This window comes from Cricetulus griseus, chromosome 4 (genome assembly GCF_003668045.3).
Source record: "Cricetulus griseus strain 17A/GY chromosome 4, alternate assembly CriGri-PICRH-1.0, whole genome shotgun sequence".
NCBI classification, from domain to species: Eukaryota; Metazoa; Chordata; class Mammalia; order Rodentia; family Cricetidae; genus Cricetulus; species Cricetulus griseus.
In genome coordinates, this window is record NC_048597.1 from 11,145,843 (window position 1) to 11,217,931 (window position 72,089).

At 40.2% G+C, this 72,089-nt stretch overlaps 1 protein-coding gene across 1 annotated transcript; it reads left to right on the forward strand.

Moving 5' to 3' along the window:
- The first annotated feature begins 12,455 nt into the window (after positions 1-12,455).
- Adamts5 (ADAM metallopeptidase with thrombospondin type 1 motif 5) lies at positions 12,456-49,192 on the forward strand. Its single transcript, XM_027412358.2, has 8 exons — positions 12,456-13,556; positions 22,963-23,095; positions 32,489-32,656; positions 40,701-40,984; positions 42,175-42,358; positions 42,683-42,858; positions 45,077-45,252; positions 48,625-49,192. Exons 1-8 carry the CDS (start codon positions 12,456-12,458, stop codon positions 49,190-49,192), a joined length of 2,790 nt encoding a protein of 929 aa, XP_027268159.1.
- The last annotated feature ends 22,897 nt before the right edge of the window (positions 49,193-72,089 follow it).

Sequence of the window (72,089 nt, forward strand, 5' to 3'; positions counted from 1 at the left end):
ACTGAGATAGTGGGGGGTTGCTTGTTCTTTTCTTCATTGTAGAGCAAGATAAAACAATCAATGATGATGATGATGATGATGATGATTAGTTGCCATTCACTACTCAGAAAAGATCATTATGCTACATGAGGTTGATACATTAAGGAAGGAAACACATGTTAAAAGTCTGTAAAGTTCATCATGCCCTCAGTGGTACAGATGACAGTTCCTATGCCCTGTACAATATATAGGAATTTAAAGTGCTTAAAACTATTTCACAAACTATTTTGATACTGTTGAGGACTCTGGACATAAAAAGACATGAGCAGAGAAGATATTTTTTCTTTATAATTCTCATAGATGTCAGAGATAATGGTCATCAGAGGTGCACATTCTTCAGCCCTTTGAAATGCCTCCTATTGGCATCAACTTTTTTTTAATCTCAGCATCTGGAATAGAACATCTTAGTCATAAACATTTTTATTCTTCACAGTGTGATTCTCTTTTAAAAGCCTCCTTGGAGGACCAAGTGAGAGGCAAACGCTGAGCTAAAGTGTAATACACACTAGAGCATTAAGACAACACCACTCAACTACCGTCATGGGCTTTCTTTTCACTTCCTTATCTACCTAAATAGGATTCAAACTATTTTGTTGAATGATACTATTGGACTGTCTAAACACTGGTGTCTGTTACTGATAGTGTTGCATTTGTTGGTCAGTTGAACTACTTCACAGGAATCCCAATGCTTCATCCTCATAAAATGCCAGCAGCCTTAAGTGCTATAATTGCCTCTCATTTGGAAAGTAGAAACCAAGAACATGAAGTGTCTAACTAGCTTCCATGGCATCACAGTGCCCATCCAGGGATAAAAACTTGTCTCTTAACTTACTGTTGTTGTTTTTGAAAGATGAGATCAACCAAGTAGAAAGTTAGTGCACAGGAAGTTTTTTCAAAGTTTGAGAAAGAATGAGGGAGCTAATTACACTAGCCTAAATGAAGAGCACACCTTTATTAACCTTGCCAGGTCCCAGACTCTATTTGTTTCTCCTGTCATGTTTTCTTCCTGTCTGCTTGCCTTTCTCCCTTCTTCCTCCTTTTCTTCCTCCTTCCCTTCTTTCCTTCCTTTCCACTTCTTTTGTTCTTTCAAATTTATGCAGGGATTTAACCAAAGTCATTTTGTATTTTTTGGCACTTGCAAAATAAGGTGACATTGGAGCAAATCTAAATACATGCTTCATCTGTTTAGTTCTCTCTTCTCCACCCCACTCCTTATTCCTTGGCTCAATCTGTTTTACATTTCTCAGCTTCCTTTGTATACCCTTAGTGTGTGACCCTAAGATTTTTCTATCATGTAGTCTATATTTTTTGCCAATGACTAGAAAAGTTCATTTTCTATGAAAAGGCAGATAAGAAAGAAGGAGCTTTCTTTTTATCTTCCATTTCTATGTCAGTTTTGGGAATAACAAGTCAGGAATTGTGCAGAATCATGGGACTGAATAAGATCGTTCCTTGATGACTGTGTAGGATAGAAACATGTCAGCTACTGAAACATACTGGACTGTAACATGAGCTAAGAATATTATGAAACCACCGAACCACTAGAAACTTAAGAGTATTTGTTATTTAGGCTTCCTACTTCTTTTCTTCTTATTTTATACATTTTTTTATGCTTGAGATAATTATATGCACATATCTAAGTAGATTGTGGAGGCTTGACTGTGTGTGTGTGCGTGTGTGTGTGTGTGTGTGTGTGTGTGTGTGTGTGTGTGTGTGTGTCTGTGTCTGTGTCTGTGTGTGTGTTCGAGAGTGTGTGTCAGAGATCAAATGCTATTTCTTTCACTGAACTTGGAGCTCATCAGTTTGGCTCAGGAAGCTCCAGGATTTGGTCTGTATCTGTCCCGCCCACAACTGGGATCAGACACACACACACACACATACACACACACACACACACACACACACACACACACACACCACTGTACCTGGTATTTTAGGTAGGTGCTAGGTATTCTGATTTAGGATCTCCAGCTGGTGTGGCTAGGCCCAGGCCCCTAGGCTTTCCTTCTTACTGTGTGCTCGATAGATCTCCTGACCCCACATCAATGTGCATCTAGCTAAAGTTAAAGTGAATATTGCCAGAGGAGCTTCAGTGTTGGAAGCCCCAATTAGAATCAGCTGCTTCTGGTGTATGCCAGGGCATCTGAGTGGCCAAGTGTCATACTCTGGGTCCATATCTGTGAGAACAGGATGGGAATTTTGAGCATATAGATTGGGCTTCCAGTCCAGTTTTTGCTATTAGATAAAAGGTGGTAAAAAAAATGGAATAAGAAATAAGAACAAGTTCCTAAATACATAACTGTTGAAAATAGTTAATTCCTGCTTTTCCATTTATTTTCTTATTAACTAAAGGTACACTGGTGAGGGGGAGAGTGTGGCTTGTTTTCAGAGAGTGCATTCTGGTGAAGATGGGGGAGGAAGAGAGACAGAAAGAGGATGCAAGAGAGCAAAAGATAGAGTGAGAAAGAGAGAGCTAGAGACTGAAAAAAGTGTACTAGAGCAAGGGGGTAAAAATGGTGTCAATGAGCAGGATGACCCCATGCCCCAAAGTTCCCAGTGAAAGAGGGAAACCTGCCGCCACAGCCTGCCCTGTCGGGCTGCTGAGAGGCATCAGAGCAGCTTCCATATGCTCGTGCCATCCCAGCACTTCTGGAGTTTAGACTTGGCACTCCCAAGATGATAAAGACAGGTCCAGATAAAGAAAAATCTCTAAAGGTTTACACTTCCTTTAAAAATATATGTAGGCTTGTGAGAGAAAAAATAACAGGAGGAAATAGAGTAGCCAGTTGTGGCACGCGCCGGTAGGATTTGCTGAAGGAAGCAGAGGCAGGCAGATTTCCACAGAGAAACCCTGTCTCGGGGGGGAAAAGAAACAAAAGAAAGTAAAATAAAATAATAAAAAAGCCACATAAAGATGGAAAATACACAGAGAATCTAGAAACTGTATACCATATTGTTGTCTTTAAATTGTTTGATTGCCAAGGAAAGACTTACTGCTGCTAAGATACATTTGATTATAAATGATGCTAAATTAATCCAACTTATACATTTTAAAAATGCTTTGACTTCAAACTGTAAGTCTAAGGACAGACTACTTGGAAAAAAATTCTGTTTGTGTTTCCACAGAAAATGAAAAGCTATGAATTCCTTCCAGACTAATACGATTTGATCAAGCAAGACCCCCTAAAGCTGAGACGATACAGCCTTACAGACTACAAAAACAAGGACTTGGTCAGGTTTCTATGTTTTATCATGATTCCAATGGTTTGAACATCGCCCCTAACCAGTAGGAAGCAGTTTAGAAGGAACGACGCCCAAATCAGCAAATATTGTTTATAAATGTTTGTTTTCATTTAAATGGGGTTGGTTATAAATGATAATGAGCATAGTCAATGTTTTTAAAGAAAAAAGGGGAATAGGATATAGGAATGAGTACTTTGCATTGGTATAGATTTTCATTTATTGATACAACTTTAAGGTCAATTTTGTGATATGTATATGTCTCCTCTTGTTTAGGTATTGTGTTTACACAGATCTTTTAAAATGATATGCATAATTAAATACAGGTTATGTAATCACCTATAATAGTCAGAACTTATAATTAGCATAGTTAGGTTTTCTAGATATACAGAGATGTATCTGAGATGGTTAGGTATTCTTCAAACCTTTCAAAGACCTACAGAAATATGGCATTTAAATGGTTTAGGGTTTTTCTTGGCGGTGAGACACAACTGCTCCTGGCACACCAATTATGTCAAAAAGGAGGATGGGCATCGAAGAAACTCATTATGGAGTTTGCTTTCAACATGGCAAGATTAGCCATTTGGGCAAGAAACTGCTCTTGCCTGGACTGTTTGTTGCTGTATAAACTGGACATACAGGACCTACAAGAAAGTGACTGCTGAACTTACAAAACAAGACAGTACTGAAGGGTTCCTGTTAAAATGGAGAAGTGTGCTAGACACACTGTGGCCTATAGGCTGAATTTGGATGCCCCAAAGTTACAGAGGAACTTGGATGACTGTCTAGGTAGCGAGATGTGCCTGTCAATTATAGAGTATATATATTATCCTTCTGTGGTCTTTGATAGAGTTGAAGACAGATAGTTATGGTTATAGTTTTCTTAAGTTATTATAAGAGATAAGTTATCTTTTTATTTAGATAGAAAAGAGGAGATGATGGGGAATGTACTTCTCTGTATGTTTATCTTATTGATTGTTGAATAAAATACTGTTTGGACAATGGCAGCAAGTTAGGCAGGACTAGGAGTCAAAGAGGATTCTGGGAAATGTAGTAGAGAAGTGATGTTCCAGGCAGGGAGTGACATAGCAAGGAGACAGGAAATGTCCCCCTTTCCCCTTTGCCTCCTCCAGGGGCGGGATGTGAGCCACCAGTGAGGAGGCAGTCCATAAGATAAGTCTTATAAAATATATAGATTTATGATAATTAAGACTGAGCTAACAGATGAGAATCCTAGTCATAGGCCAAGCAGCTTTGAGCCTAATACAAGTCTCTCTGTGTATTAATTTGGGCCCTAACTCTGGCAGGCGGCTAGTGTAAAGCACACACGTGGCAGTGGGGCTCGGCGGCCTTTGGCAGAAAGATTTATGATAACAGGTGAAGAAGGGGAGAAGAAAGATAGAAGAGGGAGAGGGAAGGAGGCAAAGAGAAGGAAGAAGGGAAAAAGGGAGGAAATGAAGGGAAGAGAAAGTTAGAAAGCAGACAGAGAGAAGCCAACTATGAGACTTCAAACCAACTTTTAACCTACAGTATTTATACTTTGTGTAGGATTGACTCAGTCTTAAAGGTCTATCAAAAGTCAAGAATAACAGAGTTCAGGAAAAAAAAATCAGTCTTCTAAAGACATTGTAAAATTATTCTCTGGAAGCTAGGAGACACTCTGGTAGATGTGTTTGTCTTTTAATCCTGTGGCATTTTTGAAAGTTATTTATGTATTCTCTGAAAATTTTTGTCAAGCTCAGCTGTGGTTCCACATGAGAAGCTCTGTGTACCTCACACTAGCCGGTTTCCCTCTGTTAGCATTTCCAGCTGTGTGTCCACATGAGAAGCTCTGTGTACCTCACACTAGCCGGTTTCCCACTGTTAGCATTTCCAACTGGAGGTCCACGTGAGAAGCTCTGTGTACCTCACACTAGCCGGTTTCCCTCTGTTAGCATTTCCAGCTGTGGCTCCACATGAGAAGCTCTGTGTACCTCACACTAGCCGGTTTCCTTCTGTTAGCATTTCCAACTGGAGGTCCACATGAGAAGCTCTGTGTACTTCACACTAGCCGGTTTCCCTCTGTTAGCATTTCCAACTGTGGTTCCACAAGAGAAGCTCTTCGTATCTCACAGTAGCCGGTTTCCTTCCATTAGCATTTCCAATTCCTCTGGCTCAATTGTACCATTCTCTAAAATAAGGGAAGGTATCTACTAATGTTGCAGATAACGGCAAGAGTTACACATTTAATTGAACGGTTGTCAGATAGAAGTGTGTATGAGCTGAAGACAAAAAAAAAAAGAGGTTAGAGATGATACAGCGAATTATAAATAGGCATAAAGTAACACATAACTCACTGTTAGTAATTAGTTCTACAGACTCCCACATCAGAGCTCTTTCAGGTATGCTTAGAGATGTACCTGGACCATTTGGACCCAAACTATCAGGGTCATCAAGGACCTAGTGAGCTTTTTGTGCAGATGTATGGATATTCTTACAGGATACTTTTGAACTTGGTCAATAGTATCAACAGGGACAGTTCAACTACCTCTTCCTTTGTGATTCATCTTTATCCTCATGAGAATTTGATGCCCCATCCATCTGAAGGCTAGAGGACCTTGTTTCATTCATAACATAGGCTGACAAGGGTGCACACAGATGTAAAGAAGGTTCTGAAAAGAGAACAAGGGAATCAGTAAAGCAAGAAGTGGGCTTTGTAGAAAAAACACATGGCGAACCACTAATAAGCATGAACTCCCTAAACTGCTAATCAAGCAGCGACTATTTCTGCTGATCTTTTGTTCACATTTTCAAATGTCAGACGTACCAAATATGTTAGGATCCTGGGATGCTTGAGCTAAAAATAAAATTAGGGAGTTTCCAATAAAGCCATGTATGGCCACCTGGGAGAGGAGAAGGTGGGGAGTTGATGATATACCTTTGTCCTTTTTTTGGATTAGGTCAAATGTTTTATTTGATAAGTAGGTGTGCATTATCACTTCCTCCTTCCCAGTATGATTGGAGAGTTGGGAAGTCAAGATGTGGAAAGAAATGGCATCCCTAAAGTAAAACAGATTGAATAAAAGCTTCTGTGTCTTTCCCAGGCCCTCATAGAATAGTGTAACCTGCTGGTGATGTAAGAGATATATGCGGTTGTCCACTCACCATCCTAAGTAAGAGAGGCTGTATAAATTTTACACTGGCCACCTAAGCGATTTGTAGTGTCAGCACATTGACAAGGCAGCTTCTTTATCAAGTGCTCTACCATCTCTGGGTGCATAGCCAATTGATGATCATTAGCTTTGTTTGGACCGTTTTCAAATTCTTCTTCCATCAGTAAGAAAAGTCCTCAATTACAATCTCATTGACATTTACAATTGCTGTTCCTTGGTGCTTGGAAGTACATTGCTGGAACTGAATTCATGAAGGAGAAAGAAAGGGAAAAAGAATGAAACCTCAAATGTTTCAAATTACTCTGGGTGGGAAATTCCTGGTTTTCCACGATTTCCAGTAAGGCCTGATTTTTTTTTTTTTCAGAAAATAAAGGGAAAGAAAACAATTTGGGTAACCCATAAAATAATACATGCATAATTGTGTGAGAAAAGTTAAAACCAAATTTTACATTTGGTATTTTTTAAAAAATGACTTGAGTAATATGTATGTGCGTTTTTCATTCAAAGAGTTTTATACAGTATAAAATTTCTGTGTATGAGGAAATAAAAATCTAGCTTTTCTAAAACTGTATTTTTTAATGTTTAGTAAGACTGACTTGAAAACACATGTGACCTGTCACAACAGAAAGACTCTTCTGGGATGCATCCTATTCTGATAGCAAAGAAAATAAATTTGAGTTCTATCCAGCATGAAGTAAATTCCTTGCTAAGAAAACACACACACACACACACTCCAAAGTCTCAAGAATATTGTTTGTCTTTGCAAAGGAGAAAGAGTGGCTTATGCAAGCTCTTAGATTTATCTGTGCTCTGAGTCGGACCTTACATCAGCCATCAGTGCAGTCTAGAGGAGACCTTGAGGTATGGTGAGTGTACCTGCTCATGCATGCATGGTAACATGTGTTAAGTAAACATGGTGCCTGTGAAACTTTGGGACTTCACTAGTCATCATGTGTATGGAATACAAGAGATGGCAAGGGCATCATTCTACAGCAGAGTCTCTAAAAATCCTCTAGAGACTCGGGGCTTGTATCAAAGCTACACTAGAATATATACTTATTGCCCTACTGCCAGAACTTGGGCTTTGAACTGCAACTTCTAAGAGCTATAATGTTGCAAATGAAAGTGACACAGGGGAAAGAGACTCTTCTTGTCATATAAAAATAGGTCATGCAGTAAGACATTTCCATCCCTTCATTCTTTCTCTCTGCATCTGTGTTCCTTGCATCTGTTCTCCCTGCACCAAGGGAGTGGTTCCAAGAGGGGTAGGAGTCTTGACGTGGGAAAGCAAAACAGAGTTGAGAGGGTGTGAGTCTTCCATGTGGGAGGTAAAAAACAGGTGTTTGGCTAGAGGGGAATACTTTACTGTCAGGTATTTCCTCCCTCTTACTATTAAAACCATAGTCAAGGTAGAGGTGAGGATTTGACACTTTAGCAAATGGAAATTTGAGAAAATACTATTTACCCAGGCTCCAAAGTCTGTGGAGCACAGTCATGCTGTAAGCACGGAGCATGCAGCACCTGCAGGTGCCATTCTCTTTAGGTGTCTCTGCATATTTTTTCCAGTTTGGAGTCCAAGTACCTACTGATCTTTTTAGCTCAATATTTGAGCCTGAGAATTCCTTGCAAACATCAATGGTGCCTTGTTCACCTTCACAAGTCCCCAGAGAGTCTCACAAAGCCCTTTATACCTTGATGTGTCTTTTCTTAAGCTGTGTAGGTTTTAAGAGGTGTTGTGGATTGAACATAATTAAGAGTTAGGAGATTTCAGTTTGGGGACAGCTGGTCACTAGTAGGCATTTTATACACACGCAAGTCATTTGGGGCCTGGAGGCCTCAGCTTGTAACAAACTGGTAGATGGTAGATGCCTTACATAACCCCCATGATAAATTTGAACTTGTAGCATTCTACTGTAGGAATTATTTCTTTGGGAAAAACATATATATATCAGTGACTTGGGATAATGTATTCAATAAATGTAATAAAATTGCCTATGCACAAAAATAGCTGTTAGAGCAATAAAATAATAAATGGCTACATTTAAACATGGTGGATAGCATATTTTGCCTTCCTATTGTAAAACTAAATAGTGCAACTTGCACCTAGTGAAAACTTCTGTGAATTAACAGTGGTTAATTTCTGTTATGGAACATCTCAGCTAATGCTGGTTCACTGGTTCAATACCTTTGTTTCAAATATTAACCAATTAACTTTCTGTGGTGTTTATGTACCTTCCACAGAAAATGAAAATATGCCCAATTAAAAAATTCCTTCAGTAAGAATTTACTCATTATATCTCAAGATCTTTCTACCCCTGTCCCTGTGACAAGTACATCCAATAAATATTTACTATTTTATGCTCACTTTTTGAAGCAGATATACTCTTAACATATTTCCAAACATTTGGTTATTTTATGTGCATTTCAATGTCAGTCATCCATTTATCAGAAATGAAGGCTTGAAATTCAGATTCAGGAGTCCTGTTAGAAGAGCAATGTTTTCATGAGATGGCAAAGGCTTCAGTGAAGACAAAGTCCCTGGCAATTGCCTTAAACTGCATAAGAAAACTGACTGCAAAAGAAAACAATTGCCATTGATGGCTTTAGCCTAGAATCACCTGAAATGCCTGTCTTACAAATGGTCATGTGTGTTCCAAATTAAAGTCATTTTAGAGACTGTGTTTGATGCCAAATACTGGGATTTTTTTCCTGAAAATGGTATAAAAGAAATAAAGTCTGTGTCTTAGTTACTTTTAATTGTTGTGACAAAGCATCATGATCAGGGGAAAATTTTTGAAAATTAATTTAATTAAAAAATCAATTTAATTAGGCTCATGATTTAGGGGGCTAGAGTCCATAAAGGAAGGAACAGCTGAGAGTTCTTATCTTGACTCCAATGTTAGGGGGAGGGAGACTCCTGGGAAACTTCAGAACTTCCCCCAAGTGATGCACCTCTTCTAATAAGTCCTTCCCAAGCAGTTCCAGCAATTGGAGACCAAGCATATGAGTTTAGGGAGGCCATTCACATTCTGACTACTGCGCGCACAGGCACTAGGTAATCTCCCTTATGGACAGCATAAAGCTGAAAGCTACTAGGAGATGGAGATTATTTCTGGACCTCCATTCTTTGACTTTAATGCCTGCCCCGTTGCCTGGTAGTGATGACTACAGATAGCCATAGCATTTTGGGAATTGCAATACAAAAGCTTTCGGCAGAAGACTCCTCTAGGTCCTGATGTATTTCAGGATCTGTCAAGGCTACTAGGTGTTCCTGTCATCTCCATAATCCTCTAACCTCAGTGCTGGTCCTTGCTTGTGAAAGTGTCCTTGCTAGATCCAGTTGCTGCTGAAGAGCTACACTGAATGTAGGCAGCACTGTTCCATGAGACTGCAAAGGGGAAAGTGAGGTGAGCACCAATATTTGTCTACTTCTGTCTCCTGAGTGCTGACAGTGTGGCTGGCTGCCTCATGCTCTTGCCACCCTGCCTTCCCATCAGAATGAACTGTTTCCACCTCATACTGTGAGCCAGAATAAATCTATCCTCCTGTAAGGTACTACTTCTTAGGTGTTTGGTCATAGTAGTGAAAGAAGTAACTAATACACTTTCTGAGTGAGAACCAGATATCAGGACTGGGTTTCTCTGTGTCCCAGGGGACTCCACGGGGTCATATCAAACACAAGCGAGATGAACATCACAGCTTGACAGTCCTTTTGTCTCATTTTTTAATGATTTTAAAAATTAGAGTATAATTACATCGCTTGTCCCGTCCCTTTTCTCCCTCCAGCTCCTCTCAGTGCACCCACCCCACCCCACTTTGTTCTCTAGCAAATTCATCCTTCTTTGACTTTAACGGTTGTTTTGCTTTCCCTGGTCATGGGGCTCAAGGTGCATTCCCTGAGAATGGATGCTTTAGGGGAGCTGTGTAAGTATCCTGGCTGTCCTCTGAAGCAGTGAAATTAAAAAAGGGTGGAAATGTGTCCGTTATAAGGCTGTGCGCAGGGATTAACAGCGGGCCTGCTACATATCAGCCTGATGTGGAAAAGTCCCTGTGTTTTCCTTTTGCCTTCTTAGAATTGATAATTAGAGGAAACAAAGGAGTAGCAGGGACCATGCCACCTGCCTACTAATGACCACCAACCTGCTTCGCCTGAAACATTCTTTCATCCTAATAGGAGCTTTTGGAAATGGGCGGGGGAGGGGGGAGCTGGCTAAGAGTGGCTGACTTAGGGGAGACCCCGTAAGTAAACAAAGGAACGTTTGCCACTTAATTACCCTTTCAGAAGGAAGCGGGAAGGTGTGAGCCCAAGATTTCAAAGTCTGAGAGCAGAGCGGAATGCAGAATTGCCTTCAACAGTTAACTCTTTTCCACCCTGACATTCTACCGGCTCCAAAAGTGTCAGTGGCTGGAATAACTGACCAGTTGTGGGCACTGACCAACTATGCACTGAAGAAGGCCGGGAGCACCGCCATTTATACACAGAGCCAAGGACTTCCCAGGCGGCTGTCGGCCCTGTCAGGGTCACCGCAGCACTGACTGTCCAGAGACGCGCCAGGAAGTACCCCTGGCCGCAGGGCTACTCTGTGGCCGGGAGAAGTTAGTCACCCGTGGCCTGAAGTCAGCAAGTGTTGAAGCTTGAACAAATAGGAGATGAGAAGGCTGGTAATCAGCTACCGGACCGGCTGGAGGAACCCGGGGGAAAGAGAGCGAGCCTTGGGGCTGCACCGGCAGCTGGAAGCCCTGGCCAGTGCATGGAGTTGCCAGGTCTGCAAGACTAGAGCGCACCAGCCCGCAAAGGGGACAAGAACTTCACACCCCACAGCATGGGAAGGAGGCAGGGGGAGACTCTTAAAACACCAAAACACCCCTTCAGAAGATGAGGTAAAGCGAGGTTAGCCAACCCGATTGGTTGTGAAATATCACACGGACCCGGAGTTGCTGTGGCTTTAAATGAGGCCAAGGAAATTTCCTTGTTTTCCTGCCCCAATACTTTTTTTTTTCTCCCTCTCTCACTCTCGCTCCCTCCTTTCTCCCTCCTTTCACCTTGCCAGATCCTGGTCCCTTCTTCCTTCCTGGTCTCTCTTTCCTCATCACCCTCCTCCTCTCCCCGCGCCCTCCCCCATCGGATTAGGCGCGGACCGGGAAGGGTGGGAGTGGTGGGGGAAGCTCTCCCTTTAAGAGGCAGCGTGCAGTGACGAATTGTTGAAATTGCCATTGCAGGATGGCACGCTGCTATAAATTCATTGTCCCACCTCCTCGCATCTTCACAGTGCCGGAGCCGCTCTGCGCGCCCGCAGCAGCCGACTGGGGATGACCGCGGGCTGGAGGACGCGGCAGCCGAAGGGTCCGGGACGCGCCGCCTCGCTGGCTCGCCTCAGGCTGCCTCCTGCTTTTTGATTTTAAACATTTTAGGGATTTTTTTTTTCCGTCTCTTTCCCCCACTGCCATAGGGTTCCAGCAGAGCCGAGGAAGCCCACGGAATAAGAAAGGAAGTGGGGTCGGAGCTTGGAAGCTCCACAGCCAAGGAGCCCTAGGCTTCGAGGGGGCGGGAGCCAAGGCGCACCAGTTGCGGGCGGGGAGCGCGGTCGCCCTCCTTACTCTCTCCTCTCATTTGTTTTGATCGGTTTGTGCAACGATCTTGTCTGCATTGGGTTTCTCTCCTTTTTCATATTTGGTAGCTCTCCGCCGCCGGGCTTGTGCTTTTTGCTCCCTCCTCCCCTCCCCCCTTTTATTTTTCTTCCTCAGTCTCTTGGAGCACAATTCCAAACATTTTCCAAACCAACAAAGAAAAAGTTCGCACGCTGGCACCGCGGCCAGAACAGACTGGCGGTCTGGGGCGGGTTCCCCCCCACCCCCGACCATCCCCTGGACACTTGACTCAGCCTTGCATGCTAGTGTGTAGAGAGTGTGTCGGTAGGTGGGTGGGAGGGCGAGTCCCCCACCCCCGCCCCTGAAACTTCCATAGCAAATAGCAAACATCCAGCCAGATTCAATCGCGCAGCCCCTCCCGGTGGGCAGCGCACTATGCGGCTCCAGTGGGCGCCCCTGCTGCTGCTGCTGCTGCGCGCGTCCTGCCTGTCCCTGACCGCTGACAACCCCACCACGGCACCTGCCCAGGATAAAACAGGGCTTCGGGCTGCTGCAGCGGCCGCCCAGCCCGGCCAGCAGCAGGGGGAGGAGACGCAGGAACTGGACCATCCGAACCTCCTGGCCAGGCAGCGCAGGAGCAGCGGGCTGGTGCAGAATATAGACCAGCTCTACTCTGGCGGTGGCAAGGTGGGCTACCTTGTCTACGCGGGCAGCAGGAGGTTCCTGCTGGATTTGGAGAGGGATGACTCAGTGGGCACCGCCGGTGGCATCCTTACTGCAGGAGACGGGCAGAGTGCATCATCTAGCCACCGGGGTCACTGCTTCTACCGGGGCACCGTGGATGGCAGCCCGAGATCCCTAGCTGTCTTTGACCTCTGCGGGGGTCTCGACGGCTTCTTCGCGGTCAAGCATGCGCGCTACACTCTGAAGCCGCTCCTGCGTGGGTCCTGGGCAGAGGCCGAGGCGGGACGAGTGTACGGGGATGGATCTTCGCGCGTCCTGCACATCTATACCCGTGAGGGCTTCAGCTTCGAAGCCCTGCCGCCACGCGCCAGCTGTGAGACTCCCGCGTCCCCGCCTAGGCCTCAAGAGCGCCCCTCGGCGCACAGTAGTCCCAGGCGACGCGCAGCTCTGGCCCCGCAGCTCCTGGACCAGTCAGTCTTCTCACCAACTGGGGACGCAGGACCTCAGACTTGGTGGAGGCGGAGGCGCCGGTCCATCTCTAGGGCCCGCCAGGTGGAGATCCTTTTGGTGGCTGACTCCTCCATGGCGAGAATGTATGGCAGGGGCCTGCAGCATTACCTTCTGACCCTGGCTTCCATCGCCAACCGACTGTACAGTCACGCTAGCATCGAGAACCACATCCGCCTGGCCGTGGTGAAGGTGGTTGTTCTGGCCGACAAGGATAAGAGTCTGGAGGTGAGCAAGAATGCTGCCACGACCCTCAAGAACTTTTGCAAGTGGCAGCACCAACACAACCAGCTAGGCGATGATCATGAGGAGCACTACGACGCAGCCATCCTGTTCACCCGAGAGGTAGGTGCAGCGGCGGGTGGGTGCCCAGCTCTGGGACCCGGAGCCAGGTGGAAAGGGATGTTCATGCTGGTGGCTCTGCTGCTGCCACGCACGACTTTGCTATTCACTATAGATTTGCTTAACTGCATCTTGCAGGAAACTCGGCCTCCAGCCCCATTCAGGTGTTTCTATTAATTAGCCTCTGTAGTGATTCCTGCTTTAAATGAGGAGACCTGCTTAGGAGATCAACACTCAACAACTCTAGCTGCCATCCAGTCAGACAGAACAATGTGGTGTATGAGCATGATAAGTAGACAGGTTCGTGCTTGAGGAAGGTAAACAGTTAAATGGCAAAAGGGAAAAAGCAAAATTGCCTTTGAAATGGTGTTTTGTACTTCCCAGTGAAGACAAAAATACTATTCTGTCCAACTTAATGGGAAGGACTTGAAAGTTGGCCGTTGCTTTTATCTGATTGGTGACCTCCCTTGTAAATGTCCTTATGCGAACCCTTCTGCAACACTAGCCCTTTCCAAAGGACTCCTTTTCTAATGTGGCTTCCAAATGGGCTTCTGACGTGTCCACCTTGGAATCTGAGTTGCTGAGAAGGAAGGAATGTGGGAGGGCCGGGAGGATGCAGAGGTCCAATCAGCTGAGAGGACAACCCCTAAGGTTGAACAAGACCATCTCCCAGCACACCAGAAGCACCACCCTCCAACCCAGCTGCCAAACAAGGGTCAAATCCAGTTGGAAGGTTTGGGTTTTGGACGAATGCTTCTGAAGGTCTGGGCAGAGCTTCAGGATGTGGGGAAAGACTGTTTTCCAAGGACTTCCCCACGTTAAGGAAGATGGTTACAGAGGAGGAAGAGACCGGTCATTATAAACCCAGACATTCTGGGACGAACGAATCTATTTACACAGGGACCAGACCACCAAGTTAGAGAGACTTTTCAGACAAAAAGTCCTAGCTTGCTGGTGGTTGTGAGCCCCAGGGTTCACATTTGCAAAGTTGTCTTTGTTGCCGATACACCCTTACCCTTATCTGCTCCCAAACCTGTTCACTCTCTTTCCCCCAACTAGTCCCCTTCTACTGTGTGTACGCAGGTATGCATTTGTGCGTGTGCGTGTGTGTGTGTGTGTGTGTGTGTGCATTCTACAGATGATCAGTAGATATATACATATACCAGTCAGTTTAAACCCTCCACTCACCCTCCCCCCCCCCACCACCCTGTGACACTTGGACCTTGGAGTGTGTGATATACATCCCCCATTCAGATAAGCAGCCAGCTGGGCTATCCTTATTCCTAGCATTTTGATGGGTTATAAGTCTGTGATTTAAGCCTAACCCACTGCCAACAGTCTTCTCTGCCTAACTCGTGCCTCTCACATGCCTGGAGAGACTGGTGTTTTAAATTCATTCTAGGTGTATGAGATCCATCCAGCATAGATGGATGTGTAAAACTGCAAATTGCAGCAGAGCAAGCATAGAAAGTTCCATGGCACACTACAGAAGCTTCAAGGTAGTACAGTTTTACTACTGAATTTTTCTATTTTTACTAAGACACCAATGATAGGAGAAAAGCATTAGTAAATTCAGCAGAGAGAAAACCTTGAGGTCCATGGGAAGAACATAAATGTAACCCACGTGCAAACAAAGACACTAAAGGCAGCATTTACGGGGATGTGGGCACTACAGCTTTGTGTACAATGGAAAGACTTTCAGGTCATTAAGAGATATTCCGGAAGCCATCCATTAATTCCTCTGCCCAGTGTTAGCCTTTGAAATGGTAGAACATTCATTTTGTACACAGCCCTGTGAAGTTCTGCTGTAAAACTATCCCTTTCTCACTTGGTTTCCAAGTCTTCTTTTTTTTTTTTTTTCATCAGCAACTTTCCACGTCTGTGTTTCCTTGTGTTGCTATATCATGAGTGCCTGCCAAGAAAGAGGCTTGGGAGAGTTTATGGAAGGAGGTTCCCTAAAGAAAGAGGAAAAAATACTTTTGTAGGCAGACCACACCAAAAGGCGTATACTGCCAATCATCGTAATAATTTTCTTTCATTTATAATACAAAAATATACTTTATAACACTAAAATTAACTTGAAGACCTCTTACTCTTTGCCCTTTCCACATACTATTCCCAATTATTTCTCAGCTAAAAGGAAATGATCCATGATTCCAAGTAATGTCTAATTGCTTTTTCTGGGATGGTTTTGTACTTGGGTAATTGACAATAACTATTTTTCAGTCTGGAAAATACATCACTGTATCTTAACTACACAAATGCAAAATAGAAATAAATTCATTCCCAAGTTGTTTTTCATTTAAAATTTCTTAATTACATTCTATTTATGGAGGAGGTCATGTGCCAGGGCATGTAAGCAAGGGTCAAAAGGACAACTTTGGGAGTTGATTCCTTCCACCTACCATGTCAACCCCAGGAAACAAACTCAGGTTCTCAGGCTCTGCAGCACGTATCTCCACCCACTTGAGCAGCCACCTTGCCAGCCCTAACTTAAGACTTAGCCCTAAGACTTGCAAAAAGATCTCCAAGCTGGTTTGCACTTGGGAAACACTTTAGTGGGGCCCTCCCTGGCCTCATTGTCAAGCAGAACCATACTTAAATAAAGCAAATGCCATTTGGTTTGAAGGTAGTCTCTGGCACATCCATCTCACTGCATAAGCACTGAATCTTTGAGAAGCACTGACAATATGAATGTATTATTCTGATTTAAAAGAAGACTACAAGGCAGCTGGTGAAAGTATTTTGATACTGCGCAATGCTCACTTGAAAGTATTCAGCATGCAACATTAATCTCTGACTAACACTTCAAAAAGTGGAAACCAAAAGTCTATAAGAGAGACTATCAGGACTCTGCCATCCAAGGGAAGTCAGGTATTTTCAGTCTGGCCATATGAAAGAAATAACTTCCATAGCTATTTCTTTTCAATGAGAAATACCCGGAGTTGGCACGGGGATTCCATTTTTACAACTCTGTTTTGAATGTAAGATGTGTGTTGCTTAGCAGCCAGACGCTCAGCCATCAAATCCATGTTTTGATGGGCGCTGAGTTCTGTTCAAATTTTGTGTCCAGATGTCTTCTGCTAAATTGCTTGTTTTTCGGGCGTGAAGCAAATGTGTGAGGAAGTGCTTTCCACTCCTGTTTACTAGCCAGTAACACCTTAAGCGTTGTGTCTAGCAGTCAGCAGAAGAGTGCTAATAATTCAGCTATCAAGCTACCACACTTCACTGTCACGGCTATGTTCTGGCCTCCCGTAATGTTCTGATTATAGAAACAGCACCCACTATTTTTCTGGCACAACGCCACTTCCATTGTGAATGGCATTCCTGCTGGAATTCACACTGCTTCTACCACCAAACATTAGAAATCCAGTCCCCAGGGGTTTACTCTTAGCTTCCCAGAGCCCTCTCCTCATTTTGACTCTCTTCCTTATTGTACAATGAATTTTTAAAGACAATTTTGAGTTTATTTTCCAGATCATTCACTCCTCTTTAGGAACAAACATCTTCCGGATTAATGTCAAGATCAGAAACTCTTTCACATTCGTCTCCCTACATCTGACCAACAATGAACTCTTTATTACTGCATAGACTAAAAACCTTGGGTTGAATGTGAACCAGCCAAGAGACTACAATAAAAGGTCCTTTAACTTTCATTAATTACTAAAGCAGGCTTTAATAAGCTATTGTGCTCCACCTAGACCCTCTTTTCTCTCTTGCCTATCTTGGGATGCTTGATCTAAGACTCAGACATTTTCCCTCGACTATTTGCTTCCTTCTTTGGTTGGACAAGAAATGGACACTAGGAGACAAAAACCTTGGAGGAGAGAGAGGGTTTTACTGTCATTGGTATGCTGACTGGACCAACTAATTCAGTCACACATTTGAGATCAAAACCACTTTAAGTTTACAGTGACCATTGCCAAGCAATTACAGCTATAGATCAACATTAAAAGAGATTTAGTAATCCAGAAATGGGGAGAGTGGTCACAGATTAAGCAACTCTAGCTTATCATGCATGAAAGAATTATTGAAAAACTTGAGCCATAGAACATCAATATTATACAATAGGACAAAGGATAGATTGTCTCATAGCAGGCACTGTGAATGTGTCTTTTCAATGACGGATTGATTTGATCAATCTTGTTTTGATAAATCAACTACATAAACAACTGCACAATCAGCAACCATCATGCTTTGTTTTGCAGGTAGAAACATATATTTCAAGAGAAACATAGGCAATCTGAGGACACAGTCCAGTCAGTTATTCTTCACAAATATTGTATATAGATATTCAAATACTCAGTCAACAATTATCTTTATAGCCAGAGATATACAGAGGTTTAAAAAGTCAACCACTTCCTAAAACTCTATTTCAGAAAATACAACATTGAGTGGGTATTCCATGAGAACTTGTGGTAGATATGGTTGTAAAATAAAGTTGTCCATCCAGGAGTTAGCATAGCAGACACACCAAGCTTCTACATGCCATGCATGGCCAGAGGCAGTATGGAGAATCAGTGAAGTGTAGGGAAGTGCTAGAAAAAGACAGGAAACAGGAGGGTTGAATGATTACTGATTAAGTAAAGAAAGAAGTAACAACCAGATTACTAGAGGAAAAATCATATATTGCAGGTATTGGTTTGTTAGTGCTGCAACAACAAAAACAGAAGGAAGGACAGATCTAACAACAAAGAGAAATTCTCACTCAGTTCTGGAGACTGGAAATTTCAAGATCAAAAATCTTCCTGGTATATCTTTAGATAAGATATCTATCCCTAGTTTCTAGGGGTCCCTCTTCTTCCTGTGTGTTTACATCGTCATTCCTCTTTATATCTGTCAAAGAACAGAGATGTGGCAGGGAAAGAAGACAGAAGGGATAGGAAGAGAAAGAAAAGGGAGGGGAAGAAAGAGATCCTGAAGAGCCCCATATTATCTGAGCTGAGTTCCATCCTTGTTACGTTATAGACCCTTTCTCCAAGTAGAGTCACACTGGAGTACTGGGAATTGGGTTGAGGGATTTAGGGATGATATAATCAGGCCATAGCATGATGCTACCACATTGTGTGCTGTGAACTGATTGCATTGGAAATCAATGGAAAGAACAGTAATGAAGGAGATAAGTGAGTAGTACTATAAAATGAACCCTGTGTCCTCATTGGCTGACTGGCTCCTGTGGGCATAGTGGTGTTAGAGATTGAAAAGTGTGGGTCAAGAAAAAGTTTTAAGAAAAAAAAGACAAATATGGGTAAGTTAAGCTTTTATTGTAGATAGAATATTTCAGCTTATTGTTTGGGGACCAAAATGCAAATTACCTATGCAGGAAATAGTTGTTAAGACAGGGCCTGAAGAAGATCAGGGTACATTGTGTTGTCAGTAGAATTGTGTGGCTAGAAGAGTAGGCATCCCAAACATTGTGATGTCTTACTCTTTCTTTGAACTCTACTCTTGGCCTTACCAGGAACTAATACTGCATAAAGTGTTCTTCAAACTGTTGCCCTTGGGAACTCTTCCCTTATCAGAATTTATGTTTCCTTCAGTTCCTTATCTCAGCATATTTTTACTGCATGGGAAAACAATCTCTCGATCAAGATGAGAAGTTCTCTCTCTCCTGTGGCATTCTTTGCTTGGATAGCAATGCCTGCTCAGTGCTTGGCTCCATTTCCCATCTGGTACCAAGCATGGATGATTTCCAAGCTCCCCTCTGAGCACTAAAGCTCTAGGTGGCATGCTTTGCTGCCTGCCCTTCCCCTTTTCCATCCCACAAATAAGTCTGAGTTATTACTAGTATTTCTGAATGGCAAGAAAACTAACAAAGTCCCCATATTCACAGTCTCTGTGACAGTAACAGGCCAAATGATTTCCTTGTGGAAACTTTTTGGTCCTAAAGATGATCTCAGATATAGTTTGAAGATAAATCTACTGTCTCTTTCCTGTAACCTGGCCAACACCATACCATGGCACCACAGTTAACTCCCATTATACTTTCAGAACACTTACATTTTACTCAGTTTTCCACTATATCATTCAATACCCAATAATAATGACATGATGTTGATTCTAACAGAAAGCCACTGCCAGAAAAATATATAATTTGCCTTCTGGTGGATATTGAGTAAGCAGACATTCATCAGCACTTTCAATTCACTTAGCTCTTTCATAGATGCTGAGCTGCCTTCTTTAGTGTCTCCTACGTCCATTACTAGAATATATGTCAATATATGCTGTAGTGTGTATACATATATATATGATCCCCAGTACTATTCCTTTCCTTCCTCTGAATTTTAAAAACCCCATAAACTTGAAGGCTAACTAACAGTTGGAACAAAGTTCTGTTGTAAAGAGGGTCACCAGAAAACTGAAAATATGGATGCAAAATGAAATTTTAATAATTGGGTATGTAGTCTTCACACCTTGAAAAGCACTTTGGCTTAGAATGTTCATATGTTCTTTGTAGATCTTGAGGGTGAAACCATAACTGCGCTAAAAATGTTCAAAACTGCATGAGAGAAATGGAGAGTTTTCAGTTTATAATTACAGCTGTGGAAGTGTAATGGTGTGGCTATGGAGTCAAGGGGCTTATTCAGTATGGTTAAGAAAATACCAAGTGCTTCTGTTCAGAATTCAGTCACATGCACAAGTCCATGGCAAAAAGCCAAGTGCATTTAATGCAATTCAAAGAAAACAAGGGGGGTTGATGGCCTCTAATGAGCAATTGATTAGCAGTAAACAGAGATAATAAGATTCCGGTTTCCACTCCATTGGGAACAGGAAGGCCATTTCCTTTTGCATTGGCTGATTAGTGACACAAGGAGTGGAAGTCAAGTCTTGGATTCTACTATTTGAAGATAATCAACTCCAAATTATGATGATAAACATAAATCTTTGTTTAAAACCATATGCATACGTAAAAATAACCTACTGTGTGTAAGGAATCAACCATGACCAGGGATCTGGCCTTAAAATGGCTAAAATGATGAAAGGGAGTATTAAAAATGTGTTATACTATATTATTATCCCAAATAGTAATTATTATGCAAAAGACAACTCAAATTTCAATTTTTAAAACTGCCTATTTGTTCTTAGCAGCTGTAATTTGTGATCTCCTGGGATGACAAGGAAGGATACCCAGGGAAGCTTATGGGCTGGGGGGATATTGTTGGCATTATTGAGGCCATGATTCACAAAGGTTTCTTGATGACGCTTCCACTATCTGAAGCTGTACTAACATGGTGGCTGGCCACTGGGTAGCTCAGTACAGCTGAAAGTCACAATATAAGCAGCACAAGGAGGACCTGAAAATATAGATGAGACAAAAAATCGGGCATAGCTTTTAAGTCTTGCTCACCTTTGTTGGACTTCTACACAGAAAAGCAGAGAGGAATGAGGAGTACCCATTGCCACTGAGTCTGTACACTGGAAGTGTAGTGATACCACCTTGCACCTGTGTGCCTGAAGGCTGCTGAGGTCCACCAGCAGGCAACATAATAAAGATATATGAGGACCATGACATTGAGTCCGACTTGTATCTCAACATTCAATTTAATTAACCAAATGTTGGTAGAGTCCCATTGTAAGATACATATTATGAACAGATGATAGCTATAATAGAAACAGTACTTCTTTCCCAAACTAATATTTTACATTCCTTTCCAGGGTTGGTTATTAACTTATGGCTTACTTGGGAACGCTATATTGTTCTTTTTGTTGTAAATACATATGCTGAGTTTTAATGAAATTTATAATTATGCGCAAGAAATTTTTGTCTATTTAATAATTAAATTAACACTTAAAGAGAATGTTACTAGAAAATTGGACATGTCAAAAGTTGTGGTTTCTCTTGTCTTCCTTATGCTTCATTTCTTTAATGTCTTGTGGATGTCTTTAACTGATTTTTAAAAATTAGTATGATGTGATCATTTTTGCTTATGAGGATCACTTAAAAGCTTTGGAACTTCTCAAGACTAGAACGAATGTACTCATATCTACCTATACAGCATACTTGTATCACACATGTTTTCTCATGTGTGACCAGGTTGAGATATACTGTTTCTAAAACCTATGAGCAAAATGGCTCAATGGATAAAGGTGCTTGCTGCCAATCTTGACAAACTGAGTTTGTCCTGAACACATGAGTTGGAAATGGAAACCTGACTCCCACAAGTTGTCTTCTGACCACTGTACATATACTATGACACACACATGTTCACACACCCAATAAATAAGCATGAAACGATCAAAAAGCTATGTGTGGCCCTGCAGAGGTTTCTGAAGACACAGTGTGTGAAATTACAGTTCAACTGGGAAATTCAAAACTAATCTTTCAAGTAATAATGGACATACAAAAGTATGAGAAGCTGTCTTTTCCGAGCTGCAATCAGAGCCAGCCGAATGGCCCACAATTCTTACCTGAGAGGGGAGTGTGGATAAAGAAAAGGCTAGCTAACGTCGTTAAGAGAAAGACAGACACAGGATAAAATCAGGAGGGCAAGTCAGTCAGTCAATACTGAATGCTGAATGCCCTGAGTTTATTTTTTTACCATTCTTAAATATCTTAGCCAAAAAAGGGAACATGGTATCATATATAAAGAACAAACAGAATTTTCTTCCTCAGTTCTCCAAGGATTCAGTTACCACACCTTATATTTAATTTCTCATTATCTGGCCTTGAGGGTCAGGAGTAACCACACCTCTGACCAAATCTGTTGTTACTTAGATAAGACACCCAAGGCCTAGATAAAACATCCTACTGTAGCCATACTTTTGACCTTTAGGTCATATGACTTACCAAGCACAGTTTTTGAACTCTCTGACCTTTAGTCAAGATGGAGTGGAGCCATCGTTTTGGGCCCTGACACAAAATCTTGTTTTTCTATCTACTTATACATAATCGATTAAAGTTTAGTTTGTTTCTTGCATAAATGATAGGACAAATGTATAAACACAATATATGTGTAAACACAAATATCTTAGAAATATATTTCCTATCACAAATGTGTTGTTATAGATTGACTCTAAGGGAAAACAAATTATTTGGCCTGTCTCCCAAGAAGCTCAGCTTGAATTAAGTGGGAATAGGAGGCTTTTCTATGCTGAAGACACAAAACTCTTGACAGTTGTGTATGCACAGCAGTTTTCAGGCTCTGGGGCTTGGGTTGTAATGGACAAGCTGTAATCATGACATCGTCTAAAATGCCGTTGAATTTTTTAATCCTTCTGTGCTTCTGGATTGCAAAGTAGCCCAGAAGACTTTCTGCTTTGAATTTGGCTTTGGAAGGCTTCCAACACTGAGCAGGTGACACCATAAACATATCTCAGTCTTGCCATTTGGGGTGAGCAAGTGGCTGTCCATGGTGGCTCCTTCTGGATGTCAATTGATTTTAATGATTTCTTTCTTTCTCCCCGGCAGGATTTATGTGGGCATCATTCATGTGACACCCTGGGAATGGCAGACGTTGGAACCATATGTTCCCCGGAGCGCAGCTGTGCTGTGATTGAAGATGATGGCCTCCATGCGGCCTTCACTGTGGCTCACGAAATTGGTATGCAGCGTCTTTTCTCTTCCCTCGCCAAATCAAACACTTGTAACAGCTGCAACAGGACCCAAAATACTTGGCAATTAATTCCAGACTTCTTCTGGTTCAGATGTACCATTGGGTATTACATTTGTTTACATTTGAACTTGCAGGGTTAACTAATTCGGGAAAAGGAAGGCAAAGTCAGCAGCACAGTAGATATTTCCTTTGACAATGTCATTCAAAAGTTAAGGAGAAACTTGCTCCTGCCTTTTTTCTTTTTCTCTTTTTAAGCATCCCTAAATGACTCCTAGACAGAATTTGTCACAGTCGCCAATGGAATGCAGAGGCGTCCCTTTCAGAAGTTGTTTATGACAGTGTTGACCCATGCAGAGATAATCAGTTTTCCCAGAAATCTAACATGTTTTGCCCCATGGCGAGTGATAATAGTAGAATCCCCTCAAAGAGAACCAGTAGCTTGGGGGAAATATTCCTGCCTCCTGCCCAACAGCAAGGCAGCTGGAACCAAGCTGACTGTCAGCATAGTTTACTTTATAATGTCACATTTTCAATTCGCTTAGTATACCAAGTACTTCTAAATCCTACAACTGTAAATTGAGGGCAGAGTAAATAATTGAACTTTGTCCCTGGGATAAGGAAAGCTAATCACTGACCTAGGAGACTGATGTACAAGAAACTAATTTAGTACTTAGGACAAAATGTTATAATCAGATACTTGCAACTTCTTGTCTTCCCATAGGAATTTCCCCTCTGTGTCAAATCATTCTGTTATTAAACTCTTTGAGACTCTGCCTTCATTTCTGAAATAGAAGGGTGGTGCAGTCTTTTATATGGAATTACTTTGGAAACGAAATTGGGTGGAAAGTAGATAGTGAGTAACACTTATATTCACACTCATTTACTTCCATTTTCTTAGCTAAATGTTTCATTCCCTTTCTTAATTTAGGCATAACCTCTTTACATCTTCATTTGTGGGATGAAGGAAACATTCGATCGTTATTACATCTAGATCTTTTCAATATTTCTCATTTATAAGATTTAGCTTGTTAAAGTTAAAGTCTTAACTTTTAAATGGAAATCAAAAATTTTACATCATATTCCTAGTAATCTGTATATTTTTACAAGGTGCTAATTCCTAACCACATTTCTTTTGGAGCAGAATAATGTCTAGTGAAAGGGACAATTTTGCAAATCCAAATGTGATAGCAGTTGAACAGAATTAAGTAGGCATTTCAACTATCAGATTTCAAGTATTGGTCCTGATATCAATTTACTGACAATCCCCTTCGCATCAAATATAAATCTTTGACGGAAAAGCCCTTGTGACAGTAACATTGATGTTAATCCTGTCCAAAACATTTTTGAGCATCTTTCACTTAAGCCAAAGTGCTGAGATGAAGCCCAGTCCCTGTCAGTTCGATGTAGAATGTTACTCCTCCAGGTCATTTAGACACCTTGATCATCTGTGTTGTGCCTATATGGTTAACCAATCATAAGCCACTATGAATGGCACATTCTTCACTTCATCTTAGCCAAAAGGCCGAGAAGCGATGAATGGCACATTCCTAAAGAAGGGTTACTGCTTCCTTCTGACCTCCTCTCCTGCAGAGTGACCACATTGTCAGGTTTTGCCACAAGAGAAATGCTGAGCTTTCTGCACAGTCTCTTCATTGCTTCTTTTGACTCTCATGCCACACCTCTTGGACTAGAGTGTCTAAGTCTAGCAAGGTCACATTCCCAGTCCTCCTAAATTCCTCACCAAGGACTCTGTCACATAGACTGATGAAGCAGGGGGAGATAAGGAGCCAGACACTGACGGGCAAAGCAAGACAGGCATAACTGCACACAAGAACAACATGAGAGCATAGTGAGTTACTATATGCAGAGCCAAACCTGTGTCTTTGCATATGAATACTCCTGGTGTCCCTTGAATTTCTAGGTTGAGTTATCTCTCTTTGATCAATTATAACTCTCTATGGTTCATGTTCCAATTAAATATTGACTGCTTAATTTTCCTTTCTGTATTGCAAATGGCCTAAAGAGATATTTAATGTCCAAAGGTTAAGGAATATGGATTTTATTCTTTACTGATTAAAAAAAAACTTCTATTAACTTCATTTTAATTGCTTTCTTATTTTATTTTAATTTTGCCTAAATATTATGATATGCTATAAAATATGAGTCTTAAAATTTCTAGAAATGATAATCTTACATAAGGTTTTATCTCTGTGGATGACCAGAGCCTCATCTCTCAGACATCTTAACTCTAACTCACTGATCTGTTTAGTGTTTATTTCCTAATTGTTACATGCTGGTTGGATTTTAATTCTACACTGTCCTTAGTTATTTCTTTCCTTCTCTTTTATTATGTATTTGCCACTTTTTAGACTTGAAAATTATATACACAGTCTATGTGGTTATAAAAATAACATTTTGAAGCAGTGACTTTCTAGTATTTATAATCTGCTTGAATCTCATTCCAAAATGTGAAGTTTCCTTTATTCTAAACAAATACTGTCATGGTGTTACTGTACTCAAAACACAGTCTGGAAGGAAATATCCATGACTCTAGCATAGATTATCTACTGTTTTTCTATAAGAAGTAAAGGAACAGATTTGATTAGGAATAGCTTCTATTAACTGACATAGGATACATAGAGTGTTAAAGGCTTTATTTTGCTGTATATTGTGGTCTCAAATATAGGGTCCAGTTCATTTTATGCATGAAGAAAACAAAGTGTCCTCCCTGCCCCATATTCTCCAGTTTATAAAAAAAAAAAAACTCCTAAATTGAAATGTACATATAGGGTAAATTAAAGTGACGGTGGTGTCATGGCACACTGGCAGGGCTAACACTGGAAAGGCTGGCACAGAGGATCATGAGCTCCAAGCTAGCCTGGGTTACATAGTGAGACACTGTCTCAAAAAGAAAAACAAAACTAGAGACAAAAAACAGAAAGCCTATGATGTTAAATTGCAGGTCATGGAACACAATGGATTAAATTATTAGCTCTGAAAAATTCTTCTTGCATGCTCTACACATTAGCTAGGACTCTCCTGTCACCCTGCTAACCCATATGATCTCCAAAGCAAATGAACAATGAAATGCAAAATGCCGAAGGTACATAGTCATCTGATGCTAGTGCAGGCTACAGACTTCTACAAGAGCAATGTCTATTAATGTGGACACGACCCATAGGCAGCTTTAAACTGCCTTCTGTTCTCTAGGCTGTGCATAGTAAATACTGACTCAATAGCTAGAGCATTTCAAAATGTTGCTTCAAATCATCCGTGTGCTCTGGGTGGAGGCAAGAATGTGTTTACAGCTATTTTAACAATCCAAATGAGAGCGGCAGGGAGTTTTCAAGTTAATGTAAGTTTACATTCTGAGTTTATATTTTTTAACTTGTCAAGCTTTTATTATAGACTTGTAATAATAAAGATTTCACCTGCTGCACATATGGCCATTAAAAATAATTGTTTTATTGATGTTGAGCCAGCTTCTAATATACAAACGGGAACAATGGGATTTTTTATTGAGATTAATGAAATCCATGATTTCCCAGCACACGAAAGGTTTGTGTTATAGTAGTTAATTACAAAATGCTAAGTGAATTCCTCCACTGAGAAAGACTGTAGTGTGCTTCCCAAGTTAGAACTTTAAAGGCGAGTTTAAAGAACAGGACCAAGCCTTCAGGCAGACTTAGGAAGTGGTTGAGACACACCAGGGGGCTGCCTGTGTTTGGCTGTGATTGGAGGCAGTTCGGGTTGTGCTGAGCAGTGTGCAACTCTGCCCCATGGATGATTAGATTAAACAAGTCTGTGTTTTGAAAAAGCCCTAAAACTTGGTAGACCAAAGGCAAGTCCACAGAATCAGACGTTCAATTGGCTAGGCAAGGGAGACGTGAAGCAAGAAGGAAGCTGGGACTCAACGTGTTATTTATCTTTGGACCTGTCACTTTAATCCACACAAACTCAGCATGTTTCCTGCCAAACTTGAATCAGGACCTCACCGTGTCTTTCTTGGACCGGGGATGAAAGATAGAAATAGGTATGGATTACATGTCTCAAGCACTGCAAGATTTAATGTTTATTATGACTTTAAAAATAAATTTTATCCCAATCCATGGTTCTCTAGGGAAGGCCCATTGATTTTTATTTATTTGCCACACAGGTTGACACCAACTAGCTGTCCATGACATTAAAAAGTAGACTGTAGTCAAAATGTGTGGTTTGTTTCTTTTTCTCAAATTAAGAAATTGTTCTCTCCTTCTCATCTCAGGCATTCGGTGATATTAAATTTATTACAAATTGTAAGTTAGAGAAAGAAATAGCTCCTCTGTAAAGTGCTTGCTTGAAAATACAATGACATGAGTTCAATACCCAGAATCCATATTAAAACAAAAAACAAAACCAGATATCATTGTACATGCTTGTAATCGTAGTGCTGGTGAGGTCGAGAGAGCTGTACCTCTGGCTCTTGCTAGCCAGTTGATCTAGGGCACTTAGAGCATTGCAGGTCAGTGACAGACAAGATATAAGAAAGAAAGAAAGAAAGAAAGAAAGAAAGAAAGAAAGAAAGAAAGAAAGAAAGAAAGGAAAAGAAAAGAAAAAGAAAAAAAAAAACAACTTTAAGGTATATTGTGCCTGGGGAAAATCAGCCAAGATTCTCCTCTGATCTCTCACAGACATGGGCACACAGGCACACATACACCAGCAAACACATGTACACACACAACACACACAAACCTGCACACACACCATGAGGCACCCAAAAGAAGAGGAAGCTAACATACTAAGAAATTTCTAGACCTGTCTAAGACCCATAACTAGAATACTCCAAGGGTCATATTCAAATGCAACTCATCTGGTTCCAGGGCTCAAGATTTTAATAGTACTGTATCATAGGATTGTAGAGATTATTTGGTAGGAAATTAGTTTAAAAGGAGAGGTCATCATAAGTGGGAAGATTTCATTTATTTTTCTCTTCCTAAATTACATACTCAAGACCACATTAACCATCTTTACTAGATTTTTTTTTTTTTAGAGGAATGTTATCACCTCTACAGAAAGGATTGTGTTAGGGAGAGTATGTCCCATAAGATTGTTGGAGGTCATGATTCCTCTCTGTGGTAGCTCTAGATTCTGTCCCCTGTGAGTTGTTGACTCACTTTTCAACCCCTGGCCAGACCTTCTTGCACCTCCAAAATCGCAGCTGGAAAATTAGGTAAATGAAAAGCATGACCTCATTAAGAAACAGTTGCCTGTTCTGAGCTGCACTTTCCCAAGTAAACACATTACAGTGCTTCTTGGGACATTTTTGTAGGATGTGGTGCTGTGTCCCCTTGACTATTGGTTAGTTTGGGATCAGGAGACAAGAACTTGAAATTCTGTTTAATTTGCAGACCAAAGTTTACCAAAACACTCCATTTCCTTCCTGAGGTACCTGAGTGGAATGCGAAGCTAACTGGAGGTTCCCTTGAACCTAATGTCTCTCGGCTGAGGCTGTGGCAGAGTTGGTGTAGCTTTTCTTGCATTCACGATGTCCTAAGTTCCTTCTCCAGTGCTAGACAAAGCAGGAGTGTGAGCACACACCTACAATCCAGTCTTCAGGTGGCAGAGGCATGAGGATCAGAAGTTCAATGTCATCATTAGCTATGGACCAAGTTTAATACGCCAGCCTAGATTAATTACAACCTGCCTTTAAAAAAACATGTCTGTCTTTCCCTGGGTACATATTTTTCTTACTCTAGATTCACTAGACTAGAAGGTGAGAACATCCTCAAATGTGTATTTGGAATATCAAAAATGAACACCATTGAGTAAGTTATGACCTACTTGCCAGTTTATAAAGAAGGTTATCAACAGAACTGCGCTAGTGAAGTTTTCTTTTTGTGTTTTGTGAGTCTGCTGATTAAAATGGCTCTGAATACACAAGATTTGGGTCTCTGCTGTGACCCCCTGAGTGCAAATGGCTGCTTCTGCACCCATCTTGTTCATTAGCTTCATTAGTTCACTAGTCCTATTTGACTAAGGGAGCTCCCTCAAAAACATTTTATCCTCCAAATTGCCTGGAATCCACATACTCTTTCATTCCTATATACTGACTCCTAAGGGAAAAACAAAAAACAAAAAACAAAAAACAAAAACCACATCTCCACAGCTCCAAGGTAAAGGATGGCCCTTTCTCCATTGGTCTGTGGATCCATGCCCTCTGACCTCTAACACCTCACCCCTGCACTGATTTCACTGCCTTCTTGCTGCAAAAAAAAAACACTCCTCAGAAAATACAGTGGGGTGAGAGCAACTAATGTAGGCTTTGTAGGCTTTGTGAACACTGTATCACTTCTGCAGATTCTTCCTGGGCTCTTTTGCCCTCTGGGCTGTGAATATCTAAGTCCCCCCTGCTGCTCATTTTAAACATCTTTGTGGTTATTTCCAAGCTAACTTCCTCTGAATGAACAGTTGTCTGAAGAATTAAAATCTATCCTTGTCAATCAGAAGTATCCACATTTGGTGTCGCCTTCACAGCTATTTGAAATCCATGATTGTCAGCTGTGGTGCTATAGTTTAAATCTCCTAGATTCTAATTGCAGTGTCCTACTGTGTCACCTGTTGTATAAGCTCCTCATGCCTCTGTCTGTAACTTATTCCATGTCTCAATGAGGCTGCTGGCAAATTTCAGACTGACATTAAATGTCTTCACACAACTGACTGGTGACACAGGTTTTAAACACACACTGTGTTTGCTGTTTGTGACCTTCGGTATGTGTGCGGGTTCTTCCCTCAAGAGCATCTGACACCCTCACATTGTTCCTCCCTTTCAATTCCTGCCCAACTCTGGAGGGGAACTCACATGGGTCTCTCACTGTACCTTGGTTCCAGCCACTTGGGAACTGGCTGCCTCTTTGTGGGGTGCTTAACTGTTCTTCTAGAGCCATGAGTCCTGCTGCCCTTGAGAGAACAGTCTCCCCAGGCAGCTTACAGGTTTTCTTCACGGAGGACTGAATATTTTTAAATGGCAATCGTCCAGCCAGCCCTCCAACAGTGTTTCTGTCTGATTGGAGGAAACTTACAAAATGCACATCTCTTTTAAAGTATAGCAGAGGTGGAGCTCTGATTCCTTAATGTTCAGATCGGCAACCTTTTCTGGTTGAACTTGTTTACATGTGTCTTTCGTGGCAATTAATTTAGATGGCTAAATTTAGAGATCATTAAAATCACAGTATGATATGAAAAAGCATACTAAAGGATTTATAAAATCATGCTAAAATACTTTCAAAATAGACTGCTGGTTGTCACAATTTAAATTTTTAAGTTTATAGGAGTTACCACTATGTGTGGCAGAAACAAAAGCAAAACACTTTCTTCAAACCCTCAAAGTGAATTTGATGTTTGCCATACATATGATATTTTAAACCATAAATCCAAAATACACCCTCCAAATGAAGTGAAAAATCCCTTGATGCAATAATAAAAATGCCTTTGGAAAATGCTATTTATATCAGTTTGGAAGGAAAACTGGCTTCATTAAGCATGTGTGACTATCTTAGAAAATATAATGCAAAAAGCACATATTGTTAAATTTAAACATGGATCTGACTAAATAGCCTGTTGCTGAGGTTTTATTGGGCACATTTCCCTCTTTCCCTTCTCATGACACAATGTAAATCCCTACTATGAAACTTCCAAGCAGGTTCCACTGTTAAAGTTTCTATCTTGGAAAAATCCAAGCACTGCAGGATGAATTTCTCAACATGTGCTGGATAGACTAAGTAATTTTCAGCAATCTTAATACATATTTTTTCTGTGGATTGTGACACTCTTTAAAAAATACCTGCACACCACTCACAAATTAGAGAGGCCCTTGCCAATCTTGCTTCCCGTGTTATTTGGGGCACACTTCACAAATGGTGGCAGGCACTCGTGCTACTGATCAAACCCATTATGAGTTGCAAAGGAGAGGTTTTTCAGGAAAAAAAAAATCTTACTTGCCAAGTAAATTCTGTGAAGGCAATAACCAAACAAATAGCATAAAATATGAGGAGAATTAGAAGGTCAGCGAACCATAGTCACTCCAGTGCAAGCACAAGGGCAGTCAGCTGCGCAGTGAATAATTTTGTTATGAGGTGTTGGTGATTTAACAAGTTGGCCCCAAGTAGCTGGAATGTGGTGGGAAAAGTTTCATCTCTGCTGGGCTGTGTGGCTCTGCATTGACTGGACTCTTGATCAGATGGCTAGATTTCCTGCGTGTGCTGTGTAAGACTCTCAGGAAAAAGTGACCAGTCTGCTGTACCGTCTTACTCATGATCTTGGGAGTTTTACAGGATTTTGAAAACTTTGCTGAAATAGCTACCTACTTGAATTCTTTTTAAAAGCCTTTTGGATTTATAGAAGAATGTCAGTGTAGCCCTTAGGCTATGGAAAAAATGATATTGAGTAACAAGGAGCAATCTACTCAGATTATAATGATCTGAGTATACTGATGCACTCTGAGAATTGATACCTGGATAGATGAGAGAGCATGGGTCTAGGCTGGCACTATAGCAAGTATGTGAGCGTTAAGCGTACACACATCCTGGCCAGGTAACTGGGAACCTTTACTTATCTTTCTGACATCTGGTTCCTCATCCATCTGTAGCACTCCAAAATGAGTATATTGATTTTCTTATATCCATAATACAATAGAGATGAGCATGTCTTAAAAATGGATTCTTTGTGAGACAAGTAACTATCTGCAATTCACTAAATCGCTATAATAAAGCATGAAGACGGATGGTGTTTCATGCAGCAAGAAGGCCTCTAAATGTTACTTTTTATTTGTTTTCTCTCTTTGGGTCATCTCAGAGAACTACTTTATGTACTGGACAAAGAAAACAGAAGCCATTGACATTCAAAAACCATCTACTGTTTGCTGCATGTATCGCATTATGTCAGATAAAAAGGTTTTAGCTATAGATGTGGGAAATGAACTTTGATCTTCTAGGGTTTGTAGTTGATCAGAGAAGGCAGAATGCTAACAATAAAAATCATATGTGGTGAGGGCTATGACATAACCCCATTGAAGTCTCCCAAACTCATGATTCTAAATGAGGTTTTACATGTCAGTTAGCATATGTGATCTAGACGCACTTTGGGATTATCTACTTCTTCATGTATGTTTTCAATTTCCATCCAAATGTTCACCCAGAGCAACTACTTCATAACACCATACAACTTTCACATGCCAGGAGTGTCAGTCTGGATGTGCAGACTGTTAAACCCATCATTGATTAGATGCCAAAACGGGGAGGGGGGGCAGCTAACTCCTAGTCAGGCGGAAATAGAAATTCAGCAGCATCTGCAATTGGCAATTCCCTTCTTCCTTATGTCTTTTGCACTCTCTCTTCTTATTCTTAGGACATCTACTTGGCCTCTCCCATGACGATTCCAAATTCTGTGAAGAGAACTTTGGTTCCACAGAGGACAAGCGTTTAATGTCTTCAATCCTCACCAGCATCGATGCATCCAAGCCATGGTCCAAATGCACTTCAGCCACCATTACAGAATTCCTGGATGATGGTCATGGTATGTAGCTTTAAGGATGACATAGACTCACAAAGACAAGTTCAGATTTTTGCATCATGATGGCCTCGTGATGCTCCAGTCATCCAGTGAGACAATAGTTGCCTGGACAGTGTCAGAAAAGAAGCAAGCAAATTGATTGTCTCTTAGCATGCAATGCCAGCATCCTTGGTGGCATTACAGCTATGGTAATTTTGCTGTTGATTTAAAAAGTTCAAAGGAAAACAGTGTGGGAGACCACACAGAATGCCTAGCTGTGGGTTCCCTGAAAGCCTGGCTTTTATTTCCTCTTTCACCAGTAAGTTCCTGTGAGAACATTGGCTGACATCTAGGTTTGCATGATATTAATGTATCTCACAATTATTTGTTGCATGTCTATTATAGCAGTTTGGTTAAGTTGTAGGACATAATTCTACTGGATTCTCTTTATAGCAACATTAAACCAGGAAAGGAAGCTGTCTAAATATTCATTGACTAGAAAAATTTGATTACATCCTGACAGCAGATTCTCCTGGAAATGGAATAAAAACTACAGAACAAAAATAGCAAAGCCATGGTGGGAAAAGACTTTAAGAACTTCAAAGGAAAATTGCTGGCTTTGTCCTTTACAGGCAGTTCAAGAGCATAACATACTTTATTAAACTCTGTAAGACTAGGATTAGTGCTATAAGCCATATGAAAGTCCAGAGGAAGTCACAATTTCTAGAAATAATAAATCCTACTCCCTAAGTAGTCTTCGAAACAAGCTGTTGCAAATTTCCTCTCGTCTTTTAGTCTTTTACTCTTTTAACATCGTAGAAATGTGGCAAGCTGGACACGCACAGTTGGAAGGAATTCTTGAGAGCATATACTTCAACTTTCTCATCTTTCAGAAAAGGATGTGTTCTGTCTTTCTGCTCTCTTAAAAGATGTCTCTTTCTCAAACAGGTGGCTAAGGTTTGGAGTTTGAAGACAGTAATTTCCATAAATAATCTAGTGAGTTGAGTTTTTGTTCAAAGTAAGGTCAAGGGAATCTATGATTACCATCTTTACCCTGTGTTTCCAAAGGGTTTGATTCTCAATGTGTTAGTCATTTTGAACTTCAACTAAATAGCGCCAAAATAATCAATAAATTAAATGAATTTCAAACACAGGGATGTTTCCTACACAGTGCAGTTTTGTGCTGTGTAGCCAAAATATGTTCATCTTACTTCATGTTTCCCTATATTAGTGCTGAACTGGTAAAGCTCTTGTGGATGCTAGAATTTGCATTTCTTAATCTTAAATGTAATCTAGTTCCAGCCTTGCTTCCAAATTCTCCATATAGCAGCATGGTAGGGCAAACCTGTGTACCTGGCATTCTGCAGCCTGAAGCAAGAGGATTGTGAGGTCCAGGGAAACCTTAGATGTAGAGCAAAGCCATGCCACAAAAAATAAACAATTGTTTTTAGCAATACCAAATAAATACCCTCAAGAGGAGAAAACACACCCCATGGTTTAAAGACTTAGAAACATTACTCAGACCCATCTATCTTTCCCTTAGGCTAAAATAAAATGGGGCTTCTCTTTAGATTGGTTATCATGCTGGCCAAATCCTGAAGTGGATGCTTCTGTAATCATCTTACTTTCAATGCTGAGCAAGTCACTGCTTGAGAAAGTCTTTCTCCAGTAGAATCTTGATTCTTTACACTTCATGCTACCCTTACTGTTTCATCTTTTAAGAACTATCATGAATATTTTACTTTAAAATTATATATTACACATTCCAAAAGGCTGAGCTCAACGCTGGGTCTTTAAATGAATGGATCAAGTTGTTAAGATGGCAAAACAAGCCGGTTTTTCACCCCAATGTATGCATTAGATCAGTCGCAAAGCTGTGTGGAATTGCTTCCTTTGGCTGTAATTTTAGAAGGGTTCCTTTATTTCATGACTGTGGAACTCAAGGTCTTACTTTCAGTACAATAACTATGCTTCCAGCACTTCTTTAGCTTTTAACAGTATTTCTATATTTTAAAAAGTATATCATCTGCTTGGTGTGTTTTTTTTTTTAATTTCCACCAAATTTCCATCCTTTTGCATCAGTTTCTGTTCAAAAGAACTTCTGATAGAGACCAGCTAAGAACACAGTCATAGTAGAAATGGGTCATATTCATTTGCACTAAAAGATTGTCTAAGTCTCCCAGATGTGGATTAGATAAACAAAGGAATTGTCAGAATTCTTTGGACAAGGAAATATTTACTTACTTAATCAAATCTAGATACTTCCATTTTTGAGTGTGTTGATTTCTGTTAGGTGGGTTTTCATTTCAACCAGAAATGAAAAATTATATGTTTTCAATTTCTTCTTATGAAGGCAATTTCAGAATAAGGAAAAATAAAGAAAGGTGGTGTGCAGTGGGCCCTAAGACATGGCTCCTGTCAAAAGATCACATGTAGATACAGTATTCCAGCAGTGGCTCCCTAGCTCCTTTACTTAAACAAGGATTCAATAGCCTTATCATTTTGACTTTAAAATACCTACAGGTCAGTTTAAGTGAAAGGATGGTAACAGAAGCTGGAAAGCCCATTCTTTAGATGATTGGAGTGCTGACATTTGAAGTACAAACTTAAGGAATCAAGGAAAAACCCAAAGCCCCAAATCATTTAAAAACAAGAGCAGAGAGACACATTGGTTCAAAGTCTAACAGATTCCATCACACCACAGCATACCACTTTTTTCTTTTTACTTTCTTCATAGAAAACCAGTGAAGTAACCACTCAAAAAACTTGTGGTCAGGATCTAATGTTCTAGGCCACTAAAACTTTTTAGCAACACCGTACTCACGGGCATGGCGAAGACTTCACACAGATAAACCAAGGGCAAGTGAGCACATTTGACAATAAGGAGGTAACAAAAATCAGTAAACTGCAGAGCTAAAACCAACCAACCAACAAGCAAACAAAAAATGTGTAGTAACCTGGTCCCATTTTCCTAAACATCAACAATATGACATTCATCATGCTAGTCTCACTCCTGGCGAGACTTGTAGACATTGGTCAGATGCAGCACTTCATACAGAGGTAAGATGGACTTTCAGTTACTTAGGGATGTTAAATTGAGACACTCAGATAAAGGCAACAAGACATGCCACGTTTAAGCAGGCACTGTCACAAAATGTGTCCAGTGTTTTGATGGCAACTGAAGAGCACATGATCTGGAAAATACGTGCTTGGTGTGACATCGCATCCTTCCTGCTCGCACCTTCAGCAGTGCTGAAGCAAAGAGAAACTAGAGTAAAATTAAACTCAAAGCATTTGATTTGTTTTTAACATTATTAGCCATAAGTAGCTGCACATTTGTAGCACTCTACCCCTGCCAGATTTAAATTCATTAGTACTGAGTGCTTCCTGACTTAGGTCCAAGGAGAAATGTGCAGTAGTTTGGTTATGACTGGGAAGCCAAAGTGCACACTCTAAAGTAACTGTATCTGGAGACTTGTGATCCGGAATAGGAGTAGCCTTGCCTCGTGGGACACCACCCCCCCACCCCCGGCCAAGGGCTTTGGAGAAATGTTGCAGTGTTTATACAAGTTAGCTGAACTCAAGCTGGCTAGGAGTGCAAGCCTTGGAAGTAGGGATAAGCACAGACAGAGAAATTGTGCAAGGAAGGCAGCTTATTGAATTTCCTTTACCAAAGACTTCCTAACCTTGAGGGAGGCCCAAGGAGATAGATTTTTTTGCTACTTCCAGAAGTCTTCTGCCAGACAATGAGAAAGACCAAGTGGTTACAGCTCAAGAAAACCAGCAATGTGAGCTGACAGGGGAAAAGTGTATGGATGGCTATCCAGATTACCTCATCGTTTATTTAAAGAACTAAAGCTATGGCCACTCAATGAGCACAGTACTTTTGACAGAAAATAGTAATGGAAAGCTATATGCCTGGATTCTTTGTCAATTTCCAGCTTCAGGAATAGCAATAAAGACAGAAAGCCAGCTATTGAGGTGAAATTGAAAATCTTGAAGTATACTATGGCTATATCTTGATTTTTTCACAAATTAATGTGGTTTTTTGAACATATGAGCAAATAAGACATACTCTAAGGCTGTGGTGAGCTGCAACTTAAAAACTTTGTATCAACGAGTGTCATACAGAATGGTTAACCTCACCCCCTCACTGGTATCCATGACGATGAGCATATGATACGTCCCCCAGATGCAGGCCCCAGAGTCACTTTCAGTCAACATCATCTGTTCCTTTTGCAATGTTCTTCTTCCTTTATCACCAGACCCAAAATGGTTCCTCAGAAAGTAAGAAAATGCACTTCATCCAACAGCCTCAGAGAAGGCATGCAAAGACTAGACGCTGAAGCTAGAAACAATAGAGTGGAGAGCAGAGAATTTTGTGAGGTCTCAGACGCTTTATCAGGATCATTCGTTGAGTTTTCCAACCTGCAGGTATTTGGATTCAATCTTATACCTTCGTGCCAGAAGAGAAGATGGAAATAACTGCAGTATTAAAAATAGGAAAAGATGAAATCATTAAAAAAAAACCTTAGTCGCATAATTTCTACTTATCATTAGCAAGGAAAACAGCCCTAAACATCTGATCCTTTTAGGTTCTATTTCATGGAGGCAAGCTGGACCTTCCTTTATTTACTGGTGGGCTACAGAGCCCAATGAGAAACAGCCATTCTTTCATTTACTCATTTCAGATGACTCTGTTTTTTAGTCATTGGCCTTATTTCATATTTTTAACCCTGGATGCATGGGAAAGCATGTATGCTATGCATGCATGCCTGCTGACCTTCCATTTTCTATGCACCAAATATGTCAGTAGAAGAAAGGAAGGAGAGAAATGGAGAGAAGGAGGAGGAGAGGAAGGCACAACTGGGCAGTCTCGAACAGAACAGCCCAGGTAGAATTTCAGACTATATAAACTTTTTAAACAGGAAGTTGTTATGAAGGAGTGACCAAAACTAAGAATAGAACAGATTAAGAAAAAGTCAATAGCCAGATGTTGGTGACACACACTTTTAATCCCAGCACTGGGGAGACAGAGGCAGGCGGATCTCTGTGAGTTTGAGGCCAGCCTGGTCTACAGAGCTAGTTCCAGGACAGCCTCCAAAGCAATACAGAGAAATAGTCTCAATAAACAAAAAAAAAAAAAAAAAAGAAGAAAAGAAATAGTCAACAGTCAGTTGATTCCAATAAAGGCCAAAATTAAAATGTTAGAAGAATGGTAGTTTCTTAGTTTCAGTCTACATCCAAACCATATACTCTTTTAAAAGTGGAAGACACAGATTGGATAATCCATTATTACATCATTCTTAAATACAGTACACTGTGAGTTTCATAGTCAGACACTGTAATGACTTGTCATTTTCTCGAATAAGGTTTCCATATCGTAGAGATGTCTGTACTATTTTTCTGTTACAAAAGGAAATCATCAAATATAAAACAAAGTGACTAAAGCACATGCTATTGAGTAAGCAGAAACGAAAGCAGAGCAAATCTCCCTTGAAAAAATTAGTAAGTTAATGTCAATCATTTGATGAAGGAAAACATTTTATTTTAAACAAGAAAATGACACTTTCATGTGACCTCTAAAAAAAGTTATTTTAATTGTACTGAGTTAAGAATTGTAAAGACCTGTTTCATCTTGAAGTGTCCTTAGCAAAACTCAGAATCTACATTCCTCCTCTACATATCATCTACATATCATCATCTCCTGTGATAGGGTGGCTATCAGTGACTGACTACATATCCATCGTGAGATGATCACTTATTCTGGTTCATTATGAGGAAGGTAGAGCCATGTCCTGTTTGTCTATACATGGCTGAGTCTCTCCAGCCTTGTAATACCTTGTTACACAGTCTATGGTCTGCACTCTTTAGGGAGAAAAAAAGCAAGCAAACATTGAATCCAACACTTTTGAAGACCTGGAAAGTGTTCTTGCTGACTCTGAGATCTGTTCAGTTGTCCTAACATCAGCATCTGCTAAGGCTTCTCTGATTCACACAGCAGCTGTTTCATGGAGCAATAAGATGACATTTCCCCAAGAGTTCTGAAACGCCTCTCTTTGTCAGTCCTATTAAGAACACTTAGTGGGGTTTTACTATCGTTCCTTCCTATTGACTTGATGGTCATGTTTTCCTTTTGACTTGATGTTTTTCTCCCTAAGTTCTCTTTGGCGAGATCCTCATTTCTAATGCTTTTTCTGGCTGGCCTTAAAGAGCTTTACCTCTTCAAATGCTCTGGCTTGCTGAGATTGGAACTCTGCTATTTATTCATTTTCATATAATGCCTCTATCACAGATGGACAAATAGTGTGCAGGGCTCTCTTTGTAGAAACCTGAGTGCAGTTGTGAAAATGTTTTCAGTACACTTAAAATATGCTGAATAGTTACTTTGTCCATGTAAACAAGGATTTGAATATGGGAGAGTTTGTGTTGGATAAAAGGCACTGACTTTCAGTTCAGCTGAACATAAAACCAACTATCATTGTTTCATCTACTTCTGTTCTCTTTTTAACTTTTCAAAGCTAATTCTACCTTTACAACACATAGTGAAAAAAGGAAACATCTCACAGATCCCAAACATAAATTACAGAGAGGTTGATTAACTTGGCTGACAGCACACAAGCATGGGGCATTTCATCAAGATTAGATTTTAGCCAAGCTCTTTCTAGCATTGGGCACAATAACAACCATTTAAAGGTTACCAACATGTGTCAGCCCCTAGGAAGAAAGTAAGGCATCTTTCTATATGCTTAGCAGAGACAACATGGTACTCCAGGAGGATGGCAGCCCCTGAGCACAAAGCCCTAATAACTAGGTAACATTGCATAAGAAATTGAGAATCTATATTTCTTGTTTTTAAGATGAATAAAAAGAGTAAGTCGACCTCCTGGGATTTTCTTTAGAAATAAATAAGTTGATATATATATATATAATATATATATATATATAATAAACTCTGAATGTGTAACAAATATTAGCTGTTATTGCTGTTATAATCAGTGTGTGACTTTTATAGTCAGGTAAGAAAAATAATAAAAACACAGAAGCCAGTGGGCATCTGAGCCTGAGTATATGGTAAAGAAAAGGAGTGCTTTCAGCTCACTGGGCCTGAGTTCTTAGGGAAGCATTTTGAGTTAAAGGGGGATGCCCAGATTTTGTGTATTCTCCATAGCATCCCATTTGCTTGGCCCCACTCTAAGATTCCAGCTGCTTTGGGCTCCCACTCTCAATACCCGACAAACCCATGATAAACAGACTTAATGGCAAAGCAAAGGTAAAGATGAAGACTTTTCTGATCCAACTTACCAAAGATTCTTGCTTTTTTTTTTCTCATCACTACTTTAATTCCATGGATCTTGAAAGTCTTTTATTACAAATTTTACAAGTCTGTGAGAAATACTTAATTTAGTTTCTTTACCTTTACTGGGACAAATTGAGGAGCAGAATAGCATTGTCCTGTCTTGTTTTGTTTTTGTTTGTTGTTTTTTGTTTTCTTTGGTTGATTTTTTGTTTTTTTTTTGTCTTTTTTTTTTTGTATTCTTGACACCTCATGTACCTAGGCCATCACTGGTATTCAATAAGCACTTATTCAATGAGTGAAATCTTGAATGATGACCTCTGCTGTCGTTGAGTCTTATTAGAGGCAAGGAGATCTGCATGTGGGGAAGGGGTGATTTAGAACTGATGAGTGGACTGTGTCATCACCAAGGCATTGCTCAGAGCTGTGAATGGCACTGTTACTATGACATTCATGTTAGAGTCCCTGCAAGCCCCTCCTCATTTCCTCTGTGACTGTTTTCACAACTCAATATTACAAACCACTCAGAAAGGACAGTAGCACTGGCAGCCTCAACTCCATCATTATATCCACTCCAAGAACTCATCATTCTAAGAGAATTCTAGAGTCCAAAGAGTCTGCCCTATTCCCTGCACTCCAAGAACACCACTCTGCAGACTTGTAGGTATGTCCTATTTTGGCACCTCCCAGAAGAATTAATTTTTAGGGCCCTGATCATAATTATTTGGAACCTAAACCCAGGTTGATTCTGAATCTTGATTACTCTCTTAGGTAACTGCTTGCTAGACCTACCACGGAAGCAGATTCTGGGTCCTGAGGAACTCCCGGGACAGACCTACGATGCCACCCAGCAGTGCAACTTGACATTTGGGCCTGAATACACTGTGTGCCCTGGCATGGATGTCTGTGCCCGGCTGTGGTGTGCCGTGGTGCGCCAAGGCCAAATGGTGTGTCTGACCAAGAAACTCCCTGCAGTGGAGGGGACGCCCTGTGGGAAGGGCAGAATCTGCCTGCAGGGCAAATGTGTGGACAAAACTAAGAAAAAATATTACTCAGTAAGTGGTTTTCTTGTCAACTAAAGCCTCAAGACCCAACACAGGAAGTGTTTTTCTGGATATGTATGGTCATTGTCACCAGAGGGCTTCATTTCCTGACTAAAAGGGTTTTTCTTCAATCATTTATCCAAACTTCATCTCCCACCCACAGCAGCTCTCCCAATAACCAAATACAGGAAAACATGCTGCTAACAGGGATTTCTTGACAAATTAAAGCGTTTCACAAATAAACCCAGACGGACACGCAAAGGAGAGCCTCTGTGGCACATTTTCGAAGTTCTCTCTTAAAATCCTCCTACTAAAGTTATCAGAACTTGTCTACCAAATTTCATGCAGAAATGGTGGCAGACACCGTTGATCACATCTTTTAAAGTCCCAAATGGTCACTCTTTCCTAACAGAAAATTCATGTAATGTTAGGAGCTATGGTACCCCAGAGGCTGCCACCAAGACACACATACACAATGCAATACACAGTTTACATTGCCTGAGTCTTGTCACACAACCTGACACAGGCAACCAGGCGCTTGTATTTCTTAGTCAAAATAGCTCATGTTATAACACCTGTTATAGTCTCTCAAATTCCTCCTACAGTTTCTCCATGGGAAGAAACCTAGAGTTTGATACCTAGGGTCATCTTTCCATGTGGAAGGTGGGCACATAGGTTGGAGGTGCCCTTCATTTTCTGTCACATATAATTAGGAATGTAGCCAAGGCCAGCTCAAATGAATTCATGTATGAGGTAGAATCTACATAGAATGTGTGATGACAACAAAGGGACCAAAGTATTATTAGGACTAAATAGAAGGAAAGAAATGGAAATGACCAACATCTTACAAGGCCATCAGAATGACGTGCTTCATTGTTGGTCCAACATGAAAGTAAAAACCAAGTTAACAGGGATCTGTGATTGTAAAACAAGGGTTTTGCAGTATCAGAAGGCAAGATATGAAATGATGGGAGAAAACAGGATGTAATCCCTGCCATGTGCTCATTATTTAGGGTGACACTTTTGATCATGTACTGCTAGAAACAAGGTCCTGAAGCAGGTGGCTTGCTTATTACTGGAAGTGGGCAGCCACCCTCTAATTGGAGCTTAAGTTTCCACTGGGATGATGTGTAAGTGACTACAATGTACATGTGGGAAATTTTTCCCACCAGAGTTAAAAGTTCTTCTGCTGTCTATTTCAGACATCAAGCCATGGAAACTGGGGATCCTGGGGCCCCTGGGGCCAGTGTTCTCGCTCATGTGGGGGAGGAGTACAGTTTGCCTACCGCCATTGCAATAACCCTGCACCTCGAAACAGTGGCCGCTACTGCACAGGAAAGAGGGCCATATACCGTTCCTGCAGTGTCACGCCCTGTCCACCTAATGGTATGATGCTCCCAGATGTCAGTAAGAATATGTGTGTCACGTGCACTCCCTATTTTATTAGAAATAAACAAGGCTGGAGAAGTAGCATTAATCTCATAGTGGATAGATCCACTAATGTGTAAATTAGCAACAAACATGGGAGTGATTTTTAAATTATCACAGACAACAGTGTCTCCAAGGGATTGGGAGAAAGCACTTGTTTTTGCCTGTTTATACCAAGGAACTTCAAACATTGATGCATAAAGAGGTCTTCAATACAGAAATCATTAGCATTTTCTCTTAAAGCTGATAAAGGGTATGAATGTTACGTGTTTTGTTTTCTAGGTAAATCTTTTCGTCATGAACAGTGTGAGGCCAAAAATGGCTACCAGTCTGATGCAAAAGGAATCAAAACTTTTGTGGAATGGGTCCCCAAATACGCAGGTGTCCTACCAGGAGATGTGTGTAAGCTTACCTGCAGAGCTAAGGGCACTGGCTACTATGTGGTCTTTTCTCCAAAGGTAACTACTTCTCTGTGCCCAGAACAGTAGGCATTATGGGTAGAAATTATTTCATAGAATTAAGTCTACAAATGTCAAATGGACACAGTCATTATTTGCAGGACTATTAGATTTGAAAGTGTTTCATTTTCAACTCTATAATTTCTGTATTTTCAAACTTTATACAATGGACTAAAAACATTTTAACAGAACAAGTATATGCTTTAAAATGATTTTTGAAAAGCATGGTTTTCCCATTATCAGGGAAAATAAATTATGATACTAATTTCAAAATAATCTGTTAAAAAAATGCACTTTCCAGGCAAATATAAGAGGACTATTGGGAAGAAAGATTTCCATTTTCCAGCTATTTACTTAAGAATGAATTCAGTCTTTCTTTTTTGTTTTGTTTTGTCTTGTTTTGTTTGTTTGTTTTTGTTTTTCTAGACAGGGTTTCTCTGTGTAGCTTTGGAGCCCATACTGGCACTCACTCTGTAGACCAGGCTGGCCTGGAACTCAAAGAGAGCTGCTTGCTTCTGCCTCCCAAGTGTTGGGATTAAAGGCATGCACCACTAACACCCGGCCATGAATTCAATCTTTAAGATAGGTTTGAAAGTCATTCTTTCTGACCCAAGATTCAGAATAAATCTTAGACCCTCACCATGAAGCAAAGTTCTTCTAGTCACTTAAATTATCAGACACATACATGGTCATTCCTTAATTTCCTGAATATACTGAAGGGATTTTTCATTATTTTCTGTATCATGCAGCAATTTACAAACATCAGTTATCAAATTTTCAAACATATGATGCATTTAAAACACCCCTGAAAACAGCCTTCTGTTGTATCTGTAGACCTATTTCTCTACATCATATACCACACTAGTCAGCAAATGTCCAATTCATGTAGATGTTAATATATCTATTTACTTATGAAGTATTACATTTCCTTAAAACATTACATAGAAATAAAAACTAAAATCTAGAAATATAACTGGGAAGAGAATTATTAACACTATAGAGACCTACTTCTCTTTAAAAATAAACACACACAGTCACATGTCTGAAAGTCATATGCACACAAATTTAAAATGCATATACATATATATGAGTAATATATATTTATGAATATGTATGGACATGAAAACCCCACAGTTTCTGTACATGCTGTGTTTAAATTGCTTTGAAACAACAAGTTATACTATTTCCTTTATTCAGAACTAAGTATTCACTCTATCTCCAAACCTTTTGAAAACACTCCTCCCCAGGTTCTGTTTCCTACACAAATCTGTCTTCACTTTGATACCTGATGGTTCAACAAACAATGAGCATGACAGGGTTTTTAAAATGAGCCTAAATTTTCAAATTTGCTGCTAAACTAACAGCTACACAACAAATCTTTGTATTCTTAAGTCTGCTAATGTTCAAACCTCTACAGGAGTGATAGTCTCCCATGAAGTTAAAAAATTCTTTTCATTAATGTAAAAAGCCAAGATGATACAGAGGAACTGTGTTATGAATACAGAAGTGGAGATTAGTGACTTAGATCACCAAACATATCATATAGTAGGAAATTACCAATACGGAGTCAGGTAGAAATATAAGGGTATTTAATAGGGAAAAGCCTTACTTACAGAGCGACCTAGCCAGCCGGCGTGGCCGCAGTCTGTACAGCAAGTACCAAAGAGAGCCCGAAACGGCAAACGCAGTCACACTACGGTCACTCTGACCACGCCCTCACAAGCCTGGTCAGGTACACCTGTACCCAGCCCCTAAGAAGGCGTGGCTACAGTTTCCCCTACAATATCAGGCAAGAAGTTCAAGAAAGTGAATAACCAAATATTCTTGATAAAAAATATATTATGTGGGTTTTTCACTTAGAAATTCCTGGAAGCTGAATGATTGATTGCTTTTAGATGGTTTCGTTTTTAAGACTTATTTTAGTTTTTGTGTTTGTTGGTATGTGTGCATGAGAGTAGGTGCCTGGGGAGACCAACTCATTGGGTGCCCCTGGAGCTGTAGTTACATGTGCTGTGAACCACCTGTCATGGGTCTAGAAACTGAACTCGTCTTCTGCAAGAGCAGTATATGCTCTTAACCTCACAGCCATATCTAGCTTATTTTTGAAGGTATAACTTATTGCAGCAGAAAATTCAGAAATTACAACTTTCTCTTTAAGTAAAAGAACCAAATCCCAGAGCCCCAATAGCCCTGTTCCTGATATCTTTGTCATATACAGGTTACAGATGGGACTGAGTGTCGGCCATACAGCAACTCTGTGTGTGTCCGAGGAAGGTGCGTGAGAACTGGCTGTGATGGCATCATTGGCTCAAAGCTGCAATATGACAAGTGTGGAGTATGTGGCGGGGACAACTCCAGTTGTACAAAGGTTATTGGAACCTTCAATAAAAAAAGGTAACATGGCAGCAGCAACTTTGCCTCATGTGAATTAAGCAAGGTTCTAGACTCCCGTGAAGCTGATTTAGGAAACTAGCATTAGCTCATCAGCTCTTCACAGGAGTAGGTATAGTGGCTGCAGCGCTGCTCTATGCATATGAGAAGGGAGAGGAGAAGACCTGCATAGGTCTCTGTGGCTGAGAGAAACTTTAAATGCCTCAGGAAGCAGACAAGCTACCAGAGCCATGGATCCAAGATCTTAGAATGAGAGAGCAGGAAGAAAAAGGGGACACTGCCCCATAAAGTGGTACCCAACAATATGTCATACCTAAAGCCTCATTTAGAAGGGATGAATGGCTCCATCCTTAGCTATCTTTATATTTTAAGTGTTATTTTATGTGTATGGGTGATTTGTCTGTGCACCACTTATAAACCTGGCACTGGAGAGGGCCAGAAGAGAGCATTTGGTCTGGAAATTGAAGGTACAGGAAGTTGTGAGCACCATGTAGGTGCTAGGAACCAAGTCCTCTAAGAGTATCCAAGGTGCTCTTTTAACCACTGAGTCATCCTTCAGCCCTTTTATGATAGTTCTAATTTATTCTTTGAATATTTCATACGTGCATACAGTGCATTCTGGTCACGCCTACATCCACCCCTCCAAATTCCACCTGGCGTATCAGCTTCCAGGCTTCACTTTTCCTCCTCCATCCCATCCTCCATTGCTTCCACGGATTGGTTGATTTTTTGTTTTGTTTTGTTTTGTTTTTTGTTTGCTTTTTGAGGCATGGCCTTGCTATTGAACATCTGGTCATCCTCTTGCCTCTGTGCTGGTATTCCAGGTGTAAGTCACCATTCCTGACTCCTTTTGCTGCTTTTATAACAAACGAATTCTAACTGGACAGTGTGTTTTTCTTCAGAAAACATTGCTCCCTGAAAAATGTGTTAATTGAGGTGTGCAACAAGCCCATTTTATGATCTGGTTCTCCATTCCACAAGGACAGACACACACACACACACACACACACACACACACACACACACAAAGACAGAGAGAGAGAGAGAGAGAGAGAGAGAGAGAGAGAGAGAGAGAGAGAGAGAGAGCAATGTCTCCGGATTCCACACTTTTGTTCTAAACACGAGACTATAAATTACAGTGCCTGGACTCAAATAGAACAGAGCTATCAGAAAGATGCCTGACTTAGCTAAAAGTTCTGACAGAATGCAGGGTTATCTGTTCTTTACAAAACCTCTCCTGTGCTGTGTATATAGGTGGAGTGTGCCTGCGTGCCAACATGAGTGTTTGGCTTCCTTTAGTTTGTCAAAAATCTGCAAACCACATCAACAAGAGTTCATTAAAAGTACTAAATATCACAGTAACTTGAAAAACAACAAATTATGTTTGCTATGATGCTACAATGCATGGCCCAAGAATTTTTGTGACTATTAAGTATATGTCATTAATCTTGCTAAATAATGAATTCTGACAAATTTGACTATATTGGACCATCTATACCAACCATACAGGTCCAGGAATATTTTGTACCTTTCCACATTTCAAATATGTAGAACAACTTACAGATTAGTACCTCAAATTTTACATTACAGATGAAGAAACTAAAACTTGGAAACTTAAAACTGTAACTGAGGTCATAGGCGTGTGAAACATTTTGTGATATAAGGAAAGGAAGAGAGAGAGGCAGAAAGATGGAAAGGAAAGAAGGAAAGAGAATGGAGGGAAAAGAAGGAAAGTAGAAAATGAATAGAAAAAGAGAGAAGGAAGACGATGATGACACAGATAAATAATATGACTTTGATGAATCTAATTGTTACGGCAATACCTCACAACAGTGTATCCTATGCGTTCTTCCACATAAAATAAAAAATCTGACAAACGAACTGGCTTTTAAGCCCATCATTGACAAGGAAGAGCTCTGTAATAAAGGCATTTAAAGTTTTTTCTTTAGTGTAAAATGTGGCATCCTCTCCAATAGTCATTCTGACCTTGAAGCCCTTGTAGGATTATGTATCATCTATCAATATTAGACACTACAAAAATGAGGAATGAGATCTTATCCATTATGTTCATAGTTTTGAACATAAAGATAATGAATCCGGAAAGACAGAATCAGGGATACTCCATGCAACTCTGCGCTCCCCAAGCCTCAGAGATTCTGACACCTGTGTGAGATGAGTACTGTAGATCACACCCCTGGTAGACATGAGACTTCCTTTGCGAATGAACCTCCCTCTTCAAGTCAGGGATTGTGAACTTGGATTTTTTATGTATAATCTTGAACCTTCAGTAAGAATTAGAAATTACACAATTTAATTTCACAACAGCCAGTCAATCTGCATATACATATCTGCTGTTTTTTAAATAACTAGGAAACATTTAAAGTCATTTTAAGTAATAACATACCTTTCAGCCTTATTATGGTCTCCTATAAAAGCAAATATTTTGTAAAAAGATGAGCCCTTCTTATTGGTATAGTCTTCTGGTACTGAATTAGCATGTGGGCTAGAGTTCAGCAAGGTTTGTGGATATTAGAGAGGCTCTGTGTTCCTTTGTAAACAGATGCTTTATCTTTCAAGACCTGCTTATGTTTCACCCAATAAAACACCTCATTCAATTTATCATAATATTGGATGAAGACTAAACATTCAGAAAAAAATCATAAGGCATTAAAATCATTTTTTCTTAGAATAATAGTAAGTACTTATGATCTAGCAACAAAATTTTACCATACATTTACCTTTTTGCCCCATAAAATCTAGCTTCTAGAGGCAGAGCCTACATTCCACAAATAAATAAGCCTTGCTATTAGAGAAGTCAGCATATTGAAGTAATATGACGTTGTCTAAGAATGGCTCCTATAGCCCACCTTGAAAGACAAAGATTTACCTGTCTGGGGCACAATATTAGGGCTTACCAATGCCTGCTGGTGAGTTCAATTTCAGAAACATTAAGTATTTCTATCAGATTGATTAAGGGTAGATGTGTCCATTTATAGTCACATTTAGTCTACCTTGTACCTAACCAAAAAAAAAAAAAAAACAAAAATCTTTGTAACTATGCTACAAATTGATGAAGATGCAATGGTTGTACGGATCTCTAAATCTACTTTTAAAATAATTGCTAGCATCATCCTAATTTTGAATCTCAATAAAAACAGATATAATGCAATATTATACTGCACTTTTATTTTGTGCTATAAAAAAAGCTTAAAGCCAGTTCAAACTTAAGCTCTTAAATACACTAGAAGTTTATGTTATGACGAGGGACAACTTTCAGAAATTTACTGTTTGTTTGTCCATATCTAGGCATGTACTAATTCTGTCCCATTGCTCCTTTCTTTTCTTCACCTCACATGTGGACATTCTTGCCTACAGTAAGGGCTACACAGATGTTGTGAGGATCCCCGAAGGAGCAACTCACATAAAAGTCCGACAGTTCAAAGCCAAAGACCAGACAAGATTCACTGCCTATTTAGCACTGAAGAAGAAAAATGGTGAGTACCTTATCAATGGCAAGTACATGATCTCCACTTCAGAGACAATCATCGATATCAATGGCACAGTCATGAACTACAGTGGGTGGAGCCACAGAGATGATTTTTTGCATGGGATGGGCTACTCGGCCACAAAAGAAATTCTGATTGTACAGATTCTTGCAACAGACCCAACTAAAGCATTAGACGTCCGCTACAGCTTCTTTGTTCCCAAGAAGTCCACTCAAAAAGTAAACTCTGTCATTAGCCATGGCAGCAACAAAGTGGGACCACACACACCCCAGCTACAGTGGGTGACAGGGCCATGGCTGTCCTGCTCTAGGACCTGTGACACAGGCTGGCACACAAGGACGGTGCAGTGCCAGGATGGAAACCGGAAATTAGCAAAGGGATGCCTTCTCTCTCAGAGGCCTTCTGCATTTAAGCAATGTTTGCTGAAGAAATGTTAGCTTGTGGTTTGTTCTCATGCACAAAGATAACTGGAGGATTGTCACAGATATAACTGTGTGAAGACAAGGCCTACCCAAGGCACACAAAGTAGTGATTCAATGTCATTGTCACCAGGAGTCAAATTATGGGCAGAATCTGCTCTCTGCGACCAAAACATGTACACTTCTTCTCATCATGATAGTGACCTTGGAATACAGAAAATGGGGGAGTTATGGAACATCGCTGAGCCTACAAAAAAAAGAGACACACAATGATGAATGTAGAATTGAGGACATTTGAAGATGGCAGAGAAGTTTTGTCACCTACCTCTTATAGAATGTCTTCAGAGGCATCGTGATCATGTTCAGCCATGACGCACAGCTTATTTTTACTGTTTGTAAATGCATCCAGCCTTGGAATGTCACTTTATATACTTGGTCCTATTAATATATATGTATATATATGCATATATATAATGTATATTTCTATAAAAAAGTATTTGACCAAAGTAGGTCTGCAGCTATTTCAACTACTAGCTTCCAGAAAGAGCTGTGGAAGATTTACTGGAAATTAAGAACTTGCTGCTGTTGAATAAGATTTTGTGTATTGTCTGACAGCAGGAGATAACATTTTAGTCAAAAAACTATTTTGACAGCAAGCATCTTCTGAGAAAGAATTTCTAAAGGGGAAAGGATCTGTGTGTATCTGGTCATTTAAACACATCCTCAGGTCCACGTACTCTAACCTTTGACTGTCTGTGTTTTTTTCAGGCAGCCAGCCAAATTATTGTATCATTGTGGTGTAGAAGCTGTGTTAGCCTGTGTATATGTGATCAGTATCCTAGGGTCTTAATTAGTTCGCTTGTATTGGAATTTAAAAGAAAAAGTATGCCACTGTGTTTTCAACTTATAGTTTCACAACTGCTTACTTTCTGTGGCTCCCACCTAATATTTACAATGTGTAGTAAACATACACAATACACAGCATCATGTTATCTGTTACATCGAGCACCTTCGAGAACAGCATACCTCTTCTCAGCCAGCCTTTAAAATGTGTTTTGTGTTAGCTTGTTTGTTTTTCTTGATGGTGGGAAAAGACTTATCTTTTATATTGACTAGGTCTAACAGTAATATTAAAATTACTTCATGTTTAGTCTCATCTAGAAGAAACAATCGGTATTAATTCAATTAATTCAAGAAGTGAAACTCATTAGCATTAATAACTGTTTCCACATCTTGGGCAATCATCTCACAATTTAAAAAACATAAGCATATGCCTACTGTATTAGATAATTTTCCCAGTTGTGAATTGTCTGACAGTACCAGTGAGTGTATAAATAATGAAATGTAAAGGTTTCCAGGAAGTCTCTTACCTTTGGAGTAAGACTGCTCACTGAAAATAGCTAAAAATCATAAACAGAAGATACACTTTATATTATACACCACACAACCCCTTCCGAAAACTCAAATATTATGATGTGTTTTATTCCACTGGGATTTCTTTTTTCTTTGTGAAATACAGCAAAGCAAATTGTTTTATGTAAATTTTATACTGATCATACCAAATGTGCCTACTGTTAAAGATTTGCATATAAGGATTTTCAGAAATCCTGGTTGGAATTCCACTAAATGTATGAGAGTTTATTTTTATTATAGGATATTTTAATATAAAGAATTATGTAATTGATGACTCTATATCACCTTTATTTCAGTAGACCAGAAAGAAAAAAAAAAGAAATCTTAATGTCTTTGATTTACAAAAATATTTTGTGAAACAGATCGATGCTCTTCCAAACCAATCATCATCCTTTAGGATCTCATACCCTGGTCTCTTTACACAAAAAAATTCAATCTATTCCAAACTGGTGGCCAATATTGACTGGGGGTCTCCAAATATAGAGCAGAAAATGATCTAGTCAAACTGGTCAGAAAACAAAAGAATAAAGATCACACTGATAATTTAAAGGTACAAAGAGAATGGATAGAAAGTTTATTGTAACTGTTTCGAGCTTTGAAAACAATATGAATCAAGTAGTTCAAATGTGACCAAATTCATACTTTTATCTTTTGTGGTTATGTCAAAAGAAAATAAATGAGGAGTAAGCATAATTGTCACCTAACTCTACTTTCCCATATGGTCCTCATAGTCTTTATTAGGGTTTTTCAGTGGATTGCTTTTCCCTACAATAATGAAGTCTCACTTGGAATAGTCCCAGAAAGGACAGAACAAACAAACCACTATTCTATGTCTGAAGGAATTCTCTTTCCATTTTAAAATGGGAATCTACGTTGACAGGGAAAATGTATATAAAACTCCTAAGGAAAGAGACACAGCAAACTAAGATTCAGAAAAGGGGAGTGTTGGGGAGCGGAAGAGAAATGGATGATGAGGGGAAACCTATACTCAGTGCAGTTTGATTGTGTGCTGTCTTCCATCTTTCTATTGTGTACCTTGAAATTTTTAAAGACCTTGGATTTAGGATGATGACTAAGGACAATGCTCAGGTTACAATATTCCTGACCTCACTTGCATAAAAATCACTCTAGAATAAGTTTCATTGAGTGCAGGAAAGCCCAAAATGAAAGAAACCTTGTCCTTTTAGAACAGAAAATGTCACATTGACCCTCCTTGTTGCTTGGAAGCATAAAACACTGCTATAATGTGTTTAACAGAGTCAACATCCATTGCCTTCCTGTGGAACAGTTTTGAACTAAGAATTGAAGGATGGATCCCAAATGAACAAAAAAAAGTTGCAGCACTGAAAATAAGTAATTTATTGTTTTTGCAACTGCTATGTGAATTCCTGTAATGAAATTATTTATTCTTATTTAACAAAAATATGTGCAAATTCTTCTATATTTAAAATGTTTTGCTATTGTCCTATTTTTAATTTATGCTACTTGTTTGTGTATAAAGTGCACTTTGTGAGTTTCTGTGATGTACACCACTGGTGGCTTTTGTATTTTTTTTTTTACAGAAAGCTTTCTGTGTTAAAAACAGGTGTATGTGTGCATATTCGTCATATAGTTTTAATCTGCCACTCGCTCTCTCTCTCTGAAATTTAATCTTCCATGGTTTAGTAGTTCTCCTTACTCGACACTGTATTACAAGCCATTTAAATCCTATTAACATTGGCTTTTTCAGGTCACAAGTTTAAAAATGCATATTGAATCAAGCAAGTTGCAAGTTTTTAACTAGAGGACATATACAGCTTACAAGCACCCCGCAGAAGCTAAGCCACAACGGAGAATCTGATTTAAAACAGTCTTAGTGCAAGCCTGAAATTCCAGCACTGAGGAGGCTGAGGTAGGAGGATCATGAGGTTTAAGCCAGTCCAGGGTACACAGCTGCTCTCTATCTGGGGAGAAGAAACAGAATCGGTGTCGTTCATGTCACTGATAAAGATGTACAAGGAGCTGCCAATGTGTTATATGGAGGTTATGTTCACACAGCACCTCAGTGCATTAAGGAATGCTGAGCATGAAGTCTTGCAACTTCAGAAGCAGCTCCCTAAAACATTCTGACCTAGTATCTTCTGTCTCTAGAGACCCTATAAAGGATCTCAAGAAAAATGGATTTATGTGATTCTGATAGTGTGGGTCACTTTTTGTTTGTGTATAGGTGGACACTGCAGTAAGTGTGACCTTTTACTAATATCAAACTGTCCAGAGTGATAGGACCTGGAACTAGCAGGAACAGCTCTGGTAACAGCAGTTCATTTGTGACTGTGAATACACAATCCAGTTGTAGCATAAGGCCAAGCACTCTTGGAGCCACTATGCAACTCATTGGGTCAGTCCCTGGCTCTGATGTCTCTCCATGAACAACTTTGTTAGCAAGTTGACAAAGTCAGTGTAACAAGCAAGAGCTATAGGCAGGTTCAGAAGTCCAAGGTGTTCACTGTGACTACATTTCATCATTGGAAATATGTTAGGTACAACAATACTAATTCTACTCATAGTTGAGAACTATCTATAAAACAGTACTGCCATATCGTATAAATATCACACATCTCCTTACAGTGAAAATTGGGGTGATACAAATGTGTTGCATTTTTTTAGTTTTCCATGGCTACAAAATAAAAGAAAGAACTGTAAGAATAAAATAGGTCATTCAAGACAGATGCAAAGCCAAAAAGAGTTGTATCACTGAAACATACAGAAAATGAACTTTTATGGTTTCTAAATTATTTTTCTCACTGACCAACAATCTAGAGTTCTAGAGAATCAAACAAGTAAATCAGTCTGAATAGCCAGATAAAATGTGCTTATTAACATGAACTATAGACATGGCTTAAGGAATCATTTTACCACAAAACACATCAATCTATAATCAAGCTATGAATTCTATTTAATCAAACTATGGGTCCATGCATTATTCAGTCAGTGCACAGGAATGTTCAAATCAATATATATTTCTTGGTGTGCAATATAATTCTAGTGCAGGTCCTGTGGGGGATATAATGAGGCATTTATTCACATGGGGAGAGAATAAAACTTTGACGTATATATTATTATACCCAGTTAATTGTAATCTGTTAATATTTCATCACCTTTTCAATATGTTTGCTCTCTAGCCCTTACCTTATGGTTCTACTAATCAGCATGCGTGGACTACATAGAGTAAGAGGAAAGATAACCTTGCTCCATCTGATTAATCACCCTGTAAAGAAAGACCCACAGTGACTTGGGAGTCTAATTCTGAAGGGGCCTATCCTCAGAATACACTGTTTTCACTCCATTTTCCTTTGCCTTGTCCAGTGAAAAACTGTTAATTGTAACAGAGGGCTAACATCTTTAGTGGTTAACTGTCAAATATAGTATCTCTTAGTTTTTAGTTCCAGCACAATTCTACAATTTACTAGAATGATCTCTAACCGTACTGTCAAGCCCAGGCACAAGTTACTCCTCAGCATCTGGGAAGTCAGCATTTCTAATGGCTGTTCCAATCAAAGGTATATCTGAGGGCACTTAAAATGTCATCAAAACTTGAAGAGAGAAAGATGGGAGTATGGCCTCAGTGTTTCTGAATCTCTAAGATGTCAACAGTCCCCTAAAAGGAGAGAGAGAGAGAGAGAGAGAGAGAGAGAGAGAGAGAGAGAGAGTTTTCTTCTTAAACTTTGTAATATATCATACCATAGTCAACATTTAGTGCCTAGATCTCAACCTCTATTAAGATTTACATTGGAAGTACTGGTACCCACACAAGTGAGTGTGTTTAAAATAGGAGGTTCTCACCAATGTGTAGTATTTTAAGGTTTGACTGAGAACTATATGGTCTTTTCATGATAGCACTGCAGTGTACATTCAGATGTGGCACAGACATTGCTGGTGCTTCTTGTTACAATCAGGAGCTAGTAAACACCACTCACATTTTAGTAGTGGCCCACTGATTAAATGGTGAGAATCGTACATAGTTTTGAGAGTAGACATTGCAAGAAGCTAAGTCAATGGCTGAGATACATCCCCCTGTGGCCTATGCAGTGGAATAATCCTGAGCTTATGTAGTAGTGTCTACTAGTAAAGCCAAATAATAAGCCTCAGTAGGAATAGCTGAGACTTTTAAAATCTTGAAATGGATTTTCCAGATAAAGAAGAATAAAGAGGTTTTGCATACCTTCACTTTCTGGAAATGGCAGCATGTGATACAGTCGTTTGACCAAAGTCTTAGAAAAGTGAGACAGGTCTTGATTAAAATGTCTCCTTGGCTTTGAAAAACTTCAGAATGGGGTCAGCTATTTAAAGCATTGCTATATCTCAGTCTACAGTTCACACCAACTCTGCTATGCAGGAAGATACTTGCACTGAGCTATTTGGACCTATACTGTAATAATTTCTCATTGAGGAATACTATCCTATTTTGTGAAGCATTTTCCTGTATGAAATTAAACTGTAAATCTAAATGCTGTTTAGGTCAAAGCATGTACTATATATAATATGACTTGTAGTTGGAAAGCATTATCCCTTTGTTTTTTTTTTAATATCTCATAACACTTGTAGCACAAAACCAGGTCTCTGTCACTTATTTCATTCATCATCTACTTGAGTACAGACAGGATTTTTTTTCTTAGCTAAAACAGTGGATCTCTGGCATGTAACTTCTGGTCAGTGTACCAGCTCTCAAAGTCTTCTCAGTATTGAAATGTGATCACAAGCATCATAGCTGGAATATAGTTACACATAAACTTTCTACAGTTATAACCTTAAGGATTTTTAAGTAAGCCTAGGTTCTTAAGAGAAATTTGTTAGGGGCTCTACATATTTGATAGTTTATGAATTAACTCTGCAGTTTACATTAATTCTTTTTCAACTGTACCTATTGATGTTCAGTGAGCATTACAAACACTGGCTTTCCATCTGATATCAAGCAACATTTTAGAATTGTGATACTTAAAATTTCTTCCAATGCTTTAATAATTCTTTGGAGATTTCATACAATGCATTTTGAATCCCCCCCAACTTTTCCCATAACCACCCTCTAGGCCCTTTCCCATTTCTTCTACAGCATTCTGAGGTTCCCTCTCCCAACTCCCCATTGAGTCCTGTTTGTGTTGCCCAGCTTTGTCTTAGAACTAAGGTTTGCCCTGGTGTGTGGTCAGAATTACCATCAAAAAAAAAAAAAAAAAAAAAAAAAGAGTATTCCTTCTTTGCAGCAGCTATCAAATGCTAATGGATCCCCAGCTAGACAAAAGGATTCCTGACCACACTTCATGCTGGGATTTAGTCAGGCTGGAGCCTGTGAAGGTCCTGTGCACCTTGTCACCTTGTGAGTGCACATGTGTGTACATGATCTGTTGTATCTGGAAAAACTATTTCCTTGATGTTATCAACCACCTTTGGCTCTTACAATCTTTCTGGCACCTCTTCTCTGAAGAGTCCTTTTGGGGGAAGGTGTGTCGTAGGGATGCTCCATTTGAAGCTGAGTACTACACAGTCTTTTATTCTCCACACTTTGACCATCTGAGTGTCTCTTGTGTTAATTGCATCTACTGCAAAGAGAAACTTCTTTGAAGAGGTTGAGGAATGCTCTGAGCTATTGGTCATCCATAAGTCATTAGAAAGAACTCAATTCTGTTATTCTATAAATGGACAATCTGATCTATAGGGTATCAATAAGTCATCAAAAGAAAACTCAATACTGATATTCTACTAAATGAACAAAATATTAAGATTCTTACATTTTTGTCCTTAGTAATTTCTTTTAAAGAAATTATAATAAAAAACTCATTGATTTTACAGGTGGCATATAACTTACCCATTCTAATATAGCTGAAATTTCTTGAGCATTTTGTTGGCTGAGGCCCTGTAGCAAACACTGCAGGAACTTTCTAATGTGCTTTATCTCTATGACCTTATAAGGTAGTAGCAAGATCCCAGTGTTGAGAATGGCCATGGCAATATGGTAACTGTAGCCCATGTGACATATGCTACTGAGCACTCCTGAGGTCATCATTACCTGTGGCCAGCATATTTAAAGACAGGGGCTCCCATCTGTGAGTCTGAGAGAGAGACTGTAATATGAACAGCAGGCTATTTGGCACTAAGGATGTACTTACAGTATCTGATGTGTGGGCTCCCTGGGTAGGTTGACAGTAGTAGCAATGTTCCAATGAAATAGTGAGGAAACTACAGAACACCATGCAGGCTACAACAATGGACTCATGAGCTACAGGGAACACAAGAGATGACTGTTTCAGGAACGAGAAGAAAGAATTTGACTTGGAAAATTAATACATCGATGTTAGGCATTTTAAAGACCTTCAGTAATCAACCTTCCAATCTCCTGTGTGACCCGCAACTATCTGGGTCAGACGAGGTCAAAAACATAAAAAATGGTCTGAAGGGCTGTTGTTCTATTACAGTGAACAAAAGAATTGGCCAGAAATGACACTACAGATGCTTGTAACACAAGGTTATTCATAATCCTTAGATCTTCTTGGGTCTTTCTGAATATTTCCCTGCTTTATCTGTGCAGTTAAAGTGAATATTTTCCTAAGTAACACCCACATTCAGGAGGCTTGTTTCAATCCAATACTGGTTCCCCAGTTTTATGACTAAGGTCCATGTGCTCCCACTAGGTCAGGTCAGCTGTTTCTGTGGGTTTCTCCAGCATGGTCTTGACCCCTTTGCTCATCACTCCTTCCTCCCTACAACTGGATTCCAGGAGTTCGACTCAATGCTTAACTGTGGATGTCTGCTTCTGCATCCATCAACTACTGAAAATAGACCCAGTATTTATCCCTAATGCACAAATGGACACTGGGACCCCATTGCCCATGGAGTGATACTGCCTCAGCTAGATATACAGGGGAGGACCTAGGTCCTCCCCCAAATGATGTGACAGACTTTGATGATCCCTCATGGAAGGCCTCACCCTCCCTGGGGAGTGGAATGGGGGATTGGTGGGGGGCATGGGAGGATGGGAGAGAGGGAACTGGGATTGCTATGTAAAATAAGATTGTTTTAAATAAAAAAATGAATAATTCCCATACACATGAATGATTAATTATGGGGCAATGTGCAGATCCACAGAATCTACATACAAGGATGCTAGTTTCAGTGTGAGGCCCTACACCTAATGTAACTCACAGGATGGGCTTTTATTTAGTAGATAAAGGAATGCAACAAAAAGGCCTTCGTTTATTAGTCCCTTTCGATGTCTGTTATGTAGATAAAAAGAATGAAATCCCAGAAGATCAGCTGTCTGGGGTGGTTTCCAGAGTTGGGGAAAAACAGGCAGACCCAAGACCACTATCACATGCATTTACAGACTGTAATATAGAGTTTGGTTTTTTTCTACAAGTCAGAAGTACCTTTTCATATGACTTCATCTTTCAACAGAATGTGACTGTAATTAGAATTACAGTCCTTTTATTGCTAGTTAGGTTATGATTAAAAATATCTAAACCTGCAGCTGGAGAGATGGTTCAGTAGTTAGGAGTGTTTGATTCTCTCAAAGGGGACCTGGGTTTGATTCCCAGCACCCACATGGTAGCTCAAAACCACTCATAACTCTGATAAGCCAATGCCCTCTTATCACCTCTCTTTTTTTTTTTTTTGGTTTTTGGAGACAGGGTTTCTCTGTGTAGCTTTGGAGCCTATCCTGGCACTGGCTCTGTAGACCAGGCTGGCCTCAAACTCACAGAGATCCGCTTGCCTCTGCCTCCCAAGTGCTGGGATTAAAGGCGAGCACCACCAATGCCTGGCCTTTTTTTTTTTTGTCTTACCACCTCTTAAATACATATACTCAAGCAAAATATTCATAAATATGATAAATAAATCTAAAACTTTAAATAATGAGACTGAATTTATAGTGACTGAAGTAGCTATGAGATAAAAAATAAATGAAATATTGAAAGACATGAACATATTTATCTTCCAAATACATCTCCTAGATGTTGCAAATAACTTACTAGATTGTTTCTTCAGTCTTGTGCTCTTTGTAGCCCTCCAACTATGCTACAATATTATCATGCTCCTGAATTTTCATTGTATGATTTTTAGGCACTTGTAAGACTGCCTAAAACCTTAGTATAAGGAAGGATTAGGAAAAAGATAGAAAAGACACAAGAGCCTTTAAAGGCAGAGTCCTGAAGAAGTTCCCTGATGTGAGAATACTAGACAAATATTGGGCTGAGAATATGCAGTAGATATGTATTCACTTAAGCGTGTGTTACAACCAGTCTTGCTCCTCCACCACTGCCTTCAGAGTCTAGACTACCACCCAACCGCTCCACCTGCAACAGCACCAAATGCCTCCTGATGGGGCTTCCTAAAAAATAGCCAAGTGAAATCCTTTCACACCTTTTCTGAAAATTCTCTAACATCTTTCTGTCCTACTCAAACTCAAAACCAATCTCTCCCCCTGGTGCCCAGGGTCCCACAGGATCTGATCCCACCATCCTCTCTGCTATGTACTTTTTTCCCACCCTTGACTCGCTGTTCCATCCTTGTTGCACCTTCAACTACTCTTCACTGTCTCAAATATGAAATATGCCTAGAATTCTTGGCCAGAACACTCTTCTGGACACAACCCGCTCTCATTTAATCCCAAAGAACCCTAAGGAACATAGCCATACTCATATCATAGAATCTTACATAGTTCATCTTAATCAGGGAAGTTTTGCCTCTTGGTAAATATTCATCAAGGTTTGGAGATACTTAGAGTTACCACCGTGGTGGAGGAAAAACTACTGGAGTCTACTGGAGAGGAGTTAAGGAAGTTGTGGTGCATGAAATAGCATCCCCTAGCAAGGAAGGATGCATTTAGTGTCCATGGAGCTGAAGGGAGGAATTCATCCTTGATACACCACTCCTTCCTGTTTTGTCAGTTTAATGAACTTTCTCAGAACAGTGCCCTTTGCCTTCCACTGAGATGTCAGCCACCATGGCTATGAGTCCTTCTCTTTAGGAGCAGCATAAGCTGAGAGCCAACCCTTCATTCTTAGAACATTGGCACCAGGTGGGTGTTTCCTGAGAAATGAATCTCGGTAGATTATGAATTTGGCATTAGTGGGGCAATTGATGGATTGTGCAAGTGACTGTGACATAAACATGTGACAGGCGATTACTGTAAATCATTATTAGTCTGATTTTTGCAACTGATTGCCAGAAACCTGTGGAAACCTCTCTGGCCCAATCATTTTATAAAATTGGTGTTACATCCAAAGCCAGGTCTTTACAGTACGTGAATGAGCTAGGTAGAATTTTGTACAGACAAACCAAAGATTTGAGAAGAATGGAAGTTTTGTTTCCTCAAGAACATTTTTAAGCAGTATCTGACTTTCAGATGTGTTTTTAAACAGTAACTACTTTAAATAATTGGACTCCGGTTTCTAGGGAGATCTCGGAACTCTGAAAACTCAGTATTGCAACCAATATTCTCAGTTCAGGTTCCAAGTTTCAAGGGAGTATTATCCATTCGTTTAAGAACCTTTTGCTTACACATTCTTGAACTTGCACTAAAGAGCAAGAGGTATACAAAAGGTTTGAAGGCTGGTGCTGTTGCCAAAGCACTTTCTTTCTTAAACTTGGTCACCAAGCATGGATGCAGGGCTGCTCTAGTAAACTAAAGATGTGGGCAAGCTCATTCTTTCGTTTTGTTTTCTAAACCAAAATACTCTAAATTTAAAAAGAGGTTATCAGTCATATGTCAGATGAAAATTTGACCAGCCCCAGAAAAAGAAGTACAATAAACAACACATTACAGATTTAGGATGAGAAGAGACAGGTAGGAGGGAGAGAGAGAGAGAGAGAGAGAGAGAGAGAGAGAGAGAGAGACAGAGACAGACAGAGAGAGACAGAGACAGACAGAGAGACAGAGACAGAGACAGACAGAGAGACAGAGACAGACAGAGAGACAGAGACAGAGAAGTAAAAGAGAGATCAAATAAAGTAGACAAGAGACAGACAACATGAGCACACGTGTAGAACAGCATTGCGTCTGGAAGCAGACGAGCTCAGGGAGGACAGACTATGGAACTCTGCTTACATTTTCATGAAGTTATTTTTAGATATCCTCAGCATGCTTGCCACTGGGCTCCCTTCTGCCGAACCAGCAGGGTTCCTGGGGTTCTCGTTTATTTCTGCTGTCCAAAGCCATTAGCTTTCACCTCCTAAAAGATTTAACACCAGAGCTTTCAAGTCAGCTCCAAAGAGTCCCCTTCTCTAGAAGCCAGGACACAATTAGAAAAAATGACTGCACTTTAATGCACTTCAATTTTGTCCTGTGGAAATGATTCTCAATCATCACAATCAATATTGGCTAAACTCAAACTCTGATTCACACAGACAGGTACGTCAGGATGGAGAACCATCCCTAAAAACACATCACCTTGGTTCTGATCCACTCTGGGCTCCACAGATAGGGCAAGTGAGAAATTTCTTTTGTCATTTCAAAGCTAACTGGAGGCAGCATGTTTTTCTGAATACTTAACGAAATTCTTTGGCTAATTTACTAGGTCAGACTTACAAACTTCCAAAATCCATTGCCTTTAGAAGCAGAGCAGGATCCACACTTTTCGGAGTATTTCCAGCTGGATTCTTCACCCTGGAGTGGTTGAGTTGAGTGCAGCAATTGAAATGTGTTCCTACCATTTACCTCCTACCAACAGCTGTACCTAAGCATGTTTAAAACTCTGCCACAAGAATCTCTTTCCCAGACTTCCTAATATGCCTAACTTTTCACAAAGATTCCAACGCTGCTACAACTACTTGTTTATACACATTGGTACACATGCTTGTGAAAGCAAACACTACTAATAAAGATGAAGGGAGAGCTGGATTTCTTTTACTCTACCATAGGGTAGGCTTTAAGGAGTTGGGGTACCAAGAGCTCAAAGTCACAGAAACTTCTGAAACGTGGCTTCCAAGTTCTCTCTTACTAAGTTGAAGACTGATGTTCACACCCAGCAGAAGAATGAGTTGGAAGTGAGTTTTATGACCCATTCAGAGGCAAGAGCTTACTAGAATAAAATGGCTGAGCTCCTTTATAGCATGAGTATTGCATGGAGAAGGAGACCATTGACCTACTAGTCTAGGTGATTTTACAGAACTTATAACATTAACTAGGCTGGGAAACAAGGACTGGAGTGAGCTGGTCAGTCCAGCTGTTCCAACAAGGAGGTGATAGGCCCTCCTCTAGTTTCAGGCCCATCTTCCTGCCTGGATTCCAGGCAGTTGTGTTCACCCACATGATGTGAAGACAGAATAGAGATAAGAGGAAGCCAGAAGAGCAGGGTCCAGAGCCCCTTTCTGGCATTCTCAGACTCCAGACAAGGGCAGGAATGAAGGACATGTCCAGTTTCTAGCCAGAGATAAGGATCTGCCAAGGTCCCTGGCTCACACTGCCTGGCCAGTTTCTACCTCCTGTTACTAGTATTGTGTCTACTATAATAACTAGAAAATGTGACATAATTTTGTAATATCTGCCCTCAAAATATTAGTGGTGCTTGCCCATATTCGGGAATGTTGCAGGCAGGCTGTGAGCACCATCAAGATGAAATCTAGAAGCTCTGCTTGCTCCTCTGTTGTGCTTTCCCTGGATCTTCAGACAGCCCTCTATCTCAAAGCATCTCTTGCATCCTGTTGTGTTCAAAGTTTAGACTTTGTTCACTCAACAGACCAAGTACAGATACTCACTCTCTAGATGTTAGTATAATTTCAACATCTCTGAGCCATAGTTCCTCAGTCTGCGTGCTTTGTGAGTAGGCTACACAAGGCATATCTCAGAGGAATATCCCCATGAATGTTTGACCTTCCTTCATTGCTCCTATGTCTTCAGTCTCCACTGATGGAACTCTACTGCAGCTTTTACTATTCACCAGGAACCAATTCTTTAAAAGGACCTGTTCCTGGTGTGCCAGACAGTAAACAAGCAGCTATCCTGTACCACCTTCTCCTCTGCCTATGTCCTGCACATATGGTTACCCTCACTCACTCCTCCATACCTGATTCTTACCCTCACCTCCTCTCCTACACATTCCCATGATCCCTTTCTTCTTTGCAGAAGGTAGCCTTTAAGATCAGGGTTGTCCTTAGCTAGGGAGGCCTCACTATAATGACATCCTTCCACACTTAGAGACTGGAATTCATCCCACACCCATTTAAATAGAAGCCAAATAGGCAAGGAACACACCAAGAACCTACTTAAATTCATGGTGAAGTTAATAAATGAAAGAAAATAAATAATCCCCAGGAAAAAAAAGAAACTATATTTTAAGGAAAAAGAGCTAATTTTCATTCATACTTTTTGCTTCTTTTTTAAAGACAGATAAGCTAAGTGTAGTTTGTTTCTTTGCAGCCTATTCTTTCCTTCCCTATGGCAAGGGCCTTGTTTATACCCATCCTCGATATAGATGAAATTATCCCATTTCTGAGGAGTCTGGTGTACTTCCTGTTTGCAAACTAAGATTTCTTTATGAATGAAGAATAAAATCAACCTCTCCTCTCTCTCTCTCTCTCTCTCTCTCTCTCTCTCTCTCTCTCTCTCTCTGTGTGTGTGTGTGTGTGTGTGTGTGTGTGTGTGTGTGTGCCTGTAACAGAACCCTGGATTTGGGGCATTGCTGTTAGTTCCAGTGTTTGTAATGGGCATCTCTGAAATGTTCCACTGAACAAAGTACAAAGCCTGTTTTCATAGCTCCCGCCTAAGCTATTTCCCTAATATACTCAAATCAGCTTGATGGCAGTGAGTGTCTGATGTGTTTATTACATTCAGCCTTCTCTGCATCCAGAGAGGCCCTCACCTTCAAATCCCACATTGTGTGCAAGCCTTTGAGTAACTAAAAGCTTGTTTGCAAATTTTTCCAGCAAATAACTCGCCCCCCTCCTTTGGCTGACGGATTTTCCCTAAAGTAAACCAGTCATATTTATGCTCTAGTTTTAATGGGACTTCACTTCCACTCACATGAAGAATGGCGAATAGAAGAATAGCTTTGAGTTTCTCTCCATTTAGTTTGATGTTGGCTGTTGGCTTACTGTATATTGATTTTATTATGTTCATGTATGTTCCTGTTATTCCTGATCTCTCCAGGACTTTTATTATGAAGGGTTGTTGGATTTTGTCAAAGGATTTTTCAGCATCTAGTGAGATGATCATGTGGTTTTTCTTCTTCAGTAGGTTTATATATGGTGGATTATATTGATAGATTATCTAATGTTGAGCCAACCCTGCATCCCGGGAATAAAGCCTACTTGATCATGGTGGATAATTTTTCTGATGTGTTCTTGGATTCAGTTTGCCAGTATTTTATTGAGTATTTTTGCATCTATGTTCATGAGGGATATAGGTATGTAGTTCACTTTCTAAATTATGACTTTGTGTGGTGTGGGTACCAAGGTAATTGTAGCCTCATAAAAAGAGTTTGACAATGAACCTTCTACTTCTATTGTATTGAACAATTTGAGGAGTATTGGTATTAGCTCTTCCTTAAATTTATGTTAGAATTCTGCACTGAAGCCATCTGGCCCTGGTAGTGGTATTGTATGTGGATTTATCCTGCTTTTTCTTTTGGGTTTTGGTAAAGTGGGATTATCTATTACCCATGTTTTTGTGAGTGTAGTTAATTTCCTTAGGTTGGAGTTTTCTTTCCAGTACTTTCTGTAGGGCTGGATTAGTGGTTACATATTGTTTAAATCTGGTTTTGTTATGGAATATCTTGTTTTCTCCATTTATAGTGATTGAAAGCTTTACTAGGTATAGTAGTCAGGGATGGCATATGTGTTCTCATAGAAGTGGTAGAATATCAATCTAGGACCTTCTGGCTTTCAGAGTTTCCATGGAGAAGTCCGGTGTAATTCTGATAGGTTTGCCTTTATATGATACTTGACCTCTTTCCTTTGCTGCTCTTAATATTCTTTCTTTATTCTGTATGTTTGGCGTTTGATTTATTATGTGACAAGGGGACTTTCTTTTGTGGTCCACTCTATTTGGTGTTCTGCACTCTTTCGATATCTCTTCAATATTGTCCTTGAAGTTCTAGCTAGAGCAATAAAAGAACAAAAGGAGATAAAGGGGATACAAATTGGAAAGGAAGAAGTCAAACTTTCATTGTTTGCAAATGATATGATAGTCTACATAAGTGAACTGAAAAACTCTACCAGGGAACTCCTACAGCTGATAAACAAAGTGGCAGGATACAAGATTAACTCAAAAAAAAAAATCTGCAGCCCTACTATATACACATGATACATTTGTGGAGAAAGAAGTCAGAAAACATCGCCCTTTACAATTGCCACAAACAACATAAAATACCTTGGGGTAATGCTAACCAAAAAGCGAAAGACCTGTATGATAAAAAATTTGAATCTTTAAAGAAAGAAATTAAAGAAGATACCAGAAAATGGAAGGATCTCCCATGTTCTTGTATAGGTAGGATCAACATAGTAAAAAATGGCAATCTTGCCAAAAGCAATCTATAGGTTCAATGCAATCCCCATCAAAATCCCAGCACAATTCTTCACAGATCTTGAAAGAACAATTCTCAACTTTATATGGAAATACAAAAGACCTAGGATAGCCAAAACAAACCTGTACAATAAAGGAACTTCCAGAGGCATCGGCATCCCTGATTTCAAGCTCTATTATAGAGCTATAGTCCTGAAAACAACTTGGTATTGGCACAGAAATAGACAGGTAGACCAATGGAATCGAGTTGAAAACCCTGATATTAACCCACACACCTAAGAACACCTGATTTTTGATAAAGAAGCTAAAGCTATACAAAGCATCTTCAACAAATGGTGCTGGCATAACTGGATGCTGGCATGTAGAAGACTGCAGATAGATCCATGTCTATCACCATGCACTTAAGTCCAAATGGATGAAAGACCTCAACATAAACCCAGTTGCACTGAACTTATTAGAAGAATAAGTAGAAAATACCCTTGAACGAATTGGTACAGGAGACCAGTTCCTGAACATAACACCAGTAGCACAGACACTGAGATCAACAATTAATAAATGGGACCTCCTGAAACTGAGAAGCTTCTGTAAGGAAAAGGTCACAGTCAACAAGACAAAATGACAGCCCACGGATTGAGAAAAGATATTCACCAACCCCACATCCAATAGAGGGCTGAACTCCAAAATATACAAAGAACTCAAGAAGCTAGTCTCCAAAACATCAGCTAATCCAATTAAAAGGTGGGGGACAGAACTAATTAGACAATTCTCAATAGAGGAATCTAAAATGGCTGAAAGACACATAAGAAAGTGTTCAACATCCTTAGCCATCAGGGAAATGAAAATCAAAACAGCTCTGAGATACAATCTTACACCTGTCAGAATGGCTAAAATCAAAAATACCAATGACAGTTTATGCTGGAGAGGATGTGGAGAAAGGGAAACACTTCTCCACTGCTGGTGGGAGTACCAACTCGTACAGCCACTTTGGAAATAAGTATGGTGATTCCTCAGGAAAATGGGAATCAGTCTACCACAAGATCCAGCAATTACACTCTTAGGCATATACCCAAAAGAAGCACATTCATACAACAAGGACATCTGTTCAATTATGTTCATTGGAGCATAATTTGTAATAGCCAGAACTTGGAAACAACCTAGATGCCCCTCAACTGAAGAATGGATAGATAAAATGTGGTACATTTACACAATGGAGTACTTATCCCTAGCATAGGAATGGACTCTGGGAGCCCATCCCACATGGAGGGATACTCCCTGAGCCTAGACACAAGGGCGTTGGCCTAGGCCCTATCCCATGGATAGGACCAACTTTGAAGACTCCCTAGGGAAGTCCTCACCCTCCCTGAGGAGCAGAAAGGGTATGGGATAGGTATCGTATTAGTTGGGGGGCAGGGGAGGAGGGGAGGGATACGGATCTGGGATTAACATGTAAAATAATCTTTCTAATTAAAATAAAAAAGAAAAAAGTGAAATGGGTATCATAAAAAAAGAATGGTAAATAGAATATATTGACAAAGTCAAGTCGTGAATACAAACAACGAGGCACCAACAGACACCGAGTAAAACGGGAGGAATGTACTATTGACCAAACAAATAAATAAATAATTTTAAAAAGTCAATGAGATGATTCCTAATGATAGTCTAGGATCAATACCTAGCCAGATTGTCATCAGACAAGCTTCCTCCAGCAGCTGATGGGAACAGGTACAGAGACCCACAGTCAAACATTAGGTGGCGCTCAAGGAACCCCTCAGAAGAAGGGGAGTAAGGATGGGAGGAGTCAGAGGGGTCAAGGACACCAGGAGAACACAGCCCACAGAATCAACTAAGCAGGGCACAAATGGGCTCACAGAGACTGGAAAGGCGATCATGGAGCCTGCATGGGTCTGCAGTAGGCCCTCTGCATATAGGCTGTGGTTGCTTAGCTTGGGGTTTTTGTTGGACTCCTAACAGTGAAGAGTGGGCGTCTCTGCCTCTCTTGCTTGCTTGGGGGACTTTTTGCATCCTCCTGGGCTGCCTCATCCAGGCTTGGCTTGAAGGTTTATACCTTGGCTTATTGCATCTCCTTATGCCATGTCCAAGTGATAGCTGTGGGAGAGGTGCTCTTTTCTGAAGGGAAACAAAAGACGAGTGTCGAGGAAGTTGAGGCCGTGCAGTGTGGGATGGGTAGGGGAGCATAGAGGGAGGAGTGGAGGGAGAGGAGGCTGTGGTAGGTGTGTTTTGATGAGAGAATAACTTTTTAAAATTCTTTTTTAAGACAACAAGGTCAGCCTGATCTACATGAGACCCAGTGTCCAAAATAAAAGAACCTTCCTCAAATAAGAAAAAGAAAAGGCGGGTGGGGGGGGGCAGTGATGTGAGAGGCAAACTCAGAGAGAGAAAACTCATATTTATTCCTGTGACTCTGGTAGGGAAAGCTTCACAAACACCGTACACCGTTTCCATATGAGTAAGCTAACATCTGAGGGAAATCACTTAAAAAGATATTATCTCCTTTGGATCTAGGCCATGGCCATTGGCTTCCGCTGTCGGCATCCAAACACTGATAAATGTATGGCTGACATAAGTGTTAATAGCCCCCAAAGAGAAGATGAGATCACAGTGAACTGAATTCAAGTACTAAGTCAGCTTAGCTAGGTGAACAGAGAGCCTCACAGAGGAGCTTTACCAAAATGGCAAGCCAAACAGAAGCCAGACTCTTAACCCGTAAGAGTCTGTTCTCACTGCAGTCTGAGACTCGGCTCTTCATCTTGTTTTATTGACCTTCTTCCCTTTGTCCTGCCTTCTTCCCTCCCTTCATCAAGTCTTCTTCCTTTCCTCGCTCCTTCTCTGTCTATCGTCTGCATTCTTCCTTCTCCTTGTTTCTTGTGTCCTTCCTGCCTCTTCCGTATTCCTTCCTGACCTCACCCTTTCTTTCTGCCCTCTCTGCCTGCTTCCCTTCCCTTCCTTTCTCCTTTCCATGAATCTTTTCAGCTAATTTATCTAACTGTTCACTCACCATTTTAAAAATGTGTTAAAGGATTAGCGCTCAACAATGAGAAACCAGTGGGGAACAAGCAGTCAAACTAAAGCTCCTTTCCTCTTGACGGGAAAGGAAGGCAGTTTATGGAAAGGAAAAAAAACAAAAACAAAAAAACAAAGGTTGTTTGCAGGAAATAGGTGGAAGCAGAGAACACTGTGGCAAATGGAATACACCAGTCCTACAAAAGCAAATGCTGGCCAGTCGTTGGTGGCACATGGCAGCACTCTGGAGGCAGAGGCAGGTGGATCTCTGTGAGTTCAAGGCCAGCCTGGTCTACAGAGAGAGTTCCAGGACAGGCTCCAAAGAGAAAACCCTGTCTTAAAAAAACAAAAAGAAAAAGAAAGGAAAAGAAAATGCTGTATACTTTCTTTTGCATGTGTCAGCTCGAGTGGGATATAAAACTGAAAGAGGCACTGGAGAGATGAGAGAATAAAAAAAAAAAAGAGGGAGGAAAAGAAAGCCTCATAGAGGGGTTCATATGATCTAAATTTGAATTATGTATATGAAGATATCTCAGCTAAAACCATTTACTTTGCATAATCAATGCATGCTAAAATAGCCTTGAAAAAGAACAAGCCATCAGCCTAATGACTATAAAAATAATATGGTGGGTATGTTTATAAATGCTTTTAGAACACTGCATTATATTTTGCCTGGCTGACACAAAGGTGCTGACTTCAAAGTTTGCTTGGTTGAATAAAAGTGCATTGGGATAATATGAGTAACTTCCATGTGTACTATGGACCAAGGAAATGAGAAGTAAAACCAAGTGTTACTTCAGACAGTGTTTGGTTTGTTTGCAGCCATATGAGAGCTAAAGTCCATGCTTGCAAGAAGTGTTGACACACCAGAACAGCTGGAGCGTGTTTATTTACCTATGGGAGTAAACACACTTCCAGAATTGTGACCAGGAGCCAATGACGCCAAAATTAATTAGAAAATTTCTGGTCACCTACCCCATTTCATTTTTATGGGTGAAGATCAATAATTCATGACTAGAAGTCAAGCTGGCTGCCAGCACTATGACAACTCCCTTTCATCTATTGATCCAAAGGGACCTACTCCTCACTCATGTCTCACATTCCCATGTCACATGATATCACTCCCACCCAAGCATGGTACCACGCCCAACCTCTCCAGTGGCTTCCCTTCCCACAGCAAACACTGACTGAAAGCAACACCACTGAGCTTCACTTCAGCAAATGTAAAAGGTCTTCTAGTCCTCACTAAGGAATATGAGTGTCCCACAGGCAGACCTCTGGGCTGCTTTTGTGATGAGGAGTCTGACTCAAAGCCAGGGTAGACATTTCCTCAGCAGATAACAGGAGCAAAGCACCGTTGTGGTCAGAGTGATAAGTGTTGATCATACGTGACTATGAATGGAAATGAATGGGTCCAGCCAAGGTACAAAGTGTTATTTATGGATTCTAAAACAAACACTGGCATTCATCTTCATGTATTATATGCCAGGAGACATACAAAAAATACCCACTAATATTTAGTTTTCCTTTTGTGTATATGTATTCAGATAACAAAATAACTTAGAAAAAGAAAACATCCAGATTCAATATGAAGTATTTTCTGAATTTGAGGCAAGAACATGATTGTAATATACAAAATAATAAAAGGAGGGGAAACATCTATCATTATAAGTGCAGAAAAAGTGCATTCTGAAGAATTTGAATTTTGATGCTAGGATGTGGCTCAGTAATAGAATGTTTGCCTCTGAGCTCTATCCCAAGCACTATAAGAAGATAGGAATTTTATCATTAAAGCTATAAATATGGGGACTGGGAAGAAGACTCAGTCCCTAAAATGGTTCAGATGGAAAGAAGGAGGATACCAGATGGTAATGTGTGATGGATATGATCAAAATTCATTGTCTTCATATATGAAAAAGAGGACTTAACAAGACTGCTTCTACCACCTGTGACATAAACATTGGAAGCAAATTTCCCACTAACAATGAAAAACTGGCTGAATATGTGAAGTTTCATTTTCCAGTCATTGGACAATTGGCAGTTGAGGCCTGTGGCCACTGAAAGGGTGACAAATGGGTTGATAACATGATCCGAAACAGGCCCCCTGAATGTGGGTGTCAGTTAGGAGGCCTGGGCAGTCTACGGGGCCTCTGGTAGTGGATCAGTTTTTATCCCTAGTGTACGAATGGAATTTCTGAGCCCATTCCCCATAGAGGGATACTCTCTTGGCCTAGGCACACGGGGGAGGGCCTAGACCCTGCCCCAAATGATGTGACAGATTTTAGAAGATCCCCGTGGAAGGCCTCACCCTCCCTGAGGAGCAGAAAGGGGATGGGATGGGAGGGTTTTGGTGGGGGGCATGGGAGGATGGGAAGGAGAGGGAACTGGGATGGATATGTAAAATATGATTGTTTCTAATTTAACAAAAATTTAGAGAGAAAACTTTCAGAGCTAGGAATGAGAGTTGAAGCCTATGTCAGCAGTCTCTCTAAGTTAGCGGGATGGGAAACACAGTTCAAAACTGTTGAGGAAGAAGAATTGACAAAGCAGAGTACTAAAAATGAGAGATAAAGACTAAAACTGCGGCTCTGGCTGTCTTCATGCCAGTGGCCCTGGTAGAATATATGGCCACCAGGCTGTGTATGTATGAGCTAAAATGAACCTAAGCTTTGCACAGCACTTTGTGGCATTAGAAGAGCTGCAGAGGTAATGGAGAGCTACAGGCTGAATGACCACCACCATTTACACAAGAGGAAAGTCAGCCTTGTAGTAACAGGGAAGCTATGGAGACGCTATAAAATACCCATAATAATTAATAGCAGTCTCATGATGAAGCCTCACTACAGGGTTCCTCAGTGTCAGACTTGTGAAGATGAAAACAAAGAAGCTGCTCAATAGAAGCAAACCTCAGCCCTTCAGTCAAGTCTTCAGAGTTGAATGTGGCTGTCATCTGCTATGTTAGACAATATGCTGAAAACAGAGGGGCAACTAGAGATTGGGACATTTTGAAAAGCACACTGAGCATAACGAACATCTGTCTAATGTTTGCAGGCAATGGAATTCTTAGTTCTTACTCAGAAAGACGACTTTCAAACATCAGTATGTAAATAACTTCACTTGTTGAAATTTTCTCAATGGCGAATCAACAATAAGCCCCCTGTGGGAGCCAAAACAACCTCCACTTCTTGCTTCTGTTTAAAATGTAGGAAGAAACTCCACTTCTGGAATTTTGCCCCATGACTTGAGCCAATTTCCATAAATGAATGATGTTCATCCTTTGATAATGAATACACTTTGGTTCCATACACAGAATTTAGCTGTAAGCCACATTAATGTGTGTTAAGAATGGAAGGTTGGAGGTTAAATTCTTACAATCCCAGTCTTGCCATCAGTAGTATCTTTTCCAAATCAAGAACCAACATACAGGAACTGTGTTTTCTAAAGCTAAGACAATATTTTGAAATGTTATTAGTAGTTATTTTGCTACAGTCCTTTCCTGCTCTTCCTGTTCTTAAGAAAGAACTGACCATGCAAAGTGAATTCATTGCAAACTGGGATGAAGCTAGAAAAGGTGTTTACAGTTAGGAAGACATCCTCTATTTTGATATCAAGAGCAGCTACCTGTCATGAAAAAGTATCCAGCAATACGATCAAGAATGTGGTGAAATTTTGTAAGACTTAATAAGCAAATAAAATTTTAAAAACCTTTGTTAGATCACTCCAAGTGGCTTTGAGTCCTTTTACTTCAAACCACTTTTGAAAAAAAAAGACTAAGTCTTTGCAAAATTGTATGTGAAGTAGACCTAGTGTTGTGATCATCAGTTTGGTGGCATTATGACTATCAACTCAGTCATTAGAATTTTTGTTAATGACACATACACACACACACACACAATACTTTTTCCACATCCATGACCTTGTATTTTTATCTGTGTATGGTTATATTTTCACACATCCATAAGTACTCTAAAAATTCTTTCCAGAAACATCAAA

Coding starts and splice junctions, on each gene's coding strand:
- Adamts5 (XM_027412358.2), top strand. CDS start 12,456: ATGCGGCTCCAGTGGGCGCCCCTGCTGCTGCTGCTGCTGCGCGCGTCC. Junction 32,657..40,700: donor ATTCCTGGATGATGGTCATG/GTATGTAGCTTT, acceptor TTACTCTCTTAG/GTAACTGCTTGCTAGACCTA. Junction 45,253..48,624: donor GGAACCTTCAATAAAAAAAG/GTAACATGGCAG, acceptor TCTTGCCTACAG/TAAGGGCTACACAGATGTTG.